The sequence below is a fragment of the Bidens hawaiensis genome, unplaced genomic scaffold (assembly GCF_021521415.1).
Source record: "Bidens hawaiensis isolate Kalapana, Puna unplaced genomic scaffold, B.hawaiensis_p1.1 tig00008947_1, whole genome shotgun sequence".
Taxonomy (NCBI): Eukaryota; Viridiplantae; Streptophyta; class Magnoliopsida; order Asterales; family Asteraceae; genus Bidens; species Bidens hawaiensis.
This window is the reverse complement of record NW_027491651.1, coordinates 600,058-660,551: the sequence shown is the minus strand read 5'-3', so window position 1 is coordinate 660,551 and position 60,494 is coordinate 600,058. Positions and strand designations below refer to the sequence as shown.

The 60,494-nt window shown below is 38.0% G+C and overlaps 3 protein-coding genes, 2 long non-coding RNA genes and 2 pseudogenes across 8 annotated transcripts; 3 read left to right on the top strand and 4 right to left on the bottom strand.

Annotated features, from left to right (window-relative positions):
• Positions 1-4,437: 4,437 nt before the first annotated feature.
• Positions 4,438-5,489, bottom strand: LOC143530538 (F-box/kelch-repeat protein SKIP11 pseudogene; annotated as a pseudogene).
• Positions 5,490-7,491: 2,002 nt separating this feature from the next.
• LOC143530499 (small ribosomal subunit protein uS7m-like) lies at positions 7,492-11,002 on the top strand. 2 transcript variants are annotated; one of them, XM_077026021.1, is made up of 3 exons: positions 7,492-7,559; positions 8,282-8,950; positions 10,750-11,001. In XM_077026021.1, the coding sequence occupies exon 2, from the start codon at positions 8,317-8,319 to the stop codon at positions 8,905-8,907; it is 591 nt and encodes a 196-aa protein (XP_076882136.1). In that variant the 5' UTR covers positions 7,492-7,559; positions 8,282-8,316; the 3' UTR covers positions 8,908-8,950; positions 10,750-11,001. The 2 variants fall into 2 exon arrangements, with proteins under 2 accessions (XP_076882136.1, XP_076882137.1); XM_077026022.1 differs by lacking the exon at positions 7,492-7,559 and having other exon boundaries at positions 8,302-8,950; positions 10,750-11,002.
• A 15,232-nt stretch (positions 11,003-26,234) lies between these two features.
• On the bottom strand, positions 26,235-29,602 carry LOC143530498 (uncharacterized). The gene is made up of 3 exons (XR_013134862.1): positions 29,563-29,602; positions 26,493-26,655; positions 26,235-26,407 (listed from the first exon to the last, which is right to left on the bottom strand). It is a non-coding gene; the product is annotated as an uncharacterized LOC143530498 (long non-coding RNA).
• Positions 29,603-31,434: 1,832 nt separating this feature from the next.
• LOC143530518 (protein translocase subunit SECA2, chloroplastic-like) lies at positions 31,435-37,659 on the top strand. Its single transcript, XM_077026037.1, has 30 exons — positions 31,435-31,636; positions 31,757-31,891; positions 31,976-32,045; positions 32,147-32,211; positions 32,320-32,440; positions 32,516-32,607; positions 32,703-32,768; positions 32,845-32,909; positions 32,982-33,069; positions 33,164-33,229; positions 33,321-33,436; positions 33,523-33,613; positions 33,724-33,807; positions 33,892-33,984; positions 34,066-34,161; positions 34,244-34,329; positions 34,421-34,499; positions 34,576-34,689; positions 34,778-34,934; positions 35,029-35,318; positions 35,424-35,479; positions 35,586-35,703; positions 35,833-35,913; positions 36,116-36,195; positions 36,351-36,405; positions 36,491-36,560; positions 36,640-36,829; positions 36,934-37,057; positions 37,143-37,217; positions 37,450-37,659. The coding sequence occupies exons 1-30, from the start codon at positions 31,457-31,459 to the stop codon at positions 37,612-37,614; spliced, it is 3,168 nt and encodes a 1,055-aa protein (XP_076882152.1). The 5' UTR covers positions 31,435-31,456; the 3' UTR covers positions 37,615-37,659.
• A 728-nt stretch (positions 37,660-38,387) lies between these two features.
• On the bottom strand, positions 38,388-39,174 carry LOC143530497 (uncharacterized). Of its 2 annotated transcripts, none has more exons than XR_013134860.1 (4): positions 39,053-39,174; positions 38,847-38,970; positions 38,640-38,768; positions 38,388-38,522 (listed from the first exon to the last, which is right to left on the bottom strand). It is a non-coding gene; the product is annotated as an uncharacterized LOC143530497 (long non-coding RNA). The 2 variants fall into 2 exon arrangements; XR_013134861.1 differs by having other exon boundaries at positions 38,427-38,522; positions 38,670-38,768.
• Positions 39,175-41,185: 2,011 nt separating this feature from the next.
• On the top strand, positions 41,186-44,082 carry LOC143530537 (NAD kinase 2, chloroplastic-like; annotated as a pseudogene).
• Positions 44,083-45,870: 1,788 nt separating this feature from the next.
• LOC143530517 (cycloartenol synthase-like) lies at positions 45,871-51,474 on the bottom strand. 2 transcript variants are annotated; one of them, XM_077026035.1, is made up of 19 exons: positions 51,409-51,474; positions 51,005-51,211; positions 49,222-49,407; positions 49,012-49,101; positions 48,729-48,923; positions 48,561-48,645; positions 48,331-48,497; positions 48,025-48,213; positions 47,784-47,897; positions 47,565-47,687; positions 47,374-47,496; positions 47,196-47,294; positions 47,052-47,108; positions 46,935-46,981; positions 46,712-46,855; positions 46,443-46,620; positions 46,291-46,371; positions 46,127-46,210; positions 45,871-46,046 (listed from the first exon to the last, which is right to left on the bottom strand). In XM_077026035.1, exons 2-19 carry the CDS (start codon positions 51,200-51,202, stop codon positions 45,930-45,932), a joined length of 2,277 nt encoding a protein of 758 aa, XP_076882150.1. In that variant the 5' UTR covers positions 51,203-51,211; positions 51,409-51,474; the 3' UTR covers positions 45,871-45,929. The 2 variants fall into 2 exon arrangements, with proteins under 2 accessions (XP_076882150.1, XP_076882151.1); XM_077026036.1 differs by lacking the exon at positions 51,409-51,474 and having other exon boundaries at positions 51,005-51,325.
• Between the last annotated feature and the right edge of the window lie 9,020 nt (positions 51,475-60,494).

Genomic DNA, 60,494 nt, shown 5'->3' with positions numbered 1-60,494 from the left:
TTAAATAACTTTTTAATTTAATCTGAGAAGTAGTTTTATGATTTATCCAATAGATAAGAAAGGATATTCATATAAGTATATCCTTCCCTTTTGAATTTTTGAACTTTTTTCTTTCCCTGGTTTTTCTCACGCACAATTATCCCCAACTACCATAGATTCAAATACTCAAAACACCTCTTCAATCACCATAGATTTACCGCCACCGTCCCTGTAAGTTGCAACTGTAAATATGAAGCAACCGGAGGCTTATTATCCATGGCTCTACCAGGCTTACTTAGGTTATGATTATATGTTTGGTCGGGTTCGGTTTTTAGACGGTTTTCAGGTAACCGATCCGAGACCGACCCGAACCCAAAAATGCAAATATATAGAAACCGAAGACCGACCCTATACAGCATATCGGTCCCGGTTTCGGTTAAATTTCGGTCCGGTTCTCGGGTAATTTCGGGTCGACCCTATTTCTGCACACCCTAAATATAACGAATACGAAGTACTAGGGTTTCAATGCATACGATTCTATTATCAATAAATCGTCAGATACATAAACCACTGTAACATCCCAAAATTTCAAAAGTAATATAAATTATATTATATAATATTGGTGGGAAAGGTTTACTCGGGTTAGTGGGAAAATAATAAGATTAAGTAGGGGTTAATACGAGTCGGGTTTGTGTTGGATTAAGTAATATGGGTAATGGACTTGGGTGAAAATGGAAGGAAGATAGACCATGGGCTCAAGCCCATGACCCATCATATAAATACCTTCATTATGCCTAAATCATTCATTTACACATATTCTATACACCACCCAAAACACACACTTAGCTCTCTCTCATCCTACTCTCTCTCTCTCTCTCTAGCCGAAATAGCAAGAAGAAACCAAGCATCAACCCGATGTAATGATAGTATGATATTGTAGAGATCCAAACCCGTTAGATATAGTCGCGAAACGACGAGCCGACACCTTAAACAGTTAAAGTTATGAGATCCGGGTGGAATCGAGTATAAGCCGAACCTAAGATGAGCTTAGGGGTCACCCTAGCTCAGATCTGGATCGAACGGGACGAAAAACGGTGAAAACGGTGGTGAAACGGCTGAGATATCGTTTTTCCGGCGATATCCCGGTTTTCCGGCGAAGGCGCCCCCGGAAAGGCGGCGCCGGAGTTGGGTGTACGAGGTAAGGATGTCAGAGAATGTTCTCTGACATTCTGACCTAACCCTAGTTCGTTAGCGGTGACTTAACGAACTAGAAGGAAATTCGTTAAGAGGAAGTAACGAACTAGAAGCAGTTCATTAAGTCATTCGTTAAGGATAAGTAACGAAGAAGCTTCAATTCGTTAAGCAGTTCGTTAAGGGAGAACTGACGAATGAACCCCCAGTTCGTTAAGGGTTCAGTTCGTTAAAGGACCAGTTCGTCATAAAGGTCCAATTCGTTATGAAAGAGGACGAACTAGTATAACGAATCAGCTAAGGAAAGATAACGAATCAGATCAGGTGCTAGATAACGAATTAGACTGTGATGTGATAACGAATTAGGCTTAGTTCGTTATGGAAAATGTGATGGTGAATAAATAATAATTTAAAATCTTAATGGAAAATGTGTTAAGACAGTTAATAGAAATAAAATTTTTCCAAGCTGACCTGGCAGCTTGACCCCAGCCAGGGGCTCTGCCCCCTTGGACCCTGCTAGCGGCTGCCGCCCCTAGACCCCGCTGCCAGGGGCGCTGCCCCCGGACCCCCGTTCGTTGAGGGTTGTAAATAGACTAGAAACGTGATATGGATAGTAATAGTTAATTGATATGTGTAATTGTTATATAGTTAGTCACGCACAACTAAAGAAGGAGTAACTGTTAACCGAGTTCAGGTGAGTTTCTAGCCTCATTCCTTGTTATGTTTTCGGGGCTGTGTGCATACTCGATGTGAAGTGTGAATACACTTACCTTAAGTGGTAAGTGTATGCTATAATGTTTGATGTGATATATTTATATATGTTATGAATGGATGTCTGTTGGTGCGTGAATGATCTTCGGATATTGCACGCGTAGACAGGGAAGGTTAGTCGGTGTGCGAACGATCTTCGGATATTGCGCGTGCCGTCATTCGGGAATGATCCCCAAGTGGTTATTAGTGTGTATATAAATGTTGTGATGTAACTTGATTATTATATGAATGACGTGATGATATAAAGTGTGTTGAAGACAAGTAGAAGTAGGGTGTGATAGAGGTGGCAAGGGTCTAGTAAGAGTGTTAGTAGCATGACGATAGTACTGGTAGGGTAAGCCTATGCGTGACTTCGTTATTAAAGTGGCAAAGTGGCATAACGTTATTCGTTATTAAAGTGGCATAAAGTGGCATAAGTGGCTAAGCTGTAGGGGTAATTAAGAGGCTAAGCTGTAGGGGTAATTAAGTGGTTAAGCAGTAGCAGGTTAGAAAGTGGATTATGTGTCTTCGGATACGCATATGTTGTGTGTAGTGGTTGTATGACAAGTTGCCTGATTAACTAGAACCCACTCAGCTTAGCTGACTTTTAGTATGCAGACAGGTGATCTGACCAAAGAGTTAGCATGAGGATGGCACATGGCATGAATTGAACGGCTGGCATCTGAAGACGAAAGAAATGATGTTTTAAGTGAGATGTTTTGTGTTATGGTATCAAAGAAAAGATCTAATGTTTTGTAACGAATGATTTATGTTAAAGTTTCCGCGAAAGTTTTAATTAACTCTGATTGTAAGAACTGTGTTTATGAGTAAATTCGACGCTATAGTAGGGCTACCGGGTTCGGGGTCTTACAACCACTTAGCCAAACAATATAATGCTCTCTAGAATTATGGTGGCTCTCAACAACTGCTAACTTCTAACCCTAAATGATTACTAAACATTAACTTTATATAGGGTTAGTATATAAAGCCCAAAGGCCAAGCCCAAATAAACCCAAACTAGCCTAACCAAAATCCATATGGATTTCGGTGTTACTAGACAACCGAAATCCCTAATTACACCATCACAACCATAATCCAATTCTTTAACTCGTCCTCGTTTATTTCACTTTAGTCTTGATCATGCCGTGGCCTTTTGATATGCATCAGTCTAACCAATTTATGACCCAACAAAATGCAATGATGGTTCTTCAACGTAGACGTTGATTAGATCAACCAGATTGTGAAGCTATATGGGTCGTGTCAAATAGGGAAATTTTTTAGTACGAATTGGGTTGGGTTGACCCAAAATACATATAGTTTCAAAATTTATATTATGTATATAATTAGGTTGTCAAATATGAATGTGAAACTTTATGGTTTCATTTACATTTTGGGGACTTTCAACACGTTTCCTTTTGAGCTATCTTTTATTTTTTTTACTTGTTTGGCATTTTATATACTAAACAGGTTGTGATCCAGCGTATGATTCTGTGAAACGATGGCGGAGTCTTCACCAATGAAATGCTTCGCTGAAACGCCTAACAAGAGAAATGTAATTATCATGGTATGTTATGCAATTGTTTATCATAAATCGAGTTATATTGATTTTCTAATCATGTTAACGCATTTATCAACTATCAAAATATAATGAAAGGGATAAAAGTGTTTGTCTGACTCGTTAACCAAGCATTTGGCTCCAACTACGGGGCTAGCCTCAAAACCAAGTATTGTCACCAATGAAGATGAACTTTGACAACTAATTCTTATCTAGAATGATGTATTTAATGCATAGAGCAACACATATAATAATGTAAATAAAATCCCTGTTTCTTACATAAAACCCTACATTAGTTATAAGGGTCATTAAAATGTAATCTAAACTATTTATCAAATTCGCTTATATATGAGAGTGTTTAAACCCAATATCACTTTGTGTAAATTGTCTTGTTTGAATATATAATGTAATCTTTGGGGGGTTTGTAATTAAATATTTGAAAATACTCTGTAAATCTGAAGGTATGTGTATATAATTAAATAACATACGACGAAGCTCATTGGTGGTCAATTTGACAGGTGGTCTCGAAATTTAAACATCCCTCTTTTTGAAAAAGATATAATAAATATTGAGATATTATATATAAATTTATTTGTATACAAATTTGTTGTCTTATGTTCTATTCTATTTTTGTATTATTTTCATCACATCCGAAATTCTGTCTCCACAACTGAAACATTAAACAAATGTGATTTCAAGTCACATTATTGTTTGAATATTTTTTAACTTTAAAAACACCGACTTTTGTTTCTAAAGAACTTTTATATAACTTATTTGGCTTTTGTAAATATATATCTAAAGATTTGTATTTAAGAAATGAGAACCATATAGACAAAAGAAAAACATATATTACTTACTTATAAAAGCAAATTCATGACCAAAGTCCACACATTTCCACACTACCATCCACAATTTATTCTCTTAAACACCAAAATAGTAAAATAATCAACAACATGAATTCCTTAAACCTCCACTTCAAAACCCATGATAGCACAATTGTAAACATAGTTGTCGGACTTCTTGCGACCAACCATGGTCCACTTTGGTGGTTCTTCACTCGGAACCCATGCATATATTTCAACTTGAGCCTCCTTCTCTAGTGTCCAGTGACCACTAACAATTATCACCCGATCTCCACACCCTCTAAAAGCAATACCCCAACCATCCATATTATCAGCTCTTTCAGGCAACTTGCCTATGCCATCCCACACTTTCGCATTCTTGTCATACTTTTTTACCTCTTTCGAAACAGAATCTGCAGCATACAACTCGTTATCAACCACCGCAAGCAACGGTGGAGACATCGAGTAATCACCACCACCACCAAAGGGCCACATACCAGGAACCTCCTTCCACTTCTTGGCCTCCAAATCATACTCCTCACCACTTGAAAGCGGCTTCATATCCGCCCCACCGCACCCACCCACCACATAAAACTTCCCATCCATAAACACACCAGAACTCATCTTTCTTGGCTTGAGCAGGCTAGGAAGCGTCTCCCAAGCGCCAGTTTCGCTGTTGTAACTTTCCACGGTGTCCATGGCCATTCCCTTTCTGTTAACACCGCCTGCGAAGATTGCGATCTTTCCAAGACTCGCAGACCCGAATAAGGACCTTGGGTTGTTCATTTGCGGCCCTTCGGTCCATGAATTCGTCAGCGGGCTGTACTTGAAGACAGCCTGGCCAGAAACATGTTTGCCAAGAACCAAAAGCTCGGTCCCGACCCCCATGGACTCTTTGTCCGAATGAGCAAAGCCTGTATCGCCATCGATCATCGGTAGATGCATCCATGTCTTGCTAATGGGATTAAAGGCCTCCCATTTCAAGAGGTTGCAAGAAAAATAAGCCCAGTATTCAACAGCTGGATTCTTGTTTCCCAATGAACCCCCTGACATGTTTTTTTGATGCTTATGTCACAAGATCTTGTAACTGTCTTTGATCACCTGCAAGATTTCAACAACATATATATTAATTATCATAATGACACAAGAAAAAAATAGGTAACTAGAAATGTATAATTAATTTGTTACCATATGATCTAGCTATCAACAATTAAATATATGCCTTTTTTTTACATGAAGATACATAAAACGAAAGAATTTAAAACATAAAACAAAAGATTCTAAAACATGTAAATAAATTAACAAAATCAGAGAAGCTAGAATGCTTATGCAACTCAGACATAACTATAAAAAAGAATTACCCTAGTCCTAATTGCAAGATTGATCATGACCAATATAACTTAATAGAAGGAATTCGAAAGATAAAACTTATCAAAGTGGTAAAAACAACATAAATTTTGTTTTTACCTCTTTCTCTCTTACAAATGTATGCATATGTAACAAATTATTCATCAACCGGTTACTACTTATATAGGAAAGAAACGTTGGAGAGAGAAATAATGGTGTGAATGCTGACAGTCAGTGACATGCTAGGCGTGATACTTAGGTGGGGCCCACTTTCACGCGGTACAACAATTGTCTTGAAGTGGTGATTGTCACTTGTTCATGTGTTCCAACGACTGTTGTTAAATCTATGGACATAATACAGCTGTATACAGTATACCCAATATATCTGTGTGTTGCTTCCACGATATCTATGTATGTCTAACTTACAAAGCCAGTTCTTATGATCTTTCCTTTACTTTCTTTTGTAAAAAAAAAAAAAAAAAAAAAAAACTGGCTTTTAACTTTCAAAAATATTTAATTGTTAAATTTTACAACCCTTACGTTACCTTCTTTTGTACTAAAAGCTGGCTTTTAACTCTCAAAATATTTAATTATTAAAATTTTCTATTACCTTCGTTTATACAAAAATCTGGCTTTCGGTTCTCAAATACTTATTTATTAAGTTTAATAAACTAATCGTTACAATCCTATAAAATTTATTTTTTAAAAGGGGTGGCACATTGGATATAAAGCATAAGACTGATAAGAGCATTCACAACATGTCTTCTATATTTATATGAGTGGGTTCTTTATTTTGTATGGAGTGGTAGTAAGTGAAAGAAAAATAAAATGTTATTATTCATGAATGAATTTAGAAAAACAGTGTTTATACACCATAATTTTTTTAATAATTGTCGAAAGTGATTGTTAGTAGAGTGGAAAAAATGTAACAATAAAGCTATGAAAAAGTATTATTTTGAAAATGAGAGAGAAAATGTAATTTTTAGTGGGATTATAGAGATGCAGATAAAATACCTGCTGGGAATGCTCTAACACACATACATAACACACATACAGGGCCGTCTGCAAGGATTTAATACTTCGGCCAAGCCAAAATAAAAAGGTCTGTGGGCCTTAACGAATAACGAATGCAAGCTAATTTTTATAAACGATGATTAATGTTAATAACAAAAAATATAACAAAAATATAATATAAATGTAATACCCAATTTTCGAAACCCTAAAACTTAATGCGTATACGAGTTATTAATACAACATATATATATTAAAACTAATATAGTTATTTTAATATATACTCAAATTTTTAAAATTGTTTAAAAGATTTTAAATGCTATATTAAAATAAAAGTTAAGGGTGAAGTATAACTAAAACGAAACTAAAAGGGGTGAGTATGTATATAACATATTTTATTATAAAATAAAGAGAAGTGGCTATTTTTGTCATACTTGAAACTTGATTTTGTTGTCGTATTCTCCACCAAGACTTCCCGGTGACTTTTAAATACCAAAATTAACGACCGATTCGACCAATTGACGATGCCGCTTGACTCAAGATCTTTTATATATCAAACATATATATATATATATTTATAATAAAGTTTGCCCCCCCAAACTTACGTGCCCCGACCGGGTGTGCGGCTCGCACACCCCCTTGTCACCGCCCGACACACATATATAGGGACCATTTCCAATTCAAAACCGAACCTTACACACTCCAACACCGCTTTTAAAATACAGATAAAATAGAAAAGGGCATAATTGTCTTTTAGAAAATAATAATCAAAAGCCTTGTAATGAATATCGTCTAAACACTTGTACTCCTCCGCCGATCTGCTCTCATTTCTAGGGTTCCGATTACCCTCCATTAATCAAATCTTTCAATTTTACTGCTAGCAGGTACGTTAATTCGTCCTTTTTAACTTCTAGATTGAGTAAAATGAGTCGGTATTTGTATTCATTATGCGTCAATATGTGCACAGCTACGTTTTCGCGTATTTATATATGTTCTCATTCATGTTATATGTTTAATTCACATATTAATGTTTCAGTTACCATCATTTATAGACCAGTTCTTTTGATTATGAATTTAGGTGTGCAAACCGGCCTCGTTTAACTTACACAGAGCTCGAGCTCCACTCGTGAGTAGTTTTTCAAGCTCAAGCTCGGCTCGTTTACTATTAATTAATTAATTTTTATTTTTATATATTTTTATACAATTATAATTTTATATATAACATTAACATAATGTATATAGTTAGTTGTTTTTTCATAACACTTATATATATTAATTAATAGTTATTTGGGATTTGCTGAGTACGATCATGATGATGATGATGATATGTTATAGTCGCTCGTGATCTGGCTCGAGCTCGATAAGTGAAGCTCGGGCTCGTTTGTAAAATGAGCTTACTTTTAGGCTCAAGCTCGGGCTCATTTAAGCTCGGCTTGATTGAGCTTTTTCACGAGCCGATCTCGAGTAGTTCGCGAGCGTCGTGACTTGTTTGCACCCCTAATTATGATGCTATTTAGCTATGATGCTATTTAGCTACTGGTTATAGGCGTTTTTTTGTTAGGCATGTTTATTAATTATATATACGGTTTATTTTTGCTGATTGCAGGTTCTCAAATCTAATAATTAAGTAGTTTAGGAAAGATGATTCGAGTTGCCGGTAGGCAGTTGAATGGAATTGTAGGAGAGCTTCAAGGTTTGGGTTTGGCTATCGCACCACTTCTGTTGCAACATTATTCAACCGCGAGTTCGAAAACAGTTTACACCGGCTCAGAGATTCTTAACTATATGGGAGGATTAGACGGAGAGAAAAAACAGTTGATTCACAAATTGGTCAATTTTCGCATGAGGCAAGGTAAAAAGACTAGGGTTCGAGCTATATTTCATGAAACACTGCATCGTTTAGCTCGTACTGACCGCGATGGGATCCAGCTTATATCTGATGCTTTGGAGAATGTGAAGCCGATATGTGAGGTGGCTAAAGTGAGAATTGCTGGTAATATTTATGATGTTCCTGGGGTTGTGGATAAAGATCGTCAGCAAACTCTGGCTGTTCGTTGGATTCTTGATGCGGCGTTTAAAAGGCGAACTAATCATAGCTCAAAATTGGAGGAATGTTTGTTTGCTGAGATTATGGATGCTTATAAGAAGAGGGGAACTGCACGTAAGAAGAGGGAGGTTCTTCATGGACTTGCTTCCACCAACAGGAGTTACGCTCATTTCAGATGGTGGTGAAAGCGGACACAAAAGAGCACTTTTCATTCAATCTAATTATCCAGTAAGACACTGCTCTTTTGAATTTTTGCTGCAAACTTCATACGTATTTTCTGTTTCATATTGTTTCTTTGGTTATATTTGAACCATAGGTACTAAAAGCTCTCGCTTCTTGCGCCTAGGCCAATTTTCTAGGCGAGGCTCAATAAATGTGCTTCTAGTTCCTAGGCGAGTGCTTCAGCATTGTCTATGCCAAGAACATGAGAACATAAAAGTCGAGCAAAAGAAACACAAGGGTTGCTATTGAACCTTAGATCTAGGAGAAGCCAAAGGCATTATATTGATTTTTTTTGTTATTCAAGTTTTGGAATCACATTTGAATCTTGACTATTTTAGAACTTTCGGTACTAATTAGATGATATTAGATGTTATATAATAACTTTTGTTTATTTTATTCAAAGAATTGTATTATTTTTCATATACATAATATATTTAAAATGTTTTATTTAAGCGCACTTATTTTTCCTCAGGCCCTCGCTTTTTTTGCGCCTTGCACCTAGGCCCTAGGCGAGGCCTATGTGCCTTGACTGCACCTAAGGCATTTGATAATTATTATTCGAACAATTTATAAGATTCACCCACTCATTATGACAAGACCTTGAATAACACTATGGCCTGAGTTCTAATTCTGGTTATTAGTCTTTTCTTTACACTTATTTCGTTGTCATCCACACCTAGTCACCTAGCACTTCTAAACTATTGAGAAAAAAGTTTTAGTTCCATAAATGCTTATAAAAATTCTCTTGTAACTTATACAGAAACAGCAAATTAGAGGTGCATTATACAACCCATTCTTTTTTGAAAAGCTATAATCAGACATGCTAATTGGCACTCACGTTGCTCATCGCTAATGTGCGACAATCGCTAGGTGCTAAATGATTGAAAACTTGTATTTTAGGCAAGCATTTATATGTGTTCCCATTCATATTTGTTTCTTATGCCTTTCCTTCTTTTCATTCTTGAGTTCATATGCCAAAAAATGCTTCATTTGAATATATATACAAAATCATGGTTCTTTGGTTCGCTTTAAAAGATTGTGTGAAAGGCACAAGTGACATTATTTCAACACTAGTTGCATGGCCATTAACTCGTTCATGAAACCACCAATTTGATTTGGAATCCTGGCCTGTTTTATCACATGTTAAAAAATCATAAAAGTTATTGCCTAATCTTTTGGTCTTTTGACCAACTACCCTGACAAATCTTTCCTGTTACGAGAGTACAACAATTTGATCTGTACTTTTGGGTATGTTACACAAATCAATCTGCAGTATGTCGATTGTTATAATATCACCACATGCAAATCTTGTATTTGATCATTCAGCCTGGAACTCAAATAATGTCATTTTTTTTACGTTTCCTTGTGTCTGGAGGACTCCAATTTCCAATCAAAATGAGTGATTAGGTCTTGTGCTTGCTGTGTTGTAAAATTGGCACGACCAAACTTTTTGTGTGCTACAAAAATTCACCAGTAATGATTTTAAGTGTCCTCTCACCAGGATTTTTTTATAGTTAATGCTTAATTAACCATCAAAAATAAAGCATATCTGTTAGTCACTGGTCATTAAGTCTTCCAACTTTGATTATATAATTTTAAATTTATATATATGCTAAATGTTGTATACCAGAATTTGACTGGGAGATACTGAAATGAACCATTTGTGGTTCTTCTGCTTAATGCATATTATTTTTAGTTCCCAGCAACACAAGTTGCAAATTGGATACTTTTAACTACAACTAAAAGAAAGGTTATATCGACTTCTTGTGTAACATAATCTTTCCTTTCGTGTTTGAATTTTGTAGGTTCTACATTATGGACCAGTGAAGATTGATGATGTTGGAGAATCCATAGCAGAAAATAAGTGAAATGTTCACCGCGACTGGTTGCTATTTTATTAGTCTCGAAATGTGCACTTAAATTCTCATTTTACAAGTTTCATGCACACTTGAACCTCATCCTGCTGTGGTCTAATGGTTTTGTTTATTCCTTTTTGTCTGCAACTTTTAATATCTATTTCAAGGACGCATTATAATCAAACGTTACACATGTTTTAAAATAGGTGAAAGAGTGATCGGTTAGCTTGGTATACATGTTAACACCCTACCTGCTTCATCTCCCTTTCCCTCTATGCAACAACTAACATCGTCTACACTCTACATTGTCACAAGCTTACAGCAACCCCTGTGATATTCATTAGAGCAGTTTATTGTTTTAAAGTATTTCTTGCGCCTTTCTTGGTTATGTCCGTCCTACATCTCCTACAAGCACCTTTACTACTGTTTATACGACCAACTTCAACATATTTCGCTAACATAACAAATCAACTGCATCATGAGTTGCCGTGTAAAAGGCTACATTTTATGTACCTAGTAGTTTACATCAAAGTTCCTAGGGGTATGTTGCAGGCTTGCTGCTAGTCTTGTCAAATAGTTGTAAACTTGTAATAACATTCCTCTCCCTCTATCGTCTATAATCTATATGCGAAGTATGTGTTAACATTATACAAAGCATAACATTAAAATTTAAAGAGAAAATTATGGTTTGCTTTTATGTAATTAAGGAGAAAATTTAAAGAGAAAGTTCATCTCCCTCTTGTACTTTATTGGCGGGTGCACGTTGCAAGTCTAATTCTCAAACTGATTGATTGACACCCTTGTGCTTTTCTGGCGGGCGCACTTTCAATCCTTCCGTCAGTTTTTACACGTTAGCAGTCATTAAATTTAGGGGTATGAAGAGGTAGGTCCCCGCAAAGCCCAGTTGGACCCGCAAGACACACCTTGAAGAGGTACGTCTGCGCAAAGACTAACTGGCCCCGCAGGACCCACCATGCTCAGAGAGAAGACCTTACACGCAGTAAGCCAGCTGCTCCCGCAGGAAAGCCTCCCTTGGTATAGTACCCTGCCTGTTCCCGCAGCTATGGGTACAAGCCAAGAAGGAAGGCTACCCGCACTAACGGTAAGGCTACACGCATAAGGCACTAACTCTTATACTTCAGCAATGTCACCTGAATGAATCAAGGCGGGAATATTCCCGCCCAAAAGAGCCAGTCCGTACGCTTCTGGAAGATCTTTTGTACTATACCTGCCAAGGTATGGACAAAATAGACAAGATCTGACCAAAACAGCCCATAAACCAATCACAGGGTGACAGCTCACCGACAATAGTACGAGGAGGAGCACGCTCTAGTACAAAACGTCACTATCAGCCGCTGCCTACCCACCAACTCCCATCGTGGCACGTACATAGCCCGTAGTTGGTGGAAAAGGAATAGTATACAGCCGACCATGTCACTATCAGCAGCTGCCTACCCACCAACTCCCATCGTGGCACGTACATAGCCCGTAGTTGGTGGAAAAGGAATATTATACAGCTGGCCGTACCTGCTTGGAAACCTACCTTCGTATATAAATACTCCAACACCTTGGAACGGTATCATTATCTTATCTTCTCTAGCTATTTCTCTTAATATACACTTATATTCAGAGCAACTTAGTCTGATTCTCACGCCGGAGGGTGGTCACAAGGAGGAACCCCCCCCCCCTTCTTAGTGACGAGCTCACGGTGTCTGTTTTGCAGGTTAAGAATAACCATCTTTACCGGACCTAACCCTCGTGGGAAACATCTACTTAACCCTAAGATTATCCGTAATCTGCCGGGGTCACTTAGTGTTTCTTCATTAGCGCCATCTGTGCATAAAAGCTAGAACTAATTCTTTTTCTCAGTTTTTTCAAAACCTCTGGAAAGATGGTTAAGGTTACTCCGATGCCAAGGCCAACGAGTGACCAAGAAACTCCGGTAACCACAACCCCAGCTACTGGGGGGGGAACACCGGCGAGTACACAATTTTTACGAACAATACCCCGGTTACCCAAGCCGGGGCAAGTGCAGTAAACAATCCTCCCCTGGGATTCATTGATACCCAGTTGGAGAAACAACAGACGAGGCTCCCCCGCCAAACACTTGATCAAGTTAAAGTGTGGGCAGAAGCACGTCAGAAAGAATTCCAAGCTGAGTTGGATGAACGTTTACGTTCACTCCAACAGGCTAATGACGAATTCGGAAGCACTCGACAACAGCTAAACATGAGCAACGATTGCGAGTACTTAGACGATGATTGGGAGGAGTCCGACAGCGACGCAAACCCTCGTCATAGGGCGAAAGGGAAGCGTAAAGAAACGGACTTCCAGCCGAGAAGAAATTTTGGAGAAACCTTTAAACCAAGGAACGCGGGGGGAAACCCACGTGACTTCTCCAAAACCTTCAGGCCAACTGTTGCAAATGCGAGAACGTCCAAGTTTGCAAGGGACATTGCGGAAGCAATCGCCCCGAAAAGTGCCAAACAGATGTCCAACATCGGCACTTATGATGGCATATCCGACCCAGACGATCACTTGAACAGATTCATAGCGGGGGCAACCGTTAGCAACTGGACGGAACCCACATGGTGTTATATGTTCCAGATGACGCTGGTCGGAGCGGTCAGGGCGTGGTTCGATCGTCTGCCGGTCCACCACATCTACGATTGGGCGGACTTCCAGCACAAGTTCAGCCAACACTTCAGTCAACAGAGAAAATATACTGAAGAGCAGTGGACGATCCTCAATTGCGTTAGAGAGGAGGATGAATCTTTGCTAAACTTCATCACTCGCTTTAACTCAAAGAAGCTGAGTCTGGGCACCATAAGTGAAGATCTTGTTCGCGCCGCTTTCATCCAGGACACCGAATACCCAGAGCTTATCCGCACGCTGACGGGTAAAGACGGCATGCCATCCACATGGGATGCCATCATGATGGCAGCCAAGCGCTTTGCCGAAACGGAAAAGCAACTGGGTAGGAATCTTCCCCAGAGTACAAACCTCTACACGCAGAGGACCAGAGAAAACAACGTCCGTACCGCCCGGCAAAATAAAAAGAGGAAGCTTGGTATTTGGCAGTCAAGGGTAAACTTTGACACCTCATCCAGCTCTCGCCCTCTATTAGGCGGAAGGGATAACACGCACTCATCAAACCGGAACCCTAGATGGACGCCACTCACCAAAAGCGTCACAGAGATATTTGCCACCGAGAAACTCCCATGGCCAAAAGCTCCAATGATCCGACAGCGCCATAACGCTGATCAGAGCAAATCCTGTGACTTCCACGGGACAAAGGGCCACACCACTGAGGAGTGTACATCTTTGAAGGATATTGTCGAAACATTCGTCAAAGATGGAAAACTTACACACCTTGTGGCATCAATCAAGAATGGAGGTAGAAATGATAATCGGTACAAGGGCAACGGACGAAAGCCCGTCGACATCAGCATCCACATGGTTCATGGTAACGTCAGAGGAGGAAAACGACGAACGACAGAACCATGTGCGTGGAAGGAAGCTGAAGTGCGCTTCCCGCGAGTGCCAGGAGGGCCCAACAAAGAAGGCCCTATAGTCATCAAAAGCCAGCCGGGGCACTACATCACTTCCCGCACTCTTGCTGATAACGGCGCTTCGTCAACGGTCATGTACAGGCAGTTCTTCGACAAGCTAGACGACGAAGACAAAGAACGCCTGGAAACGGTCTACGCCTCAATGGAAGGGTTCAATGGCAGCACAAACACCCCCTGGGTATCCTATCTTTCCCCGTCACTCTCACGGACGGGAAACACTCCCGCACAGAAGACGTGGACTGCGTCGTAATGAGGAAGCCACACCACACATACGACATTCTCTTCGGGAGAGACGGGATGGCAAGATTCAATGCCGTGGTGTCTTCAGTCCACGGCATGATGGGGTGGCCAACAGCTGAGGGTGTAGCGATGATCACCGGTATTCCCCAGGTATGCATCGCATCTGTCTCATCTAAACCCAAACCAAAGATGGCTAAACCAACCATTACCGAACCAGAAGAATGGGCCTTCAATGGCAAATACCCTGACCAGGCTGTTACCATTGGCCCAACAATCACCGACCCCACACGCACCTTACTCAAACGCTTACTGCAGAAAAACGCTGACATCTTCGCGTGGACACCAGCTGACATTACTGGTGTACCTCGAAGTAAGGCAGAGCATAAGCTCAAGTGTGACCCGGCTTTTACGCCGGTCATACAAAAGCGTCGAGTAATGGGGGCGGAACAGGCTAACGCGTGTAGAACCCAAGTCAAGGAACTCCTAGACGTGGGCATCGTACGCGTTAGTAGATATCAAACATGGGTTGCAAATCCCGTCATGGTACCGAAATCTAACAAACAATGGCGCATGTGCATAGATTTCAAAGACCTAAACAAAGCATGCCCCAAAGATTGTTACCCGTTACCAGAAATTGACCTTAAGGTAGATTCGTTAGCACCGTTTTGCCTTAAATGCTTCCTTAATGCGTATAAGGGATCCCATCAAATCCACATGGCCGTTGACGATCAGGACAAAACCGCATTTCGGACGCCCGATGGCACGTTTTGTTATCAAATGATGCCATTCGGACTTAAGAATGCCGGGTCCACATACCAACGCCTGATGGACAAAGAGTTTCATGCCCAAATTGGGAGGAACTTGGAAGTTTACATGGATGACTTGGTCATCAAAAGCCCTGAGCCAGAAGCGATGTTGAAAGACATCGAGGAAACTTTCAACACGCTCAGAAAGATAAACATGAAGCTCAACCCGAGCAAGTGTTCCTTTGGAATGGAAGAATGGAAGTTCTTAGGAGCCATCTTTACCAAAGATGGCTTCAGATGAACCCTGAAAAGGTCGAAGCCATTATCAAAATGGAATCACCTACTACCATCAAACAAGCTCAGACACTGAATGGACGACTAGTCGCACTTAACCGCTTTTTGGCGAATCATGCGGATAGGTCGTTCCCATTCGTGTCAACATTGAGAAATTGTTTAAAGAAAATGCACTTCCGCTGGACACCAGAAGCGGAAGCAGCTTTTCAAGAGATTCGGTCACGCCTGATCGAACTCCCAACGCTCACAGCACCAGGAGCGGGGGAGGAGTTAATCTTATACCTCTCCGCCACAGACAGAGCAACCGGGGCAGTCCTAATAGTAGAACGGAAAGGCATCCAGATGCCAATCTACTATGTTAGCCGCGTCTTAACAGACGTAGAAACCCGGTACTCTACTCTGGAAAAATTAGTCTTAGCGCTTGTACAGGCTTCACGCAGGCTAAGACGATATTCCCAAGGTCACCCAATCACCATTCTCACCAATTTCAAACTTGCAAACGTTCTAGGCAAACCCGAGTTGTCAGGACGCTTAGCCAAATGGGCAATAGAATTGGGAGAATACCCAATAAAGTACAAGCCAAGACCAGCCATAAAAGGCCAGGTCTTGGCCGACTTTATTGCAGAAGTCCCCGTTTCGCGGGAAAAAGAGTGCCAGAAAGAGGCTCAACCCTCTCCAGCACAAGACATTGATGTTGTCTGGCGACTCTATACTGATGGAGCAGCCAACAACGAGGGTTCAGGCGCAGGGTTGAAACTAACTAACCCAGCAGGCCAAGAGTACACTTACGCTATTCGACTGAATTTTCCAAGTACGAATAACGAAGCGGAGTACGAAGCATTCTTGGCCGGATTGAGAATTGCGCGTAAGATGGGAGTGAAAAACTTGGAAGCCCACGTGGATTCCATGTTAGTAGCCAACCAAATAAACGGGACGTACACGGCTGTGAACGACACAATGGCCCTGTACCTCGCACAAGCAAAAACCCTTATGCGCGATTTCAACGATTGTAAAGTCATACACGTCAAGCGAAGCGAAAACAAATCTGCGGATGCGTTAAGCAAGCTTGCATCATTAGCCTTCACCCACTTGGGAAAGGACATCCGCATTGAACTCCTTGGAACACCATCAGTCTCGCACAAGGAAATTTGTGTCATCCAAACCGGCACGGAAACGTGGATGACACCAATTATAAATTACCTTGCGGCGGGTATACTACCAGAGTCAAAAACACAGGCAAGAAAGATACGCTGTAAAGCACTGAACTATCAACTCGTGGATGACATACTTTACAGGCGTAATTTTCTTGGCCCACTCCTAAGATGCGTGGACGACCAAGATGCTGATTACCTCCTAAGGGAAGTACACGAAGGCATCTGCGGAGTACACGCAGGTCCACGCGCAGTTGTAGCTAAGCTAAACAACGCGGGATACTTTTGGCCGGAGATGCATACGGATGCGCTGGCATACATCAGAAAATGCAGGTCTTGCCAACTCTACGCACCCAACACGCATCGCCCGAAAAATGAACTTGTTCCAGTCACTTCTTCATGGCCATCAAAAGCCCATTTCCCACAGCAGCAGGGAACGTTCAGTTCCTAGTGGTAGCTATCGATTACTTCACCAAGTGGATAGAAGCAAAACCCTTAGCCCAAACAACCGCAAAACATATCAAAAAATTTATTTGGGAATTTATTATTTGTCGTTTTGGACTTCCACAGAATTTGGTGAGCGATAACGGCACCAACTTTGCTGACAAGAAGCTACAAAAGTGGCTGAAAGAACTTCAAATCACCCACACCTTTACCTCAGTGGCGCACCCGCAGGGTAATGGTGAGGTGGAAAGAGCAAATAAGAGCATCGTCGACGGCATAAAGAAAAGACTCTTGGAACATAGATCCGGCTGGTTGGACGAAGTTCCACACGTCCTTTGGGCAAACAGAACGCTAAAAAAGGCAAGTACGGGAGAAACCCCGTTCAGCCTCACCTATGGCACTGAAGCCATGGTCCCGGTCGAAATTGGTCTACCCTCACCAAGGGTCTTGACTCAACCAGAAGACAATGATGCGGAAAGACGGTTAGACCTCATGCTAACCGAAGAACGCAGAGACTTAGCCGCAGCGCGTGAAGAGAATTACAAGCGACAAATGCAAAAATACTACAACACGCGGGTAAAACTCTGCAACTTCAAAATCGAAGACTACATACTGCGTAACAACGAGGCTTCAAACCAAGAGCGCCCAGTAAAGCTGGCCCCGGTCTGGGAAGGGCCATACATTATCAAAGAAATTTAGGGAAAAGGCACATACCGGCTTGAAAGGCTCGATGGCACCCCCATCCCAATAACATGGAATGGAGCTCAATTACTCAAATGTTACATGTAGATCAATTCCAAACTTGTAAAGAAAAGGCCTAGAGCCACTTCTAATGGAAATGATTCTCCTCTATCACATTGTGTTGATAGCCTTACCTTTATACTTATGAACTTTCCAGACTGATATGCCGGTATTCACCGCATAAATGTGGAAAGAAGTAAGTCGTTGCGTGTAGAAGGCGGCAAAACCCGCGTAAACATAAAAACGGTAAAAATTTCTAAGGAAAAGATGAGGAAAACCTTCACGCAGGTCAGATATAGGTAAAGTTTGGCCATCCTACTAAGTGAAAGTGACGGTCTTACCCGCACTATCATGATAGAGGAAGCAAAACTTGAACTTATTATCTACCACGTTGACAGGTTAACTTATCCTAAACACTTAGAAAATTGCTAAGTTAAACTAAAATATGCATGAGCACAACATATAAGGTTTACAAGGCAAGGCATTAACAAAACATTTATATTCCATAAAAATTCAAACATTACAAGAATGGCTGGGTATCTACCCGCCTACAAATATATAAATCTATCCTAATGATGGGAAGGGATCTCAAGGTTCAAACTTCAGGACCACTCCCTCCAAACCCACTTGAACCCGCACCATCAGTTGGCTGTGGCGGTTCAAGGAAAGCCTTGAGAATAGTTAGCCCATCATCAGCAGCAGCAATCTCGTTCACCTTCTCCACCACCGGATGCGGGAAGGCAGCATACTGGTTCACTGCTTGGTCGTAAGCAGCTTCAGTGTCCACGTCATAAAGAGGGAAGTTGGAAGGCGGGATGCCCTTCTCAACAAACCCCAGACCAAGCAGGAAACCAGCCTTTTCCCCATCCTCATGAGAAGCGTTGAGGGCTGCGCTCATAGCATCGTCATATGATGTGTTCGTGAAAATCCGATGCACAACCTACAAAATAAAAATATATGTATCAAAAACTTTTCTAAGTATGAAGAAAAGCGTAAAGAAATTACGGAATTACGCATACCTGCGACAACGCTTCTCGTAGAAGCCATTCCTTGGTGATCAGAGCTTCCTGGAGGGCAGCTTGAGCTTGATCACGAGCGCGATCACGGGCGCGTTCGGCTTCATTTTTGTTAAGGTTGGCAAGCAACACATCCTTAGCAGCAGCCTCTTCAACGCCCTTCAGTTTATGCTCAGTGCGGTCAAGCATACCCTTCTGGTCCAGGAGCTCTTGGAGTTTCTTGGCATCTTCTAAGGCCAAAGCATCATGAGCCTGCTGAAGCCTCTCTAGTTTGGCTTTAAGCTCTTCATTCTCAGCGCGCAGAGGCTCAGCAATGGCTTCAGCTTTGGTGGCCCTCTCGGTCGCGTTCTGCGCAGTTTCCTTAGCCAACCTAAGCTGTTCGTTAACAGCTTGGGTAGCCTTGGAACGGGCCTCATGCCTGGCCTATACCTCGACCTCAAGGTCCTTGAAGGCCTTCTCCTTCTCCGCAGCAATCATGGCAAGCCTTTTGTTCTCCTCCCGCAATGCACGTGCCTGAGCCACTTCTAGGCTACGCGCCGTCTTTAAATTGTCGTTTTCACGACAAAGCAACTCGACGCGCGGCTGCATTCGAGCAAGGAGAATTCGAAGCTCATTGGTTAGCTTACCCTCCTGGTAGCTAGCCATTGCCTCCCCCAGCGCACCGCTCGGGGCGGCGTGGCGCGCCCATTCGACGCAATCCACAGCCGTTCGAAGGGTTGTTCCCCGGCGGATGTTCCACCGTGGAACATACACCTCATTGGAATCTGAAACTGCAAAAACAAAAAACAGTTAGGAAAAAAATGATAAAAAAAAGGCCAAAATAACCCTACGCACCTGTAGGGTCGACAACAGGCCGGTAGCCGCCAAACCCATCACCCGAACCTAAGGGATATCCATCCAAGAGGTCAGGGAGATGGGAAGGAGGCAGAGATTGGCTAGAAGCCCCAACTCTGAACATACCTGATGAACCGGCCGGTGACGAGGTAGTCGCCGGTGCCGGAGGCACGGTTGAAGCCGCCGTGGTAGAGACCATCGGAGGTGAACTCACTGGAGGTGAACTCACAACCGTGGCCGCTGCTGCGGAAGAGCCCGCAGAAAAAATCACCGCCGGCTCAGTGAAGGATGCGGTGAAGATGGCACTGACAGCCGGCGGAGATGACGTCACAATTGGAACAGTTGCCTCAACGGGATGAGCAACTGAACCAATACTGCAAACAGGCGCAGCCGCCTGGGTCATCGTCTCGGGTAGGTGGACCAAACCTACCGTCGTGGGTCCAGAACCGCTCCTTCCCGCACCACTTTGGAATGCGGTTGCATCCACGCCTGCATGAAGATTAACAAAATATTAAAAACAATGGCGGAGAGGAATGCGGGAAAGATAAATGAAAAGTACACTTACGGGTTTTCATAATCTTGAAGGTTCTGACGGGCGGGGACGAACCCGATGGAACTGGCCTCTTCATGCCAGTCACCGTCGTAACGCTTGGCTGCTCGGAGGTGACAGCTGTCCCAACCTCCGAGACAATTGTCTCACCACCACCAGGGTTCCCCGCCGCCCCCTCGCTTTCAGTCTCGGAGTCAGACTGATCTCCTAGGTCGACGGCGGAGGTAACCTTCGCCTTGCCCTTCACGGCGGCAGCTTTCTTCTTCCTCACGAAGACAGGCCCATCTGCGGATTCCTCATCAGAAGATGACAAAATTAGAGGAACTCCAGCAGAAGTTTGAGCCTGCAGAGGGCGAGGATTAAAGAATCCCTTACCTGGCCGTATGGCGCTCAAAATCTCGTGGCCCGGCGGATAGACCTCCACGAACCTATCCGCCGTCTGCTCCAAAATGAGCAACTCGTTCTCGTCGAGATCACGAGTACCCAGTCGAGCGGGACCACCAGTCTCCTGCGGTTGCAGAAGCGATTGTAAGTTGTTTCCCTCTGAAAATAAAAAGAAAAACAGTTAGAAGAAAAACCCTAAATCAGCACAAAAGACGGAGCATACCGTAGGGAGTAGAATTCAAACCGTATTCGAGGATGATAGGTACTTGCGGCGTCCCAGAACCGGCATCCTTCCATACCCGCCTCATCCCGAGCATCACCATCCCAGACTCCGCAAAGCGGTAAACCGGAGTCTGGATCTGGGAGATCTTGGTAAATCATTCCGTCTCCTGATAGTTGGAGGCGTGAAGGTTGGGGAGTGCTCTCTCGTTCTTGAAAAGCCATCGTAATGGGGGCGACGCGGGCAGAGATGTAGAAGAACTCCCGTTTCCAAGACAGAAGACTGCGCTCGGTAGCGCAGATCTTCAAACCCTTGATCCAGGTGACCAAGGTATACCAGCCCTGGATGCACCTCCAGGAGTAGAAGGTCATCAAGCGGTCGACACGAGGCTCAATGCCCAGAATGTGGCACACCCATTCAAAATGGCGGACCTTAGCGATCGCCATTGGGTGTACTTCCGTCAAGTGTACACCGTGTTTCTCCAAAACACGGTATACAAACTTCGTTAATAGGAATCTGAGATTCCCATACATGAAGAATGAGGCATAAACCCCTATCTTGCCCTTGGGGGCATCATACACCGTCTGGTGAGGCTCTGGAAACTCAGGCTCGTAGGTCTCGAGCATGAACTTCTTGACGATGTAGTGATACAAATCGACAGAAAGAGCACACTGGCACTCGCCAGCAGTACTCTTGTCATCCTTGTCAGACGTGGACATCGGGTTCTCAGGGTATACGTCGGACTCTTCGGCAGTAACCTCAGGATCATGAACGGATGACATGTTTTAAGGTAGGAAAGAGAACGATTTCAGAAGAATGCTCGACAGAGAAGTTAAGAGTATTCGCCGGAAATCGCTTAGAAGAAGAAGAGTGAAGTGAAGGTGTGAATTGAAATGCACCCTCTCCCCCCTTTATATACTCATCGCAATGAATGCGATGAATTTAATTCGGAGGAGAGAGTGAGCGCAGGTGCAATGAAATGGCGACACGTGGAAAGCGCAAACTGGCAATAGCTGTCGAAAGGACGCGTGCCGTAAAATTCGCGCCCACGCGCCCGAAAACTCGCGCCCACATGCCTGAAAAAGCGTCTGGAATGACCATATACTGTCACGTCGCCATAACTTACTGCACGTCCTGAAACCGTCAGAAGAAACCATCAAGAGACGCCAACGTCACTTCAACTGTTTGGACTGTTCTTATCCTTTCACCAACTCTTCGAATTGCAAAAAGATTCAAAAAGATTCAAAAATAAAAGGGAATATACCCCCTTACCTTGGGAAGCAAAAAACCATAAGACAAATGCAGGTACAGTGTCAAGGCGAAACCCTTCACATACTTAGCACTTGCAGGGAATTGAAGCCAAGAAGGACCCTATGGGCCATGCTTGCGGAAAGGGAAATAAAACCTCCGCATGGCGGGAGAGTTGAGAACTAGATTGTTTGAAACTTCAAGGTGGAATTGGTAGTTTAACATAACTGATCACTATGTCCAAAACTACCAAAACCTCGTGAAGAGTCTATACAAGTGAAATTCAACACTCCCGACTTGCGAAGAGGTTAAACAACTACCCGCATCATAACCAAAGATCAGGCAGAAAAGTCGGGAATTTCTGCAAGTGACATTAGGAAAACCGCGGGAAGAATCCTCACGGAAAACCTTAAAAACCAAAAACCTCTTTAAAACCCCTTGCTTAAAGTCCAAAAGTTCACCTCACTTATTAATAATTCATGAGAAGAACAATGGACTGGGGGGACTTGAAGAGGTAGGTCCCCGCAAAGCCCAGTTGGACCCGCAAGACACACCTTGAAGAGGTACGTCTGCGCAAAGACTAACTGGCCCCGCAGGACCCACCATGCTCAGAGAGAATACCTTACACGCAATAAGCCAGCTGTTCCCGCAGGAAAGCCTCCCTTGGTATAGTACCCTGCCTGTTCCCGCAGCTATGGGTACAAGCCAAGAAGGAAGGCTACCCGCACTAACGGTAAGGCTACACGCATAAGGCACTAACTCTTATACTTCAGCAATGTCACCTGAAGGAATGAGCAAGGCGGGAATATTCCCGCCCAAAAGAGCCAGTCCGTACGCTTCTGGAAGATCTTTTGTACTATACCTGCCAAGGTATGGACAAAATAGACAAGATCTGACCAAAGCAGCCCATGAACCAATCACAGGGTGACAGCTCACCGACAATAGTACGAGAAGGAGCACGCTCTAGTACAAAACGTCACTATCAGCCGCTGCCTACCCACCAACTCCCATCGTGGCACGTACATAGCCCGTAGTTGGTGGAAAAGGAATAGTATACAGCCGGCCATGTCACTATCAGCCGCTGCCTACCCACCAACTCCCATCGTGGCACGTACATAGCCCGTAGTTGGTGGAAAAGGAATATTATACAGCTGGCCGTACCTGCTTGGAAACCTACCTTCGGCTATAAATACTCCAACACCTTGGAACGGTATCATTATCTTATCTTCTCTAGCTATTTCTCTTAATATACACTTATATTCAGAGCAACTTAGTCTGATTCTCACGCCGGAGGGTGGTCACAAGGAGGAACCCCCCCCCCCCTTCTTAGTGACAAGCTCACGGTGTCTGTTTTGCAGGTTAAGAATAACCATCTTTACCGGAGCTAACCCTCGTGGGAAACATCTACTTAACCCTAAGATTATCCGTAATCTGTCGGGGTCACTTAGTGTTTCTTCAGGGTATTTTCGTCTTTTTGTAATTAAACACGGCTAATATAATTATCTTCTTCTGGTATTCGGGTTAAAACACCAGAGTACTTTCTTAGTGGACATTTTATACCCCTTTGCTTCACAATTTTTCGTCTTCTTCCTCACACATTCTTCTTCTTCTCCGTCTTCTTCATTCATCTTCCTAATCATTTACATTTCTTCCTCACATCAACTGCCCCTTAAATACCCAAGCCCCATCCATTTATCTCCAAAATCCACCCGAGCACCACCGTCGTACAACTATCTCTGTCACCGCCGCATTACCATCTCCGTCACCATCCATCACCACCGTTTCCACTCCACTCTTTTACCCAAGTCAACACCAATCTCCACCACCGTACCCACCACCGTCAACCCAATCTATCCACGGATTTTAAGTTCTCCACATAGATCCGATTCCTCCTACTTCTCCATAAAATCCTTACCATTTAATCGTTAATTTTTCCACTAAATCGGCAAATCATGATAGTTTAATCTCTTTAATTTTTCGATTTTTTTTTTGTGTAGCGGGAGTGCCGGTCAAAATCGAACCTAAATTTTAAAGGAATTAAAAGAATATTACTTTTCGATTTTGGTAACACCCATATAATACTAAAACCAAAATTTGCATTTTAATTTGGTACGAGTCCAAAACCGAACAAATTGACATTAATATTACGCACCATGACCGTAACAACTAACAAATTGAATCTTAATAATCTTGTAAACAAGTAAACAACACATACGCCGACCCGACCGTCACCCTCATTCACCCAACGTCGCCGATATAGAATCATGTAATAATAATAATAATAATAATAACTAGCAGAAGTACCCGCGCGTTGCTGCGGGTTCGCGTAAATTATCCCCTCATATTGGTTTGTAGTGGTTGGTGTGGTGTGAAATGGGTTATCAATGTGAGCGCGTTGCTGCATGTGTATATGATTTGTTGGATTTTGTTTTTTGTGCGGGTTTGCACACTTATATATTGACTATGCATATAGTTTTGTGGGTTTTATGATTTATAATCAGCATAAAGGATTGAATGTGCGTTAATTGGTGAGTAGTTAGACTGGATTTCTAATATGAAAATTCTATTATAAATATCATTACAAAGAATCAGCAATCTGACAAAACAAAGAAAAACTATATATTAGTGGAAAACTTATGATTTCTCTGTTTCCTGCTTCGATAACAGAATACACAGGCCACAAGTAAACCTCTAATATGAAGTATCAACCGACATTTAATTTAAGCAAACACAACTAACCTTCATTATATCTTCAACCTGCTGAATGAATCAATTCATGACTCACGAGTGATCCCTTTGCTCGTTTTTCCAAGAATTCTTTGCTGCTTCTGCTGAAGACCCATCAGACTCGTTGTTTCCATCATTTGGTTTTGGTTTTGAGAAAAAATGATAGGATTAGTTGATCCAGTCAGTATTTGGAATTTGTATTGATGTTGTATGTGTAAAGGCACATGATCCATTAGTATCGTATTATCTAAAAAAATATGGCCATGTAAACAAATTTAATAATTAGCCTATGAAAGCTGACTTTATGTATTAATAAAGATTCAAAATATCAGGATGAGCAAAAACAAAAGTTATATAGGCGGATATGTAATTTCCAAAATCGAGAGCTCATGATTCTTCATGTTTTTTCGTTACAAATAATATGTAAGTGCATCGTTGTGTGTTGCAGACGTTAAACGTATTGCATGTAGTGCGTGAAATACTTTAAGGCAACCGTCAAAAAAAAGCCAAAACAACCATCTGTAGGAGTTTAAAATAACTTTCGAATATTTGAAGGTAATGATCCAAAAATTTAAAACCTCCGTATACTTAAAATAACTCTAAAAAAGTACAATTTACGCTTTTATTATTTACCTTCTAGACTTATAACTTAAAAAACCTTGTTAAATTTTTGTAAGAAAACTTCAGGCAATCGAAGCTCTTCATATTTACGAGTCAACATAACCTGTTTCATCTAACATTCACCGGTCAAATACAAAAATTGTGACAATTTCGACCCGTTTACTATCGATAACAGGTCAAACATGATAAGTCAAAAAATAGTTAGCCAAAATCAGGTCAAATAAGAAAAAACGGGTCAATAGTAGGCTGTCATAATGATTTTAAATGATGCGACCAGCGTCTTTAAACTACATACGTTATAAGGTTTTTTAAGAAAAGGGTATACACTGCTTCACGTCAACCTAGCCCAACCGATTTTGACCCATTATTAGGTGGCATTGATATATTTACATTTGTCTTATGGATGGATGAGCCAAGAATTCAAATAGTTAATACTAAGAGTTTGTTAAAGTCATTGACCGCCAAAGGCTTGAACCTGCAAAATTTGTGCAACTAATATTTTTAGCGGTTAAGAAGCTGTTAATAGTGTAATCTCTATTTAAATACAATTCAACTTATTCTAAACATAACTTGTAGTGATTAATTACCTTTATTTGACTAAATGGATTCAAAAGTACGTCAAAAGGTTGACTGTTACAAGTTGTGAAATTAGTTTCAACTTAAATAGGTTCTAGATTCAAGGTAAACGGCAGAAATTAAAGCAATGGGTAAAATGGGACAACTGACTCGACCATGTTGAACCTATCACGCTGAATTTGTGTTTGACCGAGTTGAACTTGTCAATCTGAACTTGTCTTTCACCACCGCAAACTTTCCCATCTATGCGTTCATATAGGCATCTTTGAATAGCATTTAAAGACCACGTATTCACATCGAAGTCAACAACAAAAGTCAAACTTGTTACCTGTTGGTATCTTGTAATTGGTTTATTCTGCCAACAATTCCATCATGTGCCGAAATTGTGTGTATATTAAAACTCTATGTCCTTTCTTTTTTAGCTTCACCAGGGTGTATATTAAAATTCTCTGTCCTTGCTCTTTTAGCTTCACCATCATTTTGTCCAAAAGCTACAATTTCCAAAATATGAAATAATTGAGTTCTAAGTTATAAACAAATTATTATTTGCAGGCCTGTAATCAAGCCCAACAATTAGTAACAGTCTGTACCGATTGGCTGGAAATTTGTTTATGTTGAACGAACATACGAAAAAAAAATTCATTTAGGGTAAAAAACGAACATGAAAACATGTGTTGATCGCTCATTCATGTTAATAAGTGTGTAAGGCCCCGAACCGGTAGCCCTACTTTAGCGTCGGATTTACTCATAAACACAGTTCTTGCAATCAGAGTTAATTAAAACTTTCGCGGAAACGTTTACTTGAAGCATTCGTTACAAAACATTCAATCTCTTCTTTGATACTATAAAACAAATCATTATATTTAAAACATCTTTTATTCCATTTTAAGATGCCAGCCGTTCAATCCATGCCATGTGCCATCCTCATGCTAGTTCTTTGGTCTGATCACCTGCGTGCATACTAAAAGTCAGCTACGCTGAGTGAGTTCTAGTTAATCAAGCAACTTATCATACAACCACTACTTGCATCATACACGTATCCGAAGACACGTAGTCCACTATCTAACCTGCTTACCTTACCACTTAGCCTCTTATTTACACCTACCACCTTGCCACTTTGCCACTTTAATAACGTATAACGTTATGCCACTTTGCCACTTTGCCACTTTAATGACGTAGTCACGTATAGGCTTACCCTACCATGTACTATCGTCATGCCACTAACACTCTTACTACACTCTTGCCACTTCTAACACGCTCTACCTCTACTTGTCTACAACATGCTTCATATCATTTACATAATAAGCAAGTCACATCATAGCATTCATACACACTAATAACCACTTGGCAATCACTATCCTTGGCGATGCGTGCAATATCCGAAGATCGTTCACGCACCAACAAGTATTATATAGTAGCTACCTCGTATAAGATCGTTCACGCACCAAATTTTATTTACATTAACTGTCTTAGCACATTTTTCATTAGGTTTTTAATTTATTTTCTAATCGAACTCGACTTTAGGCAAAGTTAAACCTTAGGCGAACTTAGCTTTAGGCGAAGTTAAACCTTAGGCGAACTTAGCTTTAGGCGAAGTTAAACCTTAGGCGAACTTAGCTTTAGGCGAAGTTGAACCTTAAGCGAACTTAGCTTTAGGCGAAGTTGTCATCAGGCGAACTTAGCTTTAGGCGAAGTTGTCATCAGGCGAACTTAGCTTTGCAGGCGAAGTTCATCAGGCGAACTTAGCTTGCAGGCGAAGTTGTCGGCTGCAGCTACTGTTCGTGCTTAAATCCCTTAATCATCTTCGTTTCTTAACCAAATAACTTGATTTAGGTATTCATGGAATCGTCTGACCAGCGCCTACAAACCCCAACCATCAAATCGACCTAACATTGATGTTTAAAGGGTGCGATTTAGGCATATAGGTTACGGGTTCTTTTATCAATCGATTAACCCATCAAATCATAACCATTTTCAGTAAGTTTAGCTTTGTTGGATTCGTTTTTACCATACAAACACAGATCTATCATTTCTATACTAATCCCAACCTAAACGAACAAGTTCTCGATATAAACGTACCGTAAATGAGTCGAACTACGAACACGAGCTGGTCTTGTTGCTTTGGTTCGTCACGACGATCTAGCACCGACAAGCTCGGGTCCTCGCCTTTGGATCTTGGTTCGGGTCGTGTGTGTATTTTGGGGTGTGTAGAGATTAGGATGGATAAATGGATGGAATGGAAAAGATTGGGGTTTAAGGGGGTATTTATACTCCCTTAAGCCCATGGACCGAAGGCCCATATTTCCTTTTGGTCCCTATCTAATCCCATCTAATTATCCTACTAAGTCTTCATATTTTGCTGTTATTATTATCGTTCCACTAACTCGTTTATTTCACCCGACAAAATAATATATTAAATATTACTTTAGAAATTTCGGGATGTTACAAAGTGTTTGTTCATTTGTTTCTTTTATTCATTAGTTAGCATTCATTAATTTTTGTTTGTTTACATTTGTTTAATTTATTCACTCATGCTTGTTTTGGTTATGTTTGTTTAAGTTCGTGCGTTTATGTTTGTTATTTTACATTTGTTTAAGCATGTTCGTTTATGTTTGTTAGTTTACATTGTGTTTACGTTTGATAGTTTTCATTTGTTTAAGTTCATTGATATATTCATTTGTAATTCTTTGGCCCGTCAGCAATGCCTAGTATAGTTTCAATAACATTTTAGGCCCAACACATTCTTCTTTACATTAGTTTTAAATGGTTTTAGCTTCGTTATGTTTGTTCACTTATATTAGTTTGTTCATGTTCATGAACCGTCTGTTTATGCCGTTAACAAACGAACATAAATGAACATGAACTAATGCACGTGTGAACATGTTCAATTTCCTAACACGAACAAAAGAACTCCATTTCCTTAATCGTTTGTGTTGGGTTATCTGTTCGGCTGAAGTTAAACGAACGAACACAAACATGCCCCGTTCGTGTTCATTCAGTTAGTTTAAAATTTTGAAGAAAAAAAAAAGATAAATGGTTTTATAACTTTTATTCTTTTTGTTTAATTGTTAGTGTTCGATTATCTGTTATGCACATGAAAGCACACGGACATGTTCCGTTCGTGTTCATTTGGTTCACTTATAAATTTTAAGAAAAAAAAAGATAAATTATATTAGTTGGTGAATGGTGGTGACCCGTCATCCAACCTGCTCCTTTTGCTGCCTCTATTCGTGAGCCAATGAAGCGGGACTAATTAGACCAAAGAAAATAAAATATGCATTTTTAACTCGAGAATACTGTTTGTGAATACAGGAATTAAAGAAAATATCATCAGCCTTTTGGAATAAACATAATTGATAATATATGAGGATCTAAATCATTCAAAGTTTTAGAGTAACCTGCCAAAAGAATGCTTTCCTACCTCATGCCTGTCTTCTCTTCTCAACTGGTAAACATTAATTCCAGATAATAAATAGTGAGCTAATGCTTCATTGCTAATTGATATATAGCCTCTTAAGCTAACAAGAAAATAACAAATTGCTAAGTCAGTACCATAAATAATCAAGTACCTGCAAACCTTACACTCATAATAAATTTATTTAGGTTTCAAATCCAAATTGCAGACAAATATAAGCCGTAAATCGTGTGAAGAATTCAACCATTAGAAACCTTGAAGGCCTGTAATGTGAAGAAAGATAGCAACAATGTACATAAAAGTCGTTTCGAATTAGAAAACTATATAAGTGCCAACAATTTTGCATCTAACGACTAAACCAACGTACCTGAAGAAAAAAGTATGAAACCCCCATGGTTGAAGTAGAGGTTGCAGATTAACACATACCAGAGATTGAGGCTCGGATTAATCCCCATGCCAAGGCGCCAGATTATGAAATAAATGTAGGCACTCATCACGACTTCATATCTACCAACGACCGCCAACATTTGATTCAATAGGACCATCAATTGATTGTCGGTTTTCCATTGACGATTGAAGTTGGGGCCTTCAATGGCAGAGCAGTGTGAACGTCACCGGAGGATAGTATTGTAGGAAAATTTAAGCACTTATCGTAATAATCTATATTTCATTATATAATATATATATACACAACTTTTCATATTCCATTCTCTCTCTCATGAGACGCTATTAAATTTAACGTTCATTAACCCTCCTGCAACTCTCAAGTCCGATCTCCATCTCCGACGCATTGAAGGCATCGCCAGTTATATATTATCTATGGCGGACCGCCTTAATTGTTGCAATCAATGGCTAATTGTGTTGAATATGAATATGCAAATGAAGAGATGGAAGGTTTAGGGTATTAATTTCTTATTTAATGTTGCTATTGATTTCTTCTTGTTGATAAAGGTCGAATTACGCTCTGTATTTATCCCTACCGTACCTAATTCTTTGCCTCATCTCCATCGCTCTAAACCCCTAACCCCTAGCAGCCTATGGAAACCAGTAGCCGGATTTCAGTCACATTTTCTATTCACATTTTATATTATTATTACAATAAGTGAGGGCAAAAGACTCTTTAAGGTGGCGGACCCTAATAATATCTGTGAGGTTATAGGGCGAAAGGTTCTTTAAAATATAAAGTATGTATGTAAAGAAAGATAAAGTATGATGTATGAAAGAAAGTAAAGAATGACAAGTATGTAATATAAGGATGTATTGTAAGTTGATTGTATTAACTAGAACTCACTCAGCGTAGCTGACTTTTAGTATGCACGCAGGTGAGTAGAATGAGGCACTTAACTTGAGGGGGGTGCATGGCAGGATTGGATGAGGCTGGCATCTGAAGATTTTGCTTTGATGTTATAAAATGTGAATAGAAAATGTGATTGAAATCCGGCTACTGATTCCCATATGCTGCTAGGGGTTAGGGGTTTAGAGCGATGGGGATGAGGCAAAGAATTAGGTATGGTAGGGATAAATACAGAGCGTCGACCTTTATCAACAAGAAGAAATCAATAACAACATTGAATAAGAAATTAATACTCTAAACCTTCCATCTCTTCATTTGCATATTCATATTCAACACAATTAGCCATTGATTGCAATAATTAAGGCGGTCCGCCATAGATAATATATAACTGGCGATGCCTTCAATGCGTCTGGAGATGATGATCGGACTAGAGGGTTAATGAACATTAAATTTAATAGCGTCTCATGAGAGAGAGTATGGAATATGAAAATTTGCTTATATATTATAACTATATATATTATAATGTAATATAGGTGATACTCGGCGCTCAGTTTCTTAACAGAACTCCGGCCACGACTGCAACATGGCGGCTTTCTCTACAACATTCTCAAACCCATCTATCTTCACCCTAAACACAAACCATCAACGCTCATGTTCACCTGTTAACTTCTTCTTCTGTACACTGCCCACCACTTCTTTTCCACTTCTTTCCTTCCGTACACGACGCCATCGGTTTAATTCTACAATCACTGCATCTCTTAAGGTACGTACACTCACGGCGTTACTACCCCTCTTTGTATTCTATGTTTTCTGGTTTGAAATTGGTTAAATGCCCATATGCCCACCAACTGTTTGATGAAATGCTGCTTGATTTTTTTTGAAGGAAAATGTTGGCCGGGTTACGAAAACATGGGCCGATTTCACGAGTTTGAATTACTGGGTTGTTCGGGATTATTATCGGCTTGTGGGGTTGGTTAATTCCTTTGAGCCGCAAATTCAGAAGCTTTCTGATGAACAGGTTCGACTGTTTTCATTGTTTTCCATTGTATTATGTTTTTTTTTGTTATGTCAAGTATTTAACTTTTTTTTAATGGTGAATTAGCTAACTGCAAAAACTGCTGAGTTCCGACTGCGCTTGGCAAAAGGAGAGACACTTGCGGATATCCAAGCAGGTTGTTAAATGGCTTCTTTTATGTTTAGGGCATTAAAGCTTGTTTCTATTTCCTATGTATTGATTGAATATATGTATTTACTTTACTTAATTATGCGACAGAGGCATTTGCTGTTGTTCGTGAAGCTGCCAAGAGGAAGCTTGGTATGCGTCATTTTGACGTGCAGGTCTCTCTCTGCTATTAACTTTAGATAAAGTTCAATGACTTTATATATGTAATGGAATGCTTATTTGGGTTTATGAATTTGATTGGAGTTTGGTCTTGCAATTGTTAGATTATTGGTGGGGCGGTGCTTCATGACGGGTCTATTGCTGAGATGAAAACTGGAGAGGGAAAAACATTAGTTTCAACATTGGCTGCATATCTTAATGCCTTGACTGGCGAGGGTGTTCATGGTATGCGTATAATATTTGTTTTTCTTGTACTCTAAATTTTCTGTAGTATGATCGCCATAATCTATTGATTTACAGTGGTTACTGTTAATGATTATCTTGCTCAACGTGATGCTGAGTGGATGGGTCGTGTTCATCGCTTTCTAGGTCTTTCTGTTGGTCTTATTCAAGTAAGTTATTAAGCCAGATGCCCATACTTAATAACATTCATAAAGGCATAAACTACTAAAAGCTTTATCTTTGCTTTGATATTTCTACATGATAGAGAGGGATGAAATCTGAGGAAAGGAGGTCTAATTATAGATGTGATATTACATACACCAATAATTCTGTAAGTCTCTCTATGTCGTTTTTACTGCAATATTTGTCACTTGTACCTTCTGATGGATGTAAATTTAATTATTTAGGAACTTGGTTTTGACTATCTGAGAGACAATCTTGCTGGTAGCAGTGGACAACTGGTTATGAGATGGTATTGCTATATTTCTTCATAGAGCATATTTGATTTAAGTTTCTCCAGGACTAATAGCACATTGTTTATCAGGCCAAATCCGTTTCATTTTGCAATAGTCGATGAAGTTGATTCTGTCCTAATTGATGAGGGGAGAAACCCGTTGCTGATAAGTGGCGAGGTATCTTTTGGTTCCAACTTTTAAAGTTGTAGTAACTTATTATTACTGTTATTAGTATTACTATTTATTTATATAACTTTGATCTGCATCTCAGGCCAGTAAGGACGCTTCACGTTATCCGGTTGCGGCCAAAGTAGCTGAGCTTCTCACGCGTGGCCTTGTAATCTAGTTTCTTATTTCTATTTCTTTCATTTTTTTTTGTTTTCGGCTATTAATATCCATTGTGCTTCATTGTTTATTTCACTGCACAGCATTACAAAATAGAGCTTAAAGATAATTCAGTGGAGTTGACTGAAGAAGGAATTGCCCTAGCTGAGATGGCTCTGGAAACAAATGATCTTTGGGATGAGAATGATCCCTGGGCTAGGTAACTTACATTATTTCATATTTTTTTTCTCATGTAGCAACGATTAAGTTAATCATTCAATTTCAACCTCTTGTTATACATTATAGATTTGTCATGAATGCTTTGAAAGCCAAGGAGTTTTACCGACAAGATGTCCAATACATTGTTAAAAACGGGAAGGCTCTCATAATAAACGAGGTACAAAACACAATTTTTATGTCATTACTTTCTCTTAGCTTTCTTTGATTCGCATTAAGTTACTTTTAGTGAGTTTCTTTATTTTAAATATTTCTTTTTTTCTTTTGAAGTTGACAGGGAGAGTGGAAGAAAAACGGAGATGGTCAGAAGGGATTCATCAGGCTGTGGAGGCCAAAGAAGGTCTACCAATCCAGGTATATAGTGATGTTTATCAATTGTCCTGTGTGTGTGCCACTTCATCATTCTTCTTGCTAGCTTTATTCTTTTGTGCTTTTTAGGCAGATTCGGTTATAGTTGCGCAAATTACATACCAGTCGCTGTTTAAGCTGTATCCAAAGCTCTCGGGGATGACTGGGACTGCAAAAACTGAAGTATTTGACATATTATGAATTTACATTTGATCATTAATATCAATATACTGTTAGATGCCTTATTCATTTACTTTGTTACAGGAAAAGGAGTTCTTGAAAATGTTTCAGACACCTGTTATTGAAGTCCCCACAAATATGCCAAATATTCGTAATGATTTACCAATTCAAGCTTTTGCAGTAAGACACTATTTTTTTTCTCGCTATTAAATACTTCTTATTAAAAGTCGTTATCCATCTTTTAATTGTTTTGATTACATAGACTGCTCGTGGTAAATGGGAATATGTTCGTGAAGAAATTATAAATATGTTTAGAGCTGGTCGCCCTGTTTTAGTTGGAACGACTAGGTACTTACGATATTATCTCATAATTTCATCCTTCATTTGTGTATTTTTTTTGGTTTATTCATTTAAAAGATGCTTCTTTTTGTGAATGTAGTGTTGAGAATTCAGAGTATTTGTCTTATCTATTAAGGGAAAGCAGGATCCCTCACAATGTTCTCAATGCGCGACCAAAGGTTCATAAAATTCTTACTTTTGTTGGACTGATTTACATTCTTAAAATTTATATTTGATTTTATATTTTTCTTTCAGTATGCTGCAAGAGAGGCCCAAACTGTGGCCCAAGCAGGACGAAAATATGCCATCACCATATCTACAAATATGGCTGGTAGGGGTACGGACATTATATTGGGAGGCAATCCAAAGGTGTGTTGACTTTTTCAGTCTCTTATGTACGTTACTTGTGTTCCAAGTAAATAGACTCTGAACAACATGCGATTTATGTTTATTTTAGATGCTTGCAAAAGAAGTTATAGAGGACAGCATACTTTCACATCTGAGTCATGAAACTCCAGATATAGACTCTGCAGACACAATGTCACAAAACGTATTATCAAATATGAAAATCGGACCGTCATCATTAGCTTTGCTAGCTAAGACTGCTCTAATGGGTTAGTAGCTTTGACCTTTGACTTCATTTGTTAATCTAGAAATATCTTGTGAATACACATGTTAATGTTCTCGGTACTGCTTTTATTAATGCAGCTAAATATGTGTCCAAAAGTGAGAACAAGAGTTGGACATATGAGAAGGCTAAATCTGTAATTTCAGAATCGATTGAGATGAGCCAATCAGTGGGTTTAGATGAGCTGGAAAGACTTGTAGAGGAACAGTCAGAGATGTACCCTCTTGGTCCTTGCATTGCACTTGCTTATGTGTCAGTTTTAAAAGACTGTGAAGTTCACTGTTACAATGAAGGATTGGAAGTCAAAAGACTTGGTGGGCTCCACGTGATTGGCACATCTTTACACGAGTCTCGGAGAATTGACAATCAGGTAAGTTAACTAAACTTTGACCTTTTCAGGACTTGTGATTTTTATCCTTACATATTGATTAGAAAATCAATAACCACTTTATATGTATTTTTGTGCTTTATAAAGCTTCGTGGCAGAGCAGGAAGACAGGGAGATCCTGGATCAACACGGTTCATGGTTAGGTAAGCTTCAAGTCAAATAGTTGACTTGATTCTTCATTGTTAATTTCTGTACAATGTGTTTTTCATCTTTCTTTTGCTTTTTGATTTTCATTTATCAATGTTACAGTTTGCAGGATGAAATGTTTCAAAAGTTCAACTTCGACACTGAGTGGGCTGTGAATCTGATATCAAGGATCACAAATGATGAGGATGTGCCAATTGAAGGTGATGCAATTGTTAGACAGGTGTGATTTAATTCACTATATGATAATTTTATTATGTTAATGTGTGTATTATATTCCTCTAATTGTTAACTTGCTTGATGTTTATTCGTTTTAACATTAACTGTTAATTCAATTTATTTCAAATTTCAGCTTCTGTCTCTCCAAGTTTCTGCAGAAAAGTATTTCTTCAATATAAGAAAGAGCCTTGTAGAGTTTGATGAAGTGTTAGAGGTACACACATATTCTATAGTATATGCCATCGCGTACATGTAGTTTGTTCTTATTTTTAGTCATCTATTAAACCAGGGATTTGGTGATGATTTTTAATTATTATATTTTATGTTTTCCCAGTTAAAATAATATGTCTAGACTCTAGTTATGTTTGAATGGCCATTGGAGTTGCATTACTGAATATATAATATTCTGGTTCCAGGTTCAAAGGAAGCATGTTTATGATCTTCGTCAATTAATTATAACTGGTGATCCCGAGAGTTGTTCACATCACATATTCCAGTGAGTGTTTTCTTCACCTTATTCACCTTATTTCCCTGAAAATTGTTAATGCAAAAAAGTAGACGTTAAAACAACTAGTATATCATATTCCATAAAATCCTGTGATTTTTGTTGTGTTACTTTTGCAATTTAAATATTTTATGCATGGATATTAGGTACATGCAAGCAGTTGTAGATGAAATTGTTTTGGCAAATGTTAATCCATTGAAGGTATTATTAACTAAATTATCTTTACCCTATATTCAAGTTCTAGTCACCTGGATATTTCTGATCTCCATAATGTGACATTCATTAGCATCCAAACAATTGGAACTTAAACATACTCTTAAAGGACTTTTTTGCAATTTCTTGGAAGATTTTAGATGGTGAGTTATATTTTCAGTTTTGATTAGGATTTACTCTTTATTAAAGTTTTGGACTAAATCATATATGTGGTTTCTTCAGAATCATGTACAGGAATTACAGTGGAATCTTTATTGCGTTCACTTGTTAATGCTCATGAAACGAGTGATGTACATATTAACGACTTCAAGTTTTCCAATTTACCTCAACCTCCAAACGCTTTTAGAGGTATCCGTAAGAAGGCTTCTTCACTGAAACGCTGGCTGGCCATATGCTCTGATGATTCACTCAAGTGTGTACAATAAATGTTTTTTATGAATTTGGTTTCAATTTTTTATTATAATAATATGAATTAGCAGGCAAATTTGACCTATTTACTTGGGTTGTTAACTGTAGAGATGGAAGATATCGAGTTACTGTTAATCTTCTGCGCAAGTACCTTGGTGATTTGTTAATTACTTCGTATATGAATGCTGTTCAAGAGTCTGGTTATACTGAAGAATACGTGAAAGAAGTCGAGGTAATATAAATCTAATGCTAACAATATTTGATTTTTATTTCTTTATTCTTTTAATAATATATTAAATTTTCAGTATTGAATACAGAGAACGGTTCTTGTGCAATCCCTAGATAGTTTCTGGAGGGATCATCTTGTCAACATGAACAGACTAAATTCAGCGGTATGCACATTATCATAAATTAGATTCCAAAAAGTTTCATGTTTGATTACTTATTTTTCCTCATTATAATCATTTGAGAAAAAATGTGATCTTGAAACATCATGCCTGTCACTTAGCTTAAAAATAAGCTATGCACATGCTTAAATAGACTTTGAACATTGTACTTCTGTATTATTTCAGTTTTGCGATTGACTAGGAAGTTTTTAACAGATAAATGGTTAATTTGATGTAGGTGAATGTGAGGAGTTTTGGGCATAGGGACCCATTGGAAGAATACAAAATTGATGGTTGTCGGTTTTTCATATCGATGCTTAGTGCAACACGAAGGTTGACTGTGGAATCACTTTTGAGCCACTGGTCAACTCCCGAGGAGTCCCAAGAAGTATATGCAGGATGATCAAACAATTAGGAAAGATTATATGTGTGTACCATTGTACAGGTGATAAGTAAATTATTGAGGATTTATATAAGGGAGTATTTCTTAGCATCACCTGTTTTACCTTTTAAGCATGATGCTCTCTCCTTTAAAAAGTCACACATTTGTTTTTAAATAAACTATAATATCATGTTTTTTTATATAATATTGTACTTTATGGAAAGTAGTCTAGTTAGTTTATACCATGTTTATTAATTGTATTTCTTGATAATGTGACTCGTGTGGTTCTTATTATATTGCAATCAATGCTAAAGAAAAAGAATGAAGGCTATGTAGGCATTTGTTTGGACCCTTAGAAGTAAACCTGCTACAACTTCTAAAGTCATCACATTTTAAATAAATATATTTTAATTCCAATTATTCATCCAATCAATATGTTCCATCTGTCTCGTGGCCGCTACCATAAGAGAAAACATAAAGGTCATATGGCTCATATGATATCACGAAAAATGTCATACCAATCATACAAGGGCCAACCTATACGGGTTGTATATTTTGGCCAACAAAGAAATATGACCATTCACGGAAAAGTCTTATTGGCCCTACGACGTTTTTCACCAGTCATACGAGCCATATGACATCGAATGACTCGTATAATATGACAAAAAATATACGGTCATATGATGTGACATGCAAGCTGGTGTACACTTTTGATATAAGACCTTATTTTAACATGCAATATATCTTATTTTTATACACAAAACAATCATCAATAACTAACATGGTGTCTGTGTATGTATATCAACCAAAACATCATGAATAGCTCTCAAAACAAAATAATGAACATGTTTCCTATTTCCATACAGCCATGGCTAAAGAAATCACTATGACCCCAATACAATGTAAGCCTCCAGAAACAAACCTGATACCTACAAAAATCAAAAATCAAAAATCAAAGTCAACAAAAACAGGTTGACCTTTTATAATCTATAGTTTACACTTTACAGTTCACATGAAATCTTTTTCTGGTTGAATAAATTTAAAACCTTGACTGGTTGCTGAAGGTGCTGTCTCACCTTGACTGCTATCATTTTGACTGCCATCACCGGGAGGAGTCGTCTTTGTCGTGTCTGGTGACCGTATGCCAAGTCTGCTGCAATCAGTTCCAATAGCACCTGTTTCAAAATCCAAACTTTTTATGCAAAGATCCAGCTATGATTTATATCGAGTCAAGAATCCATGATTAACCGTACAGTCGCTAAAGCATGGAAAATGGTAGATGTTTAGGAGATTCGTATATCCAGGCTTGCAGTCGCACGTATGCATATACGTTGCATCCTTGTTATGTACCTTCTCCACAGTATGTCCAGTAACAAGCTGAATAATAATTACAACACCTTAATAAACTAACAATAAAATATTATGCTAAAGTTCAATAAAACTAGTATATGATATTTACGATCGAAGACAGATATATTATCAGGGATGGCAGGAATCTTAGGAGGTGGTGGCATGCACGAGTAGTCGATGGTACCTAAGAAAACAACAGTGTAAAGTAGATGTAACAAATGCATATATACTTATATAGCTTGTTTGTTTACAAGGTTAAATGTGATGTCGGGCATGACGCAAGGAAGGAACGGAAGATCATCTTCCAAGTCCGAAACTAGAGTTCTTCGCCATCCAGGCTCGCACTTGCAAACGAAGTTAAATGGTTTAGCAAGATCAATTGAGCAGTTTCCTCTTCCACATATGACTTCATCACAAAGATTATCTGTTCATGAACAAAAACAGACACAAACATAAGATGCTATCAGTTTCATCAATATTTCGAGGAAGGGTTTACCGAAGTATGGAATATCGATGTCTGATTTAGCCGCTGAAGATATGAACACAAGAACAAGAAGCATATAAAATTTGGAGGAAGCCATTGCATATATCTTCTGCAGGATATGTTTGCCAAATGCTTTTTTTGTTATATCTATTCTGGAATAATATTATTCTGTAAAGGCAGCCACTACCTAGAGTAACAAAATGTTTCCATTAATAACAAAAACCTTGTGGGTAATAAATAATATTATCACAACTCTTGATTAAAAAGTGGGTTCTAGTAATTTTTGGTGTCACCATGTTACTATTTTCGAATATTGGACAAATTTAATTTACTGGACCACTGATTAGTCTAATTAACAACTGACCATTGGTAGTAACAGCTGATAAATAGCGGCCACATCTGATCAGTTGTAACCAGACGATCAGATGGTTCTTTACGTCCTGAAGGGACATTCGGTGGTTGGTGTATTTGTAGCGCTTATAACTATAACATGTCATGCCTTTTCGTGAAGAATTGCAACGGTTCATTATGATGCTTCAACCTGTATATAAAGGAATCATTTGGTTTGAACAAAACACATCAAATTAACACTCAAATTTTCACATATCGGAAATTCTCGTTCTTTGAAGATTTTTTTATTTTATCTGACTATGATTATCGTGTATAAGCGATATATTTTAATCTGAAAACGACTACACGATTTACAAAGTTGTTCAAGATATCATACTGAAAAATACATCATAGTTGGTTGTGACACATCAACCAAGGTAGACTAGTGAAGCTCCTTTCATTGTGATTTCCTATACAAATTCTATATCGTTTTATATTCTTGTTGAGTGTGACATTGAATACGGCGAATTGAATGACTCAAGAGTTAAGTGTGCTTAGACGAAAGGATGTTTGACATTTTGAGTAGTTTTCGTTGTTAAAAAGTATCTAACAAACATATATGGCCTATATTTAAAATAACGTTCGACTATCAAAAGGACAAAATATGTCACATATTTTAAATATAAAGACATGATAGTGTAATTATATATAAGATAAAAATCAATAGGTTGGTGTCACAAGACTGTCATTGATCCACGTGGCGGCTTTTTTTTAATTGTAATTTATGTTTTAGTTTCAACTTTCAACACCACAACAAATGTACCCTGATTCAATTCATGTCAATTTGCCGTCACAAAGCCCATGTTTTACAAACCGAATAAATGTTGTTTTAAATGTTACTATTTTTTTGCGTGTTATAAGTTGTACAAATACTTTGGGCGTTAACTAATATAACTTTTGGGTATAGCGCTAGTATTGTAAGTCCGTAATGAAGCTCACTGATACCAACCGAATTTGTGTCGCTTTGATCATTAGTCGTATATATGTTTTTATTAATATGCTAAATATTTTATTATAAACTATACATGTGCCGCTACTGTCTCCTGCGCTGACGAATGGTATCAAACATACTTAACTCGTATCAACATTAGGGGTGAGCAGAAAACCGAATTAACCGAAAAAATCAAACTGAATAACCGAAAAAATCAAACCGAAAAAACTGAACCGAAGCATTAACCGACGGTTAATTTTTTTAGTTTTTAGAAAAACTTATTTTTGGGTTTAGGTTCGGTTATCCATTTAAAAAAACCGAATTGAACCTATGTTTTCTACGTGTTTTTTTAAGATGTTATGATCAGAAACAAAACACCAAAAGAATTTACCATTGACGATGATGAAGATTATGAACATGCTGAAGATTGTGTCTAAATTGATGATGATCGAAATGAGGGTGTTGTTCATTTGTGTGTAAATCCTATTGAATCCCAGTTACCTCCTACCAATGTTTTCTCCAGAAAAGAGATGTCCAAGTTTTTAAAAAATAAAACTTTTTCCCCTTCGACTTATTTCACTTTTGAACACAAAAGATTGGAGAAACAAACAAAACCAAGTAAGAAACCTAATAATAACGGGTCGGTTTTAAGCATCAGCAATCTTGATTCAACAAATGGGAACAATGTTCTTCAGAATCAAGATAATTCGCGTTCCAGTTTAAAAGAATTTAATGATGCGGATAGGAAAGTGACACGCGTCACACGAATAGATAATGAGGAATTAAGCAATGAAGATGTGGAAATGATTGAGGCGAATATGTGTGCTTCAACAACTGGTGTTGTGAGAATCTAATCAAGAAAGAAAGCAGTGATGTTTCTAGTTAGAACAGATGGCGTTTCTTGCACTCGGGAAAAAGTAACAGAATCTTCATTAGCTTTTACTCATCCCAGCACCCAACAGCAGATGCTGATGTGGAAATCATCACCCAAAACTGTGTTACTTTTGAAGAAACTCGGCCAAGAATTAATGGAACAAGCTAAAGAGGTACTTCCATCACAATAATATTCTTGTCACTTATTATTTTGTTTAAAATTGGTGTTTTTTCTGCTTGAAACACAGGTTGCGTCTTTCTTGTTTCACCAAGAATATATGAATGTTCTTGTAGAACCTGAGGTTCACGATGTTTTTGCAAGAATACCTGGGTTTGGGTTTATACAGACTTTCTACAGTCAAGATACAAGGGGGGAAACACGCCTGTGTGGATGAGTGTCTCCTCTTGTTGGGCTCAGGGACCGTGGGTTTGTTGTGGGTCAGGCTGCGTTGAAGGCTGAATCGGGCAAAGTTGTTAAACACGAGAAAGCTTGTTTAGATAATCAACATGTCTTTCTACCATTTGCCTTTGATACATTTGGTTTTCTGGCTCCAGAGGCTGTGAAATTTTTGAGTAGGGTTCAGCGCGTCGTACACGGAACCTCTTCAGCTTCTAGGTCCCAAAGCTTCGTTTTTAGCAGGATTGGCTTTGCTGTTCAAAAGGGGGTTGCGGCGCAGCTTGTTGCCTGTTTGCCTGCCACTTTATTGTAATCGTTTTATAGTAAATTATATAAAACTTCGATTGAGATACAAGGTATTAGATTATTATTAAAACCAGTACAATTTTGTAATCATATTCAAGTATTTATTAGAAAACGCGAAATTTTGGACAAAAGGATCCTGGTTCAACCAAACCCGACTTGATCCGCATATAAATTAACCCGTTTTTAATAAAACCTGGTATCTGACATTCTGACGTAGGGTTGTTCAAAAAGCTCGTGGCTCGCTCGAAAGAACCTGTTTCTAAATGAGCCAAGCCAAGCCTGTTCAGTTCGTAAACGAGCTAAGCCAGAGCTAGGGTTGGCTCGTTTAAATAAACCAGCTAAGCCAGAGCTAAGCCTTTTTTTAATAAATATGATAATAATAACTAAAATATAAAAATATTGAACTAAATTACATATAGGATGCTTATTGATCTGTAAAAAAGGCAATCTTTGTAGTTTATAATATAATACATACAATGTTATAAATTCTGTAGTTTATAAATTTTGTATTATATGTTATAAGAAAATTGCCTTCTATATATCAATATATGTTAAAAGATACTAAAAAAATGAACGAGCCACGAGCTGGATCAAGGTCGACTTTTCAGCTTCTTAAAATAAACAAGCCGAACCTAACCTGGCTCGGCTCTTTTACATTCTTAATCTGACCCACGCTTTTTTCACGCTCATATAGTGATCTTCATGAGAGGGTAGATCTGATTGCGTGTTTGGGGGGAGATGGGGTTATTCTGCATGCATCAAACCTGTTTAGAGGTGCGGCCCCCCCTGTTGTATCATTCAATCTTGGGTCTCTCGGTTTTCTCACTTCACATGTTGTAAGCATCTTACTCTTAGTGTGATTAAAATTTAAATCATGGCATTTTTATTAATAAAAATGATTCGGTGGTAAATTTCTGTGGTACAGTTTGAAGACTACAGGCAGGATTTGAAACGGGTCATTCATGGAAACAACACACTGGAAGGTGTTTATATAACTCTTAGAATGCGTCTTCGTTGTGAGATATTCAGAAATGGGAAAGCCATGCCGGGAAAGGTTTTTGATGTTTTGAATGAGGTTGTAGTTGACCGGGGTTCTAACCCTTATCTTTCCAAAGTTGAGTGCTATGAACATGACCGTCTTATTACCAAGGTTAGTTATTGAGTTAGTAGACTCATAGTTCTTTGAAGGCAAATGTAATATTGACACTGACATTTATTATATCTAATAGGTGCAAGGTGATGGTGTTATAGTGGCAACACCTACAGGAAGTACAGCTTACTCTACAGCCGCAGGCGGTTCTATGGTATGTTAAAATAAAATAATATAAAATAAAATAAAGATAATATAATATTCTGGTAGGGTTATATTTTTAAGAGTATATTATGAATGCAGGTACATCCAAATGTTCCATGCATGCTTTTTACTCCAATCTCTCCACATTCCCTCTCGTTTAGACCTGTTATACTTCCTGATTCTGCGCGTCTTGAATTGAAGGCAAGCATTATACATAAATACAGATTCAGTGGGACTTTTTGGCTGTTGGTCAGATCATTCTTGTAAAAGTTGGAAGATAACTGAAACGTGTTTGCTTTAATGGCAGATACCAGAAGATGCACGGAGTAACGCTTAGGTGTCATTTGATGGGAAGAGAAGGCAACAGCTATCGAGAGGAGATTCGGTGCGTATATGCATGTGTCAGCATCCACTCCCAACAGTCAACAAGTTTGACCAAAAGGGTGATTGGTTTCGCAGCTTGATTCGATGCCTGAATTGGAATGAAAGACTAGATCAGAAGGCACTCTGATTTTAATTAGAATCTTTTTACCATTTTTTTGTAAATTTATTTTAGTGTACATATTATGCTGGTAAGTCAACACAATATATAGATTAAGCCTAGAATTTATACGGTACAAGATATACAAGAAAATTATATTACCATATGCATGCCTCTTATTAAGAAAGCTATCTGGTTTTTAGTTACTTGGCATTATTATTTGTCATGTTGATCATTACTTACAATTTTACATGCCAGAAAAAAAATAGTTTCATAACAAACCTTTTGATGTTTTTCGGAAACATTAGAGAAAGCAAGCAAGCGGATAATGCTGTTCTCTAACTGCTTTATGTACCTACCTGACCTTTAGGTGCTTATTAGAGGTGTACACAAAAACAGGAAACCATTGGTTTGGGCCTGGTTTATAATTATCGCCATCATAGTTATCTAAAAGCACAAAAGACGCTAGCCTAGGCGTTCAGGCGAGGCCAACACAGCTAAACCGCCAAGCCACCATCTAGGTGTTCAGGTGAGCTTTCGGCAAGCTAGACCAGCGCAACTAAACCGCCTAGCCCCCATCAAGGCGTTTAGGCGAGCTTCTGGCAGGATCCTGACGAGATTTCGGTGAGCTTCAGAGAGAGAGCAGAATAGAGAAGTGAGAGTATTAAAAGAAGTCTTGGTTTCCCCACCAAGCTGATGGATAAAGGAGTTTAAAAGTTAGTTTTTTATATTCATTATTTTTAAACTTTTAGTTTTAAGTTTTGAACATTTTGATATGGATTAGTATTTGAATTATGCTAGGGTCTGTTTATTTACATCTGAATGGAACCATTCAGATATGATATGAAAATCTGATTCATTCAGACTTCAGACTGTTTGGTTCCAAACAGAATAAAACATCTTAATGGTTAAAATTAGGTCTGAATCATTCAGACTTGTTATTGTTGTTGAATAGGACAGAGTTTAATTCAGAACTGAATGAACCAAACAGCCCCTTACTCAAATATTGGAATACATAATATAATTAATTTTCTTTCTTTCAAGCCCTGGTGGGTTTTTTTTCTTTGCGCCTACCCAGATAAGAACTATAGGCTTTGAGTGCGCCAAACGCCTTTAATAACTATGATCACCATTGAAACCGGTTCCAAATTGGTTAAACCCAACCAGCCAAGTAACTGGCCAAAATTAGATCAAAACCAGTCAAGAGACCAGTCACTACCCAGTCAAAACCAGTCAAGAGATCGATCACTACCCAGTCAAGAATCTGGTTTCTAATCGTACGATTTATATACTCAACCCGTTTTTGACCTTTTGTTGACCAATCCAAACCGATTTTTCACTTTGAAACCTGTTTATGCACATCTAGTGCTTATTTAGAACTGGTTTCGTGAGCAACCTTGAAATTTTTAAAGCTACCTTTTCATTTAATAATAAAGGGTTAATTCTTTAGAGATTGCTCACGTTCACATGTTTCTTCATTACATCACCATCAACATAACAAAAACTCATGCAGTTATCGTCGTATCAACATATTTAAGGTTCTGAAATAAACAACCCTCTTTCCGCACACATTAAACTCATGAATATTTCCATTAAAAAATACACCACCAAAAACAAGATGGCAATGATACAAAAACATATGTCTGATGCATAAAATATATCACATCTTTATGGACCTACCAGTTCAGTTGCTCAAAACAGTGGTGTTCAAAAACTTCACTAAATGGTAGCATTTAAAACCTCATCCTGAAAGATTAAAATGAAACCTCATCCTGAAAGATTAAAATGAATGGATGGATGACTAACATTGCAATGTAATCTAAGGTAAATTCAAGATTGTGCCTGAAGTACTCGGCACCGAAACTCTCCCAACGCCCAAATAGGGAAAATGTTTCTGTACGCAGCATACGTGATCATGCAGTTCCTGTTAAACACCCCCATAATCTCCTGCATATTTTGAATGCAAATTACATAATTAATATCTTAATATTATGTCAAAACCGAAAACTATAAAGACGCGAAAATACCTCTTGTGGGAAATCTCCATTTTCCATCTGAGAATTTATCAATACTCGGGCCGCAGAGTGCAATGGCTTTGGATCTCTTTTGGCCTGAAAAGTATTTAAAAAAAATGTTAGGATATGAAAGCTAATAACGGACTTTGACTTTGACTTTGACTTTGGACGCATACCTGCTCAGCATCAATGAGAGCTAACATAGCCCACCCTGTATTTACCACATGAGACCGATTTCCCTCTAGATTGGTATACACCTGTATAGAAGATACCAATCAGCAAATTTGAAATAAATAAGTTAAAGGTTGACTGCAATCTCAATTTTGACCTTGTTCTGACACGAGAGGTAGCTCTCTCCCCAACCGCCCGAAGCAAGTTGTTTGGACAACAAAAAGTTACAGGCCTTGCGGATGCTAGAGCAGTTAGAGAAGTTCTTTCCAGCAGCCGCTAACCCTTTGATCCCAAACCATGTGCCATACGTAAAGCAAACTGCCCACGATCCGTACCTAATGAACATATTGCAAAGTGTTCTGACTTCTGATCAAATTCTGTACACATATTGAATAATTTCATTAAATAATAAAGTGTGAAACGAACCAAGAACCATCTGGTGCTTGGATTGATTCAATAAAAGCAGCAGCTTTATTAATGCAACGTTGTACTTCTTCTTTCCTATGATCAGGGTACAATTTTTTAAATAGCACCAGAGCTTGAATTGCAGCAGAGGTACACTCCACGTATCTGAAACATCATACCCAGTCGGTAAACAATCACAAATTTTAAATAAAGAAATATTAGAAAAGAGGTCTTGATATCTTACGGGTAGTCGATAACAATGTCACCAAAAGTTTCAGCAGGATTTACCAACTGAAAGTGTGTCAGATAACATGTTTAATGATAATTAATATAGATTGGGAAAATTATATTGCTTGCATACCTCTAACCAGCTGTAGGATCTTGTGAGTTCATATGTTGCAAAACTACCATCAGAGTTCTGAAATGATATTTATAAAGCCAGAAACAGTATTATGTTACAATGATATTACAAATGTGAAAGAAGAATTACTAACACCAGAATTACCTGTAAAGATAGAATAACATTGACTGCATCATAGAACCGGTTTGCATCCAATGGCTCGTCAACAAGTTCTGATGGCAATTTTGAAAGCAAAAGTGCAGCCTAATAGAAAGCAAATAAAGTGTGTTAACAGTTAACAAATTGACAACTTGAATAATGAATATGATAATGAAATATTTACCTTTAGCCCTTCTGCAGTACAATCTGAAATGGGCCAACCGTGGTCTGCGGTTGAAAATGGCCAAGCGCCTTTTGAAATGTGACGGTACCAATAATCAAGATCACCATAGCAGTTTTCTAACACCTTTAGAGCCAAAAAAAGGAATTAGAAAGAAGCAAAAATAACTACATTTGAAAGAAGCAAAAGATTACCTGTGACTTCTTTATATACATGTGTCCTTTTTTCAATGTTGGAGCAAAGTCTTCAATGAGGTTTGTCGCAATAATTGCTTGAGTGGCGAATGCAGTATCCCATAACTGACTACCATTATAACCCTGCATTACATGAATTACATTTATTTGTGTTCCCCTTATAGTAACAATAAAAAAGTTAATAAAAAACGTAACAGGCAATGTGCCACATCTGCAGACCTGCATTTTCATGCCGTCTTCAGCGATCCACAGATAATCAGCTATTCTTGGGAGGTGCAACTTGAAAGCCTCTGAGTTTGGGTCTTCTGCCCAGCAGCAGAGCATATTTAACACCTGAAATAAAGATTTAGGTTCTAAAAAAAACATCTTTCAATATAATAATATGAGTTTGGGTCTTCTGTCGCAACTCAGTACATAGATGATAATGTAATAAAAAAAATCAAATATAAAACATATTTACCTTGTTAACTGGCCCTATGCATATATAACGAGTATTTTCATCCTCATAATGAACATGTTCCATTGCAGTTTTAAGAGCCTTCTCTCTTAACTTCTTCCCGGGCCATGTCATGAGCACAGGCTCCACAAACTTGTGAAGTGTTGCCCAAAGTATGTCTTGTATGAGTGGGTGTGGGTAGTAAAGATCTTCCTGCGATAATAAGATAAATTATTTAAAATAGCATAAATGAAAACAGGTGAAAGAAACTTATCCTCCTTATTAAAGTCTTGAACAAGATATAAATAAATGTAAACAATGGACACAAACCTTTGCACAAAGGTTTCGTGCATGATTCCAATCTATGTCATGATAGGGAACAGTAAAAAGTTCCTTTCTCAAGGCTAGAACTGTGGATGTGATGGGTCCCACAAACCTCCTCCCATATAAGTATGACATAGGCAGGTAGACCATTCGACAGTGACACCACATCCTACCTAAAAGGTTTTACTAAAAGTTATAATATGTTTGCATAATAATGATGAAGAAGAGGCACTCACCTGGATGCACAGGAAGGAAATAAGGAAGGAGCCACATCTCAGGAGGCATTGGATTATTTCCAGACCACTCAAATACACCAAGTACCTATTTTTAACAACATATATTAGAAAAAAAGACTGTATAAAATGTAAAATCAAATGAATAAGATTAAGGAAAAGTAGCTATACTGAAAGCCAGAACTTTCCCCATGATGTTATGTAAGTGGCACCACCATGGTCCAAAATCCATTTACGCCCTTTCTCCATTGCCCCTTCTCCATCATTAGCCCCTTCACCAAGCAATCTCAAAGTAACATAGTTTAAGGCACTACCAAACATGGTGCTATGACCCTCAATGTGTAGGCCCCACCCACCATCTATATTCTGTAGTTATAACATTCTATTATTCTCTTAACGACTCTTGAAAACATAAGACATATACATAACAAGGAAAACACTAAGCTATGCATGCCTGATGATTGTATAAATAGCGACACATCTCCCGTTTATGCTCTTTAGATAAGACTGCATTCAGTGCGCCAGTAACAGTTAGAGTGATAACCTGATTCATAAGATTAACTTGCACTGTCAATATTACATAGATATAATAATTCTTTTAAACTTGAAACTGTAGTAAAAAAAGCTAAAAAAACTGTAAATGAGAAGACAAGACAAGACTAACCAAACCAGGCAATAGAAACATAGGTCCTCCGTAGTCTCCCGGCCAATGTCCATCATCCGCTTGAAGCGTTGAATGGAAACCGATAGCTCTTCTTAATACATTTGTTACTTTATCCTCAGTGATATCCTCGGCATCTTTTATATTGACTTTTGGTGGGAAAGCAGAGAGTGATCTCTCCTTTGCAAACTACAATATTTGAAAATACAGTGAAACTATTTTTCTTGAAAATCCACAAAATAATGAAGGAATTCATATCCTTCAAATTCAAATGCATATATAACTTAAGGGAGAGAGACGGTCTGATGGAACTATGATTACTTGTAACACATTATATAAATAACAATTTATGTGAGGAATGTTTGTGATCCCAGCAGACCTAACTATTGTATAGTTACTAATCCAGTTAACCAAAAAGAAAAAAGGTCTTTCATCTTTATGGTTCATCATTAAACCATGTTATCTTGTTAGCTAATCCAGAACTTAATAATAACTATACCTTTGGAATACAAATTCATCTTTTTTGTGTTATTAAAAACATACTTGTGCAGAGCAAACTAAAACCAGCTAGGCACATTCAAGGTATAGGTCCACACCAAGATAAGACAGATAATGGACATGACATTGAGATAGGCCCATGTTATTTATTACTTGGTTATCCAATTCAGCCATGGCACTTGTACTTGGTATCATTCATCATTTGAACATATCTGGTTCTGTGCTGGAAATATCAATCATGCAACTCAGCCTAATTTTAGCAATAAGACTTCTATCCTTTAATGCATAGCTTAGGGACCATTGACAATGAAACTTCAGCATGGAAATTACACAAACCATCAATTCCACTTCTTTACTTTTCATATCAAAGTACTAAAAAAAACTTGACCACCAATAATTAAAACCGAAAGCTGGCTTGTAAATCTATCCGTTATACAAACAAACAAGTCGATTTTCGACTCTTAGGTCTACATCTGGTTTTGTTGGTAGGGCAAAATACCAAAATGCAATTACCTAATTACATGCAAACAGGACATCATACCTAACATTCTCTAACCTTAAAAAAGTACCAGCATTGTTGGAGTTAATTCCGAACCCGAGTTATGGGGTCGGGAAGGTGGGGCGGTTCGAACTAATGGATCGATCTCATTAATTAGTTAATTAATGCAATTAGAGATTCATCTATTATATTTATTAGATAGAGACGGAATTTTATTTAATAGATAAGTAGGAGTTTGTTTGAGCCGGGGGTCTCACCGGAAGCAGCCTCTCTATTCCAACGGGGTAGAGGTAAGGCTGTCTACATCTTTTGTTGTTGGTAGGATTTACTGAGTACGATTATGATGAGATAAATAGGAGTTTGTGTCGTATCTAACTTTACATAACCCCAAAGAATTCATGTTAGGGTGAACGGAGAACTGATCAAGTTTTGAGTTATTTTCTTGATTAATAAAATTGGTGAGTTGTGCCAAATATTCTCCGAGTTTAGTTCGTGTTCGATTAACTAATTCCAATTCACCTCCCGTGAAACACAACTTGCAGGCATGCCATATCTAAAATCGAAAGACCTACTGCAAATTGATTTACATAACTGAAAGTAACCAATTAGGTTTACAACGAAACCTAGAAATCGATCACGGTCCAATTTGAGTAACGGAAACAAGTGATTGAGTTCAGTAGTTCCTCATACAAAATTGCGGATCATTCACATTTCATTTAAATCGCATCGTAAACAAACTCCTAGCATACAAATTACAACTACCAGATGCATTAGTTAATTAAAATGTACCTGACTGCGCATCAGTAGATCTGAACTGTGCTTCTTCTCGAAGCGATTGTCGCGGAACGTCTGCCGGACCTTCTCGATGTCAGCGAGTTCCTCGAGCGAGCCTAGCGTGGGATCGAACTCCCAAAACTGCCGGCCGACGTGATCGTTTGTTGTACGGAGCCATGGACTACCTCCCTCTGCGATCTTCAGTTTCCACATTATTTACTTCTTCACAATCAAATTAAATCAAATCACAAAAGTCAGTAATTAGATCCTAACAGTTTCAGGTGCATGCTCAACAACTGTTACTCAACAGAATGAAATGCACAAATTCATATTACACAATCGATTGTGAAGATATATATGAAGATATGTATGTATATATGGTTATTGAAGTAATTGATTTGAATTTTGGATTTGATTACCGATTTGGATGACTGACTGACTACAGCTACTGCTTGCTTAATAGTCACTGACTGACTGCTTACATACATACATACATACATACATACATACTTTATATATATATATCTTGGTCCAGGAGTGGAGTTTTATTTTTTCAAATACCCTTAAAGAGCTATATTACTACACAAATTATCCCTCTCCTTAACTTAGGTTTTCACGCATATGCAGATTCATTACTTCAATTGAATTTATAAGCTGTCAAATATCTTATACACGTTATTAACTTTTTAAAAAGTTTATAAACGATAAGTTGATGAAAATAAGGAATTCCAAACACACCCTTAGGTTTTCGATATTTCGGATTGGGATATTTCTTCGGGTTGTACTTTTGGGTTTCTCGGGTCCGGTTTTATAAGTAAAGGTTAATCGGGTTTCGAGTATTTTACCTAACAAACTAAACACACATACACACATATATATATAGGGGGGATATTTTGAGAACTTCATGAGTTGTAAAAACTTTAAGAACTCAATTTTGGATCACACATTTAATTAAATAAGTTAGAATATGTGGCTGAGATTAAATTTGTTTAAAAAATGAATCAGGAGAGAGAATAAGGATTTTTGTTGATTACACAAGTTTAAACTTTAGTTACACATGTGTAAAAAGTCGATTCGATGTGTAAAAAATTACGGTAATTTTTTGTACATTACTTACACTTACGTATTACACATGTGTAAAAATATTTTTTTTTTAAAAGTTGTTACGTTGAGTTCTTTCGAGTTCTTCAAACTCAAAGCGATTATCAAAATAAATCAATCATATATATATGTATATTGGGTTTGGATCAAATACAAATGAAATTAACGTGCTAAACGTGAGAATCAAGTAGAGTAATTATGTATACAAGTAGAGTAATTATCATATAATTACTCTATGATAATTACTCTACTTGTATACATAATTACTCTACTTGATTCTCACGTTTAGCACGTTAACTTCATTTGTACGTTAACCTCTATGATAATTACTCTACTTGTATACATAATTACTCTACTTGATTCTCACGTTTAGCACGTTAACTTCATTTGTACGTTAACCTCCCGCTATATATATTAAGATAAAAGGATATGTTACTATGTTAGTCTTTTGTATAATAGAAAGATTTGAAACCCCTCTTATCATAATTAATATTTAAACTTTTAGCCACCTTAATCTCTCAACATTAATTATTCTAAAATTATTAAAATCATCAACACTAACAAAATGATACACCATTGTCGATCCAATTGCTTAGGTCACAATTTTTAATGATTCATAATATGGATTGCTTAAACAGTAAGGCCCAAACTCCTAAAATGTAAAAATGGGGTAATATGCTCAATTTTTGTAATAATGTGTATGTTGTTCAAATTTTTTGTAGGTATATGTTAATTTGTTTCTTCAAAATATTAAAGGGCGTAGATTGTTATTTGTGTAGGTATATTTTAATTTAGTTCTCCAAGTATATACACATTGTGTAGGTTGTTCAAATTTTTTGTAGGTGTATGTTAATTTGGTTCTCCAAATATAAATATACATTGTGTAGGTTGTTCAAAATTTGTATAGGTATATGTTAATTTGGTTCTCCAAATATATATATACATTGTGTAGGTTGTTAAAAGATTATGTAGGTATATGTTAATTTGGTTCTCTAAATATATATACATTATGTAGGTTGTTAAAAGTTTGTTTAGGTATATTTTACTTAGGTTCTCAAAATATGTATATACTGGGTAGGCTTTATAAAAGGTATATGTTGGTTGTGTAGAAATATATTATTTAATGTTTGTGTATAAGTATTTAATGGTTATGTAGGGACATGATTTTTAATATGAGTATGTGTTGTATATATTGCGATCTTTTAACTACATAATGATATGTTGAACTGATATAATTATTTATCTCATTGAACTGTGTACATGATTAAGCACATTTATATTTACCGTGCGGTGTTTAATCATAAAATTAATAACATAAAACGTAATAAGATTCATAAAAAAACATGTATACATGAGACATAAATTTAAGTAGAGTTAAGTGCCATTTTAGTACTTGTGGTTTGACTAACTACGCAACTTTAGTACATATTCTTTATTTTGTGCAAATGACTACCTCAATTTAAAAAAACTTGCAATTTTAGTACCTTTTTTAACCCCGTTAATTTTCGTTCGTTAAGTCCGGGGTATTTGCGTAATTTCATTATTATTTGCTTTTTACCTTTATTTGTTCTCTCTCCTTTTTATATTGAGAAAATAATAATAATAATAATAATAATAATAATAATAATCACCATCTACATATCATCATCATCCTCATCCAGATTCATCCTCATCTCCATATTCAAACACAATCACACCAATAATTATAGCATATATACATACAAGTTGTGTACGAAAAGTAAAAAATCAACAATTACAATAAAAAACTGTACGGTATTATCAAACAGAAAATACAAACCCTAACGTGCTCGACGACTTCATCTTTCTCTTGCAATTTGGATTTAAAATACAAGTACGATTCCCGAAGTTGCCTCTGTGTTTCTTCTGAAGATAAAAAGCTTTAACTCCAGTGTGTGTGTCGATATCGGAAGCCCAAGCGAATAATCTATCGATTCACGAATAAAATCATCGGTTTCTTATTCGAATATCCATATTCAAACCTCTGTATAATTGAGTTTTTTGTTGTTGAAATTAAACCAAATTGAAACAAACCCAGATATCTGATTTCTTATACAAATCGATACATAAAACACACAGTTACTATGTGAAATTGAGAGGATTTGTGTGAGATTTTAGGGTTCATAAGATATTTAATTGGGGGAGGGGTTTAAAGACGAGGAGAGAGGAAAGTAAAAGAAAATTATAATAGAGAAACTACCCAAATACCCCTCATTTAAATAATGATATTACGCAAATACCCCGGACTTATCGAATGAAAATTAACGGGGTTAAAAATGTACTAAAAATGCAAGTTTTTTTAAACTGAGGTAGCCATTTGCACAAAACAAAGAATAGGTACTAAAGTTGCGTAGTTAGCCAAGCCACGGGTATTAAAATGGCACTTAAATCATTTAAGTATTATGATTGCATGATCAAGATAGTCATTTTCGTCCAAGAACAAATCTATTGCTCAATCAATATTGGATATTATGATGTTTCAAAACGTAAAGCTGTCAACATAATACAAGGTGATGGATAATAAAAAAACAAAATAATATAAGTTAAGGAGAAAACGAGTGCGTGTGTGTGTGTTCATGTTGATGTTCATAGTTTCAAGCCAAAACGAACAATTCATGAACGTAAACGAGCACAAACAAAATTCAAAAAAAAAACACACACGTAATTTTACTACCATAAATGAACATAATTGGGCAAACTTAAACGAACATATGTTAGCATTAATGAACACAAACAAACAAGTGTAATATATCCAAATTCATCTAAACTCTAGTGGATGATCACAGTGATTAATTTGCTTCAATTAAAAATAACCAAGTAAATGTGTGAGCATAAATTAATTGAACTCCTCTTGTGTTTATATTTATACAAATAAAAGTACTTTTGTATTTATTCAAACATAAACGAGCATAACATAAAACGTAATAAGATTCATAAAAAACATGTATAAATGGGACGTAAATTTAAGTAGAGTTAAGTGTCATTTTAGTATTTGTGGTTTGACTAACTACGCAACTTTAGTACATATTCTTTATTTTGTGCAAATGACTACCTCAGTTTAAAAAAAAAACTTACATTTTTAGTACTTTTTTTAACCCCGTTAATTTTCATTCATTAAGTCCGGGGTATTTGCGTAATTTCATTATTATTTGCTTTTTACTTTTATTTATTCTCTCCCCTATTTACCGTGTGGTGTTTAATCATAAAATTAATAACATAAAACGTAATAAGATTCATAAAAAACATGTATAAATGGGACATAAATTTAAGTAGAGTTAAGTGTCATTTTAGTACCTGTGGTTTGACTAACTACGCAACTTTAGTACATATTCTTTATTTTGTGCAAATGACTACCTCAGTTTAAAAAACTTGCATTTTTAGTACCGTTTTAACCCCGTTAATTTTCATTCGTTAAGTCCGGGGTATTTGCATAATTTCATTATTATTTGCTTTTTACTTTTATTTGTTCTCTCCCCTTTTTATATTGAAAAAAATTATAATAATAATAATAATAGTAATAATAATAATCACCATTTACATATCATCATCATCCTCATCCAGATTCATCCTCATCTCCATATTCAAACACAACCACACCAATAATTATAGCATATCTGATACATACAAGTTGTGTACGAAAAGTAAAAAACAACAATTACAATAAAAAACTGTACGGTATTATCAAACAGAAAATGCAAACCCTAACGTGGTCGACGACTTCATCTTTCTCTTGCAATTTGGATTTAAAATACAAGTACGATTCCCGAAGTTGCCTCTATGTTTCTTCAGAAGATAAAAAGCTTTAACTCCAGTGTGTGTGTCGATATCGGAAGCCCAAGCGAATAATCTATTGATTCACGAATAAAAAAAATCGGTTTCTTTTCGAATATCCATATTCAAACCTCTGTATAATTGAGTTTTTTGTTGGTGAAATTAAACAAACCAAATTGAAACAAACCCAGACCTCTGATTTCTTATACAAATCGATACATAAAACACACAGTTACTATGTGAAATTGAGAGGATCTGTGTGAGATTTTAGGGTTCATAAGATATTGAATTGGGGAGAGGGGTTTAAAGACAGGGAGAGAGGAAAGTAAAAGAAAAATATAATAGAGAAATTACCCAAATACCCCTCATTTAAATAATGATATTACGCAAATACCCCGGACTTAACGAATGAATATTAACGGGGTTAAAAAAGGTACTAAAAATACAAGTTTTTTTTAAACTAAGGTAGCCATTTGCACAAAACAAAGAATATGTACTAAAGTTGCGTAGTTAGCCAAGCCACGGGTATTAAAATGGCACTTAGCTCATTTAAGTATTATGATTGCATGATCAAGATAGGCATTTTCATCCAAGAACAAATCTATTGCTCAATCAATATTGGATATTATGATGTTGCAAAACGTAAAGCTGTCAACATAATACAAGGTGATGGATAATAAAAAAAACAAAATAATATAAGTTAAGGAGAAAACGAGTGTGTGTGTGTGTTCATGTTCATTAGTTTCAAGCCAAAACGAACAATTCATGTACGTAAACGAACACAAACAAAATTCAAAAAAAAAAGAAACATAATTTAACAACCACAAATGAACATAATTGGGCAAACTTAAACGAACATAAGTTAGCATTAATGAACACAAACAAACAAGTGTAATATATCCAAATTCATCCAAACTCTAGTGGATGATCACAGTGATTAATTTACTTCAATTAAAAATAACCAAGTAAATGTGTTTGTATAAATTAATTGAACTCCTTTTATGTTTATATTTATACAAATAAAACTACTTTTGTATTTATTCAAACATAAACGAGCATAAATGAACTTCCCCGTGAACTGTTCATGAGCGTTCCATTCGTTTACAGGCCTAGTCACATGGATTTTATTACCATATCAACATCACTATTCCTCTATCATACTTTTTTTCTAACACTCAATGAGGATAATGGTTTTCATTGCTCGTAAGGTGCTAGACACACTCACAGTCCCACACCACCGACAACAAGTGCAGTGTGTTATGGTTGTGAGCCCTACGTGACCACATACCTCTCCACGATCACACATAAATAGACATGGTCTTATGGTTTTGTAAGGCCCCGTTACCGGTACCCTACTTTGGACGTTGGATTTACTCATAAACACAGTTCTAAATATCAAAGTTAATTAAAACTTTACACGGAATATAAAACTTTTATAAATGTTACACAATAGTTCATAACTTGTCTTAAAACATAACTTGAAACATGTCTTTTAGTTCAAGCATTAACAAATAAATCTTCACATGCCAGCTTCTTTATTCATCTACCATGTGTCTCCCTTCAAGCCAGCTGTCTCATCTTACTCACCTGCGTGCATACTAAAAGTTAGCTACGCTGAGTGAGGTCTAGTTAATCATACAACATACAGTCAGTTTACATACTTGCACACATGCCCGAAGGTGTATACATTATTAATACTTTACGTTACATACATATTTATCCTTACTATGTTAAGGGCCTTCCGCCCTATACCTTCGCCGATATTGTTAGGGTCGGTTCCCTGCATTCGCCGATATTGTTAGGGTCGGTTCCCTGCTTTCGTCGATATTGTTAGGGTCGGTTCCCAGTATTCGCCGATATTGTTAGGGTCGGTTCCCTGCATTCGCCGACATTCTTAGGGTCGGTTCCCTATATTTAGTACATTGTACCATACCTGTCTTTACATACCTTTCTTAATATTACGTGCAATATCCGAAGATCGTTCACGTACCATCATCATAGCATACATACATCATTATATATCATATGTATAAATATATAGTCATATCTTTGACTATCACCTGGCAGCACATGCAATATCTGAATATCGTTCATGCACTATCATCATAACATACATATATCATATATACACATCAATCAAGTCTTTAACTATCACTTGACGGTACATGCAATATCCGAAGATCGTTCATGCATCGTCAAACAATCATCATACATAAATCATACAAGGCATACACTTACCACTTAAGGTAAGGGTATTAACTATCACATCGAGTATGCACACAGCCCCGAAAACATAACAAGGAAGTGGGGCTAGAAACTCACCTGGATTATGTTTCTCTCTCCGTTAATAGTTAATCATTTCTTTAGTTGAGCTCGGCTAACTATTGTATCAGATTACTTTTACTTAGTATCAAGCGAACTTAGTATTAAGCGAAGTTAGTATTAAACGAACTTAGCATTAAGCGAAATTAGTATTGAACGAACTTAGCTTTAAGCGAAGTTAGTATTAAACGAACTTAGATACACACGAACGTATTCAGCGAAGTTATCTACAGTAGCGACGGGTTTTGATTTTTAATCCCATAACATCTCTGTTCAACCTATAACCCTTCGATATGATGTTAACCATTCCCGTGAACATTCCCATTGTCATTTTTGGATAAGACTCGGCCCAAAAACGCATAAAGTTTGGATCTTTAAGCTTAAAAACGTTCAACACTAGATCTAAGGTTTTCTTTGAATGAACCGTACATGTTTATGGGTTCATTAGGTTCGTTCCAACATCAAGTTCGTTACTTTACGTTCCATTTAGACCCGATCTATTATAGTTTCAAGTTTCATGGCTAACCGTCTATAAAAACATGAACTTTTTAAGATCGAAATCGTACCTTTACGTTTTCGTTTTGGTCACAGTTAGCTAGATTATGAACTTTGAATCTTGTATCTATCTTGAATCACGATCGCTTGACTCGGATTTCACCTTTCTCTCTCTCTCTCTCTCGGCCGCATGCATATAGTGAATATGTGTGTGTTTTTGAGTGTGTAGGCAAATATGGAAAGATGGAATGAGGATTAGGGTTTTAGGATTGTTTAAGGGGGTATTTATATCCCTTAAAGCCCATGGACCTAAGGCCCATTACCCTTTAATCCATCTTAATTAATCCAAGGCCGTGATCTTTTCTTTATTACACACTAGCTATTATTATTTAACACTCGACAACTAAACGAAATCTTCCTTTATTATAATACTAAAATATTTAGGACGTTACAGGTTTACATAAGTTGTTTACATTAACCATACAAATATAAATTTTATTTAATACATATTTTGTTTATTATGGGTATAGCGGCTAGTTATATAGGATGAACTGTTTTTTTGATGAAATGAAAGTGAAATCTATGATCATGTGACTGGGGTTCCTCTCAATAACGAAAGTGAAAATTGTGATAGTCACTATTTAAATTACGAATATGATTTATTTTGTGTCATAGCTTGGATGACTAAAATCATATTTGGCCATAATAAATATACAATTAAACTTGTTTTTGTAGTTTTTAGATCTTTTCTTACGGTAGTTTTGATATGTTAATGGCAATATAACTTATACAGGTCAAAACATAGCAATATAAATTGAAACGGGTCAAAACATAACAATATAAAATGAAACGGGCCAAAATATAGCAATATAAAGTGAGACCGGTCAAATATAACAACATAAACGAAACGATTCACCACACAGGTCCAAACTATGCAAATGGCGGAAGCCGAATTGTTGCACATTTGATAGAAATCTGAATTGTTGCAAGGGGCATGTGAATCTTCTCACGTGATGGAAACCGAATTGCTACAACATGTGATGTTATTTCTTCCTATGCGAATAAATGTGAACTCTCAGGGGCAGTTTTGTCATTTGACAGACCATGGATCTCAGTCCATGTGACTACTGAAGAGGTATGTACCCGTCTCAACACCGAGCAAGGCGGGTCAACCCACAAGATAAAGACATTATGAAGGCACAAAGCTAAAACCTATGCGCATGGCGCATACAAAACATGCTCAGGCATCATATGCCCAGGCACACATATGCTCGCGCATCACATACGCGCGCAGCGCATCAGCGCGCGGCGCATATCACATGCTCGTGCATAGCACATCTGCCCAGACACACATGCTCGCGCATCACATATGCGCGCAGCGCATCAGCGCGCGGCGCATATCACATGCTCGTGCATATCACATCTGCGCATGAAATATCTGCGCGTGAGAATAAAGAGAAGACCTCGCGCATCCTCAGGATGGGCGCATATCACACGTGCGCATAATCAACCTCGTCCTTATCCAAATCAGGATTAGGGCAACCTTGATTGTGCACGTCAGACAACCTTCCAGAAGGCATCTTTTTAAGGAGAAAGAATATGCTGATGTTGATAGCTGCCAAATGAAAGGTCGACAACTCAGCATGACACATGTGTTACCACGTGATTACAACCAACGAGAAAGCGCCAGGTGTCCCAGAGGACACGTGGCGCAGTGCGATTGGAGGAAGCCAACGAGGTTGAGCCCAACCGGTGGTAACCCTAGCACTATAAATACAGCATCAACTCCACTTTGATG

Coding starts and splice junctions, on each gene's coding strand:
- LOC143530499 (XM_077026022.1), top strand. CDS start 8,317: ATGATTCGAGTTGCCGGTAGGCAGTTGAATGGAATTGTAGGAGAGCTT.
- LOC143530518 (XM_077026037.1), top strand. CDS start 31,457: ATGGCGGCTTTCTCTACAACATTCTCAAACCCATCTATCTTCACCCTA. Junction 36,406..36,490: donor CAAATGTTAATCCATTGAAG/GTATTATTAACT, acceptor GACATTCATTAG/CATCCAAACAATTGGAACTT. Junction 37,058..37,142: donor AATACGTGAAAGAAGTCGAG/GTAATATAAATC, acceptor TATTGAATACAG/AGAACGGTTCTTGTGCAATC.
- LOC143530517 (XM_077026035.1), bottom strand. CDS start 51,202: ATGTGGAAACTGAAGATCGCAGAGGGAGGTAGTCCATGGCTCCGTACA. Junction 47,688..47,783: donor AAGACGGCATGAAAATGCAG/GTCTGCAGATGT, acceptor CATGTAATGCAG/GGTTATAATGGTAGTCAGTT. Junction 46,621..46,711: donor CAAGCACCAGATGGTTCTTG/GTTCGTTTCACA, acceptor TATGTTCATTAG/GTACGGATCGTGGGCAGTTT.